Source organism: Lycium barbarum, chromosome 12, assembly GCF_019175385.1.
Source record: "Lycium barbarum isolate Lr01 chromosome 12, ASM1917538v2, whole genome shotgun sequence".
Taxonomy (NCBI): domain Eukaryota; kingdom Viridiplantae; phylum Streptophyta; class Magnoliopsida; order Solanales; family Solanaceae; genus Lycium; species Lycium barbarum.
In genome coordinates this window covers 14,124,580-14,196,668 of record NC_083348.1, presented here as the reverse complement: position 1 = coordinate 14,196,668, position 72,089 = coordinate 14,124,580, and the positions used below count along the sequence as shown (strand labels likewise).

At 39.4% G+C, this 72,089-nt stretch overlaps 1 protein-coding gene and 1 long non-coding RNA gene across 3 annotated transcripts; one reads left to right on the top strand and one right to left on the bottom strand.

Annotated features, from left to right (window-relative positions):
• Nucleotides 1–33,253: 33,253 nt before the first annotated feature.
• Nucleotides 33,254–37,347, top strand: LOC132623278 (uncharacterized). 2 transcript variants are annotated; one of them, XR_009576183.1, is made up of 5 exons: nt 33,254–33,504; nt 34,393–34,468; nt 35,728–35,885; nt 36,419–36,541; nt 37,003–37,347. It is a non-coding gene; the product is annotated as an uncharacterized LOC132623278 (long non-coding RNA). The 2 variants fall into 2 exon arrangements; XR_009576184.1 differs by lacking the exon at nt 33,254–33,504 and adding an exon at nt 34,026–34,179.
• A 21,553-nt stretch (nt 37,348–58,900) lies between these two features.
• Nucleotides 58,901–60,147, bottom strand: LOC132624906 (uncharacterized). The gene is made up of 2 exons (XM_060339667.1): nt 59,922–60,147; nt 58,901–59,484 (listed from the first exon to the last, which is right to left on the bottom strand). The coding sequence occupies exons 1-2, from the start codon at nt 60,075–60,077 to the stop codon at nt 59,146–59,148; spliced, it is 495 nt and encodes a 164-aa protein (XP_060195650.1). The 5' UTR covers nt 60,078–60,147; the 3' UTR covers nt 58,901–59,145.
• Nucleotides 60,148–72,089: the final 11,942 nt, after the last annotated feature.

The window sequence follows — 72,089 nt, the reverse complement described above, 5'->3', positions numbered from 1 at the left end:
TCTGAGCCATGATGTTTGTTTGGTGTTAGAGACTTTGCAGACAGAGCCGTAGGTATTGGGTTGTCAGTCTGTAAGCGGCTCCAGCAGTCGATATGTTATTATGTTTCATGTCACGAGTCCTATATGATGTAAGATCTTACTTATGAAGAAAAAAAAATATTTGGGAGAGCTTACTATGTATTTCTTTCTTAAGTGATTCAAGAGTTTCTATATGTAACAAGAGTTAGCGGGTTTGCTCGGCTCCAGATATGGGGTCGGGTGCCCATCACACCCTAGTAAAGTCGGGGTGTGACAACAGCAGCCCAAAAGGGCAAGACGGTGGTAGAAAAGCGGGCTAAAAGAGCACCGCCACTGGTAGTAGAGGAAAGTGAGTCCCAGAGTGTGGCTCAATCTCAGTCCTCCCAGACAGTGCCTGTTTCTGAGGAGCGTGAGGGGGCCTCAGCCCCAGCTCCAGCACCTCCAGCTCCTCCGCCGGATGCTTCTGGCCAAGATGTAAAAGAGGCCATTAATTTGTTGACTCAATTAGTTGCGGCCCAGACTCAGAGGCAAAGTTCAGGGCATGGTGATAGGGCTGTTAGTGCAAGGGCCCGTGATTTTATTACTTTAAACCCTCCGGAATTCTTTGGGTCAAAGCCGGAGGAGGATCCTCAGGATTTCATCGATGGTATGCTAAGGACGCTTCGGTTGATACATGCTTCGGACACCGAGTCGGTGGAACTAGCGTCATATAGATTGAGAGATGTCTCGATCCAGTGGTATACGGTATGGATGGCTTCACGGGGGGCCAACGCAACTCCCCCGGTATGGCAAGAGTTTGTCGATGCTTTTCTCCGTCATTATATGCCCCCAGAAATTTAGCGAGCAAGGGCCGATAAATTCTTGAATTTAAGGCAAGGTAGTATGAGTGCCCTAGAGTATAGCCTCCGCTTTAACTCCTTAGCTAGGCATGCTTTGGCCGTGGTAGCGGATATGGGCGATCGGGTACACCGATTTGTAAAGGGCCTAGGGCCACACTTGATGGATAAATGCTTGACTGCGTCCCTTCAGGACGGTATGGATATTGCACGCATTCAGGCACATGCTCAGAACTTAGAAGAAAGCCTACAGCAGCGGAGGAGTGAGCGTGAGCAAGATCGGGGACATAGCAAGAGGGCCAGATCCTCAGGCCCGATGAGTGAGTCCAGAGGCGGACACAGGCAGCAGCTTTCCAGGCATTCAGGCTATTCCATGACCAGTGCCCCTCCACGGTTTCCAGGCCAGAGCCTTGATAGATCTGCTCATTCAGGGCCGAGTCCGAGCTATTCAGGACCTCAGTTCAGAGATGATTCAGGCCAGTCAAGGCCACCTGCACCACGATGTTCCCAGTGTGGGAAGTCGCATTGGGGTCGATGCCGATTGGGTTCAGATGGTTGCTATTCATGTGGTCGACCATGCCATATTATGCGTGATTTCCCCTCAGTACATGGTGTAGGTAGGACCCAGCCATCAGGGTCGGTAGCCGGATCTTCGGCATCTGTATGCCCTACGGGGCCAGGTTCACATGCACCAGTTGGCCCTGGTAGGGGTAGAGGCAGAGCTCCCAGTTCTAGCGGCCCTCAGCACCGTATCTATGCTTTGGCTGGACGCCAAGATCTTGAGTCTTCTCCTGACGTGGTCACAGGTATATTATCGGTATTCTCTCATGATGTATATGCTTTGATTGATCCGGGCTCCACATTATCATATGTTACTTCTTATATTGCGGGTCAATTTATAGTCGAGCCGGAGTCGATCAAACCTTTTGAGGTGTCTACACCCGTGGGTGAATCGGCAATAGCTAGCCGAGTATATAGAGATTGTGTAGTTATGATTTGTGACCGTCGTACCATGATTGATTTGCATGAGCTTGAAATGGTAGATTTTGACGTCATTATGGGCATGGATTGGTTGGCTTCTTGTTATGCCAATGTTGATTGTAGAATGAAGATGGTTCGTTTCCAATTCCCGGGAGAACCAGTCTTAGAATGGAAAGGGAATACGGCGTCACCAAAAGGTAGGTTTATTTCCTATCTAAAGGCAAAGAAGATGATCACGAAGATGAATCGCCGACTCTTCAGTCGGTTCCCGTAGTGAATGAATTTCCGAATGTGTTCCCGGAAGAGCTTCCAAGCCTTCCTCCCGAGCGGGAGATTGACTTTGCTATTGATGTGTTTCCAGACACTAAACCTATATCTATTCCTCCTTATAGAATGGCACCCACCGAACTGAAAGAATTGAAAGACTTGCTTGAGAAAGGCTTTATTAGGCCTAGTTCATCCCCGTGGGGAGCGTCCGTATTGTTTGTCCAAAAGAAAGATGTCTCTTTGAGAATGTGCAATAATTATAGGCAATTGAATAAGGTGACGATTAAGAATAAATATCCCCTCCCGAGGATTGATGACTTGTTTGATCAATTGCAAGGAGCCAAATGGTTTTCAAAGATTGATTTGAGGTCCGGGTATCACCAAGTGAGAGTTAGGGAAAAAGATATCCCTAAGTCAGCTTTTAGAACAAGATATGGTCATTTTGAATTCCGGGTAATGTAATTTGGGCTAACTAATGCGCCAGCGGTATTTATGGATTTGATGAATAATGTGTTCAGACCCTTCCTGGATTTATTTGTGATAGTATTTATCGATGACATCTTGGTGTATTCTAGATCCGAGGTGGAGCATGCGAATCATTTGCGTACTGTCCTTGGAGTTCTTCGAACTCGAGAGTTATTTCCAAAGTTTTCCAAATGCGAGTTTTGGTTGAACTCGGTTGCATTTTTAGGGCATATCGTTGCAGACGATGGCATTCGAGTGGATAGCCAAAAGATTGAGGCCGTGAAGACTTGGCCAAGGCCCACAACTCCTACGGAGGTTCGTAGCTTTCTGGGCTAAGCAGGTTATTACAGAAGATTTGTTGAAGGTTTTTCTTCTATTTCTGCACCACTCACAAAGTTGACCCATAAATCGGCAAAGTTTCAATGGACAGATGTTTGTGAACGTAGTTTCCAAGAGTTAAAGGGTAGATTGACTTCTGCTCCAGTTCTGACACTTCCATAGGGATTGGAAGGATATGTCGTTTATTGTGATGCTTCAGGCGTTGGGCTAGGTTGTGTATTGATGCAACATGTCAAAGTGATTGCGTATGCTTCAAGGCAATTGCGGAAACATGAGCAGAATTATCCTACCCATGATCTAGAATTGGCGTCCACGTGGATATTTATACAGATCATTACTTATATGGTGTCCACGTGGATATTTATACAGATCATAAGAGTCTTCAATACATCTTCAAGCAGAAAGAGTTGAATTTGCAGCAACGACGATGGTTAGAATTGCTAAAAGACTATGATGTGGATATCTTGTATCACCCCGGAAAGGCAAATGTTGTGGCTGATGCTCTTAGCCGTAGATCGATGGGAAGTCTAAGTGATGTACGACCAGAAAAGAGAGAAATGGTCCGTGAGCTCCAACAGTTAGCTAGCCTAGGAGTCCGAGTAATGGACTCAGGTAGCAGCGGAGCTACTATCCAAAATACAGCAGTCTCGTCGCTAGTAGCAGAAGTGAAAGAGCGACAATATGAGGATCCCATGCTAATACAATACAGAGACACACTCCTTCAAAAGGAGGAGTCATCATTTGACGTTTCGGGAGACGGAGTTCTCCGATGCCGAGGCAGACTATGTGTCCCTGATGTGGCAGACCTACGCCACCAGATTTTGAAAGAAGCTCATTGCTCCCGTTATTCGGTGCACCCTGGAGCGACGAAAATGTATCATGACCTTAAGACTATATATTGGTGGAATCGGATGAAGAAAGATATAGCGGGATTCGTAGCTCAATGTCCTAATTGTCAACAGGTGAAAATCGATCACCAAAAGCCAGGCGGATTATTGCAAGCTATAGAAATCCCAACGTGGAAGTGGGAAGTGATTAATATGGACTTCATTACGGGGTTACCTCGTTCTCGACGTAAGTATGACTCTATATGGGTGATCGTGGATAGACTCACAAAGTCAGCCCATTTCTTACAGGTCAGAACGACCTACGCGGCAGAAGATTATGCAAGGCTTTACCTTAAAGAGATAGTGAGACTCCATGGTGTTCCGGTATCTATTATCTCTGATATAGGTACTCAGTTTACAGCAAAATTTTGGGAGTCTTTCCAAGAGGGTTTAGGGACCCGAGTTAGCCTTAGTACGGCATTTCACCCACAGACCGATGGGCAAGCCGAACGTACTATTCAGACTCTTGAAGATATGTTACGGGCATGTATGATAGATTTTGGAGGAAATTGGGATGATCATTTGCCACTCATTGAATTTGCTTACAACAACAGTTATCATTCCAGTATTCAGATGGCACCGTATGAAGCTTTAAATGGGCGAAAGTGTAGATCCCCAATCGGGTGGTTTGAAACCGGAGAAACTAAGTTAATAGGGCCAGACTTGGTCCAGCAAGCTATAGAGAAAGTTAAGCTCATACAAGATCGGTTGTTAGCAACCCAAAGTCGTCAAAAGTCCTATGCGGATAATCGTCGAAGGGACTTAGAGTTCGAAGTGAAAGATTGGGTGTTCTTGAAAGTGTCGCCAATGAAGGGCGTTATGAGATTTGGCAAAAAGGGGAAACTTAGTCCCCGGTATATTGGGCCATATGAGATTGTGCGCAAAATAGGCAAGGTGGCCTATGAATTAGAACTACCTCCGGAATTGGAGTCAGTCCATCCAGTGTTTCACGTCTCGATGCTCCAAAAATGCATTGGAGATCCTACTAGGATCGTCCCAGTAAATGATGTACAAGTGACAGAGAAATTGACTTATGATGAAATACCCATTGTCATATTAGATAGGCAAGTACGGAGGCTTAGAAATAAAGAAGTGGCCTCAGTTACAGTTTTGTGGAGAAATAATCATCGAGAGTAAATGACGTGGGAAGCGAAAGAAAGTATGCGATCCAAATACCCACATTTATTTCAGCCCTTGGAAGAAGCCCAAGATGAGACGTCAAGATCATAAGGTATGTATGTTTTCCTTTTATGCTTTTGGGTCATGTGTGGACAAAGTTTTATGTTATTATGTTTTGGCCCTGTGTGGCATCGATATTATGGGTTGTTGTGGCAGGATGGTAGTGCCATGTTATAGGGAAAACTCAGGCGAAATTTTTGTAGAATTCCCGAGCACCTTAACATTCGGGGACGAATGTTCTTAAGGGGAGAAGAATGTTACACCTCGAAAAAATTTCCGTTGGTACGTAAGTGAACGAACTAGTGATAAGTATGGGTGTATGATGTCCATGAGCAAGAAACGACGTTTGATGACCTTAGGCGAGATTTCAAAGGAATCCGACGTAAGACGAGAAAGCTGGCTAAGATAAGGCAAGGTGAGGTGAGCAATGCATGTGCATGGATATGGGTGATTAAAATGAGAAGTCTAAGAAATATGAAAAGTTGCAGAATTGCAATCTGCCCAGTGGTCGTAAAGTGCAAATACGGATCGTAAACTGGTATACGGTCCGTAAACTGCCAGGTCGTAAACTAGCATGCAAGCCTTCAACTTTCTGCCAGTTGAGGAAATGGTAAAATACGATCTGGTTTACAGACCGTAAAGTGATTTACGGCCCGTAAACCATGGTCGTAAATCACCATGCAAGCAGCCAAAGTTTCTATTTTTTGAAAAGGTTAAAGACGACCGCAAGGGACGAACCGTAAAATGGAATACGTGGTCGTAAACTCAGTTTACGACCACTGTTCACCGCAGCACAGATTTTGCAATTCATTAAATAAATGGACCAATACTTGTTTTATTTCATTTCCACATTACACAGTTTCTCTCTAAAACCTCTCTACATTTATTATCCAAGCTTTCAAGGATCATAAGTCATCAACAACATAAAACAAAGTGAATCAAGAGTAAGAACATCATCAAAGGTCATCCAAGTCAAGAAATCCAAATGGAGAAAAACAAGGGTTTTGCTCAAAGTGGAGTATTATCAACTAAAGCTTGTTCCTACAACTTCTAAGGTAAGATTCATGATATTTATATGATGTTTAATATATTGGAGAGTTGAAATGCATGGATTGTAGAAAATATGGTCAACTAGGTCATGAATGATGAATAGTGACATTTTGAGGAATAGATTGAATTGAATCACGAATGTTGTTGTGTTGTGATATGAATGTGTTATAAATGGTATTAAGATCATGAACTAGACACTTTAGACGGATGGACGAATATGACCTTGAATATGGATGAATTAGAAGCAAGTTGAGAAATCTAGATAATGTGGATAATGTGAATGACTAATGGCCATTGTTATGATATTAATGAAGGTAGAAACGCTAACATTGGAAGGGGACGTGCAAGTGTAGAATAGTCCGACAAAAAGGTATGTAAGGCTAACCCTTCTTTCATAAGGCATGGTTCTTTGGCCAAATTCCTAAATCCTCTATACGAGTATGTTGTCTCCAAATAATTGATCTCCGAGCTCATAAGCTCACAATCCTCGATATGTACTACGTTTGTATGACGCTCATCATTTAATGAGTAAGCCTATGATATAGATGTAACGATAATGATGATGATAGTCATGATAATGATAATAATAATGATGCTAAAGGTGCCTACGGGCTATTAGATGTATGTGTGCCTATAAAGGGCTATAATGAAACCCCGAGCCTATGGTGCCGGGTAGAGTATATGTTTATATATATGTATGTATATGATTATGTAACGCGCGCACACATCTGCAGATGGTACGAATAACCCTGAAGCCTTGGTAGGGCCAGGTAGAGATAACATTGAGCCTTGGTTGGCCAAGTATGTATGAAACACCGAACCTTGTGGTCGGGTACGCTACGTATGTATGTATATAAGTGTATGGATATGTATATAATATGTATATGAATGTGAAAAGACTATGTATATGAATGCAAACAGGGGCATGTATACTAATACGAGCACTATTATTAAATACGCATGAGAAATGGGAATTTCCTATGAAAGGTAGGTAAGTGCCATGATGATGACATTATTATCTTCCCCTCCTATGCTACTTCACATGTTGTTTACTATGCTTATATATCGATGTTGATCATGCTTTACATACTCAGTACATTCTTCGTACTGACGTCCTTTTGTTTGTGGACGCTGCGTCATGCCCGCAGGTGCACAGGGAGATAGACTTGATCCATAGCTGCTTATTCAGAGATTGCATAGCAGAGCTCCTTTTCTTCCGGAGCCATAGCTTTTGGGTACTTATTCTTTTGTGTACCTAATTATGGGCATAGCGGGGTCCTGTCCCGCTCATATGTTCTGTTATACTCTTAGAGGCTCGTAGTCACGTGTATACGGTTAGATATGTCTGGCTTTGTCGGCCTATATTTTGTACACCTTATGGTAGCCTTGTCGGCTTATGTACATCTGATGTGGCATAAATGCCAATGATGATTTAAAGATGTGATTTTCCGATGGGACTAGTTTGATGAATGAAAGAAAATGCATGTCTAATTATGTGGCTCACCTAGATATAAGCATAAGAATGATTCAAGGGGTGCCCGGGTGGGCTAGCACCGGGTGCTCGTCGCGGCCCCCTAGGCGGGTCGTGACAAAATCAAAGCCCAATAACTTTGGAGCTTCAATTCTTGCTCAATGCTCAAGACCCACATACTTGTTCTTCAAGCTTTGAAGGTCAACAATGGTGAAACTATCCAAAACTCCTCTAAATGACTTGAAACTTCAAATTTTGGCTCTAACAACATAAGGGAACGAGAATCTAGTGTCAAAAACAACAAACAAGGTAGCTTGAACTATTTTATTAGGAGTTTTTGAATTTTTCCAGGTTTTTTTTTTGTGACTTTTCAAAATAAGACAAGTTAAGGATTCAGACCAAATGACAGGGTTCCTAGGTAGAAACCCTAAGAAAACAACAAGAAATAACGCAATAAAGTAAAGATAGAAGCAATAAATGATAATTCATGTAAGAGCAAACTTGGATTTGATACCAAGTCTTCTCTATTGAATTCAACCAAGACCACCTATACTATTTGAATCAACAAAGGAGAAACTTAATTGAATCCACAAATGAGTCATCTCAAGTGATATCAAGAACAAATTTTCAATTTGCAACTAAGGATTCATACTACTGAAAGCTACTCATTATAACTAGATTATAATCTAAGAGATAGAATTATCATCAGCTTTCAAGGTAACCCTTCAAACCTTAGGAGACACCATACATAGTCTTGGCTTTTATTACAACTACGGCCTAAATGTGAATTTAGCCCAAAATGGGCTCTTCCATCCACAATCTAGCCACATGTTGTGCTCGTAACTCTGTAGCCTTTGTCTTCACTCCAAGCGATCATCCAGACATTGTATACTCTTGTGTGTTGATCCTCAAGGGCCTTAAAAGCCCCTCTTTGCATGAACATTACTTGCAAGGCTTGGATATCCTTGTCTTGGCTTCCTGTGAAAGGTCTTGAATGAGTTGTGCCCTTTTGTATCGTATCATCGTCTGAAAAGGATTTGTCCTCGAATCTATAGGTTCACCTACAACACAAGAAGATATATCACTTACATTGAAAACATTGTGAACATTATACTCACTTGGTAAGTCCATCTTGTAGGCAGTGTCATTGATCTTCTCAAGGACTTTGAAGGGACCATCTCCCCTTGGGCACAACTTCCCCTTCCTCATTTGAGGGAACCTTTTCTTTGAAAAATGAACCCACACCCAATCATCGGGTTGGAAATCCACCTTTATTCGCCCATGGATTTGTCTTTTTGTCACCTTGGTATTGATCTTCTCTATGTTTTTCTTTACCTTAGCATGAATCTTTATCATCTCGGCCAGCGTTTTCCATCTAAACTCAAAACAACATCACTAGGCAAAGGGGATAAAGGGGTTAAAACCATAACAAACTTCAAATGGATTCATACAAATAGAGGAGTGGAGGGACCTATCATAAGCAAATTCAATCAAAGGCAAATGGTCCTCCCAAGAAATTGGTTTCCTCTATTCACACGCCTAAGCATACTCTAAAAAGTCATATTCACTACTTTGATTTGTCTATCTGTTTGAGGGTGACAAGAAGTAGAGAACTTGATCTTGGTACCAAGTGTACCCTATAGACTCTTCAAAAAGTGACTAAGAAATTTAGAGTCCCCATTACTAACAATAGTGCGAGGTACTCCCAATAGTTCTCTAGCAACTAGGACAGTTCTGAAGAAGAGGTAGCTGGCAAAATCTCCATCTCCCACTTTTATTATTTTATTGTATTTCATAATGTTCTTACTTGCTTCACAATAAAATGAACCTTTCCCATTCCTTCGCGCAATCAACATATACTATGATCATTGTTTTCTCAAAAAGCATCAACCTTTCCCATTCATTTGAAACTGCTCTCATTAAAATGCACTAAAAAGACCCATATTAATGAACTTTCTTTTCACTTCTTGTAACAACTCATTTCGTCGTTACCGTAAAAATTTCAAATTATCCGTAACCGTGTCATCCTGGACCCTTCCGTTCGCTAAAGTATTCCCGACGGACATCTATCCTAGTGGTTGTTACACCCCGTAGTTTTGTACGTTGAAATTCGTAGGTGTTGGCTGTTTTAAGTATGGACATTAGAGTTACCTCAAGGATACTTGAGATTAGATACGCTTATCTTATGTTTGTGAGGGTTTAGGTTCATATAATAAGCTGCGGAATAATTGGAGGACAAGTTAATCAAAGAAATTAAGCTTGTTGGGTTTTGGAGAAAATAGGAGGGGTAATTTTGGCCCTACTTGAGGAAGGAATATATTTTAGTGTATGAGCAGTTTTGGAGTGAAACAAAAGCCTAAATTGAAGTTCGGGAAGTCTACTTGCCAACGCAACAAACCGTGTGTCATTCCGACATCGGAATAGAGAATTATGAGCATTTTAAGACAGACTGCCAGTGCAGGGCTTAACCCTGCGCGATCGCGCCAAGGGTGGCGCGAACGCACAGAGTAGCACTAGCCAACTCTACGCGAACGCGCCCCAAGGCAGCGCGAACGCGCAGAAGGATTTTAGAGTTGGTGCTAACCGACTCTAATCCACTATATAAGGGTTAAAACCCCCATTTCCTCCATAATAATTTCCCAAAATATTCTAGAAAGCTCAGTAAACATATGAGAGCTTATATACAACATAAAAGTGAGGATTTTGAGTAATTTCGAGTGACGGAGTACTAATCGAGGTCCGGGCAACGTATAGCCGTGATTATAGTTTTGTCTTACGCTGGAGTTGGCCTGGAATCAAAGCAAATATTGAAGATCTTCCTATTATAGTAAAGGTAAGGTATGAATCTCTCTTTATTAACATTGATTTAAGAATATTTACGAGAATAAGAGTTATAGATTGTTGGGTTAGTATTGTTGGCTTATGAATTGAGGTTTGAAGAAAGTTTTGGACGGAATTGTACATATTTGTCATGTAGGATCTTGAGGATATTGTTGTTGATGTTGTTTTCTAATTGTATTCTCAATTAATGTTACCTCTCTTAAACTGTATTTTTCTCTAGGAATAAAACTATGAATCTCCAGTTATCTTATTGTTGGCTTCTGCACCTTTTTTGTTTTTTTTTATATTTCCAATGTATAAAGTACTCCATTTGCTGACTTTTCATTAAGCATATATGGTTGGAAGTATTTCTTAGAACTTCCTCATGACTTTCAGAAATTTTTTGTCATCATTAGCTCTTTTTACCTTTGATTTTTCTGGTAGAGAAGCTAGATTAAGATAAAAATGAAAGAAGAATTGAGAATAAGTATTTGATAAATAAAAATCTGTAAATAAATTTGAAAGACAGGACAATGAAAATGATAGGAATAAGATGATTTTCTCACTACAAGTTTGAATTTGTTGAAAGTCGTGGTGACCTTGTCCACTGCCTTCCATTTTCTGTAGATTTCAGTGATTTTGCTGCCCACCAGCTTCATGTTGGAATAGGACCATGGTTATAGATGGTATGCACATGCCTTCAAATTTGAAGATCTTAAATTTAGTTGAAGTTTTCTTACTATGTGTAGTCCCACGCGTTCCAAGATAGCATGTGCAGAAGTTGCGTGACTGCAAATGAGAATTATGTGTGTAAAATGTTGACCGAGACCACTTCGTTATTAGTAATATGCATATCTAACATAATTCCCTCTTAACAAGTAATTGTATGCAAATGAAATAGTTCTACTGGCCAAATAATATTTTACTACAACTTGCTTTTTATGCAGCTCATTTTAGATGGAGTAAGCCTAGTTGGATAGCTAATCCTCTCAAGTTTCCATGTGGATTCCATCTTTTCGATAATGCTGATGGTAAGGGAAATGAAAGATGAATCGGATTGCCAAGATGTTTGAAACTCAGATTAAAATATGATCCAAAGTTTGGATGGACTTTTATAGATTTCAAATTGCTGCCAGGGGATAAAAGGATTAGTACTATATTCCTAGTTGTTTTTTGGGTTATTCTGAACCAAAATGCTTGGTTTAGCTACTATATCTTGTATTGCATGACTTTTCCTGGAATGGAAAAGGCTCATTACCAACTTGGAGTAGGCGTAATGTGGTTGAAGCTGCATAACATTGTATACGGTAAAAATCGGATATGCATTAAACCGATGAGACCCGGAACCTTGGGAAGAATGGGACAAGAACGTGCATGAAGACTTTCGTTCTGAACCGGAGGAACGCTCGGACCAAGGCCAGGGGAGGGCATCATTTGGTCCGGTTTTCTTCATGGTCGAGTTGGTCGTTGTCGTTGGTCCATTTGGTCGAGGCCGTTAGTCTGTTTTATCGTGGCCGGTGGTCCGGGAGATCCGTTGCGCAGTTGCCATGCGTCAATAACGTCCTGCCATGTTCAACTGTCAATCGTACGGGTGTCAGGTCGTACGGTCAACCTAACCCAACCTAACCCAACTCAGAGCTTTTTCTTTATTATTTTATTTTTCATGTTGTATGAAGCCCATGGGGCAATACTATAAATAAGGGGCCTTGTCCTCCTTTTGAAGGGTTGGCTCCTCCAAATCAAGAACTCTTGTAATAGCAAAATATATATAAAATCTCTCTCTCAAACATCTGATTCGGTCCATATTTGTTGTGCTTATCTCTTACATTTCTTCAATCAAGTAACACTCATATACTAACAAACATACAAGTGCATAGCAAACCACTGATTATTAGCTGCCTCCTCATAGTATATTCATATATTTCTTTTCTCCATCAAATAGATTGAGGCTTAACTACATATCCTATACCTACTCACAAATTTAATTGATTATCCAAATTCGGGGTAAACAGTTTGGCGCCCAGCGTGGGGCTAGGATAATAGTGGTCTTTGATCTTTGATCTCTACCTTACCCATCAAAACCAAAAACACCTTCTGTTCGTCACAGAAAAAACGGATCAAATGGCTGACAGTGGGCAATCTGGTCACGTCAACAACAACGAGATCGTGGCCGAAAATGAAGGCAGCAGTGCACGAGTTACCAAACCCCACTGATCCTAACCCCGTTAATTCAAGGGAGGACCTTAACCGTCAAAACACCGTGGACCAGGAGAATGCCACCTTACCGGCCATTGATCCTCTAAACACCCACAATTCTGTTACTTTGTCCCGGACACTGGGCCGGAAAGACCCGGATACACCTAATGACAATATTGACTTACGTTTAATCTTTGAAATGTTGCAGGACCAGAGAGCAGCGATTGCCGAGCAAGGGATCGCAATTGCCCAGTTGCAAACCCGAGGGGATACAACGACCCCGGAGAAGACAAGTGGTGTTGTTGAACCCAGAAGGGAAGAGGCACGGGTTATTGAGAGCAATGGATCCGTAGCTGGCTCCTCCACCGAGGTTCTAAAAATGCTCGAAACTTTGGCAAAGCGGGTAGACTCGACCGAAAACAGGGTCGAAACATACAACTCTCGGATGGATCAGATCCCGGGGGCTCCGCCTTTACTGAAGGGGCCGGACTCGAAGAGGTACATTCAAAGGCCTTTTCCTCCGAGTGCAGCCCCGAAATTAATCCCGAAGAGGTTTAAAATGCCGGATATCCAGAAATATGACGGCACAACGGACCCGCACGAGCATGTGACCTCATACACCTGCGCTATAAAAGGCAATGATATGGAGGAAGACGAAATTGAATCGGTATTGCTGAAGAAGTTCGGGGAAACTTTGTCAAAAGGGGCGTTGACATGGTACGACCATCTGCCCGAGCATTCGATCAACACATTCGAAATACTCGCCGATGCCTTCGTAAAAGCTCACGCCGGTTCCAAGAAGGTGCAGGCCCGTAAGGCAGATATTTTCCGTATAACCCGGAGAGACGATGAATTACTACGTGAATTTGTCAATCGATTCTAAAGGAAACGAATGGAGCTCCCCCCCCCCCCCCCCGGTTCCAGAAGAATGGGTTGCACAAGCTTTCACAAAGGGGCTCAATGTTCAGAGCTCAACAGGTTCGTTCAAATTAAAGGAAAGTTTGCTCGAGTACGAGGCTGTGACATGGGCTGATGTCCATAACCGTACGAGTCGAAGATTCGGTTGGAGGATGATCAATTCGAACTTCCCCCGGGGCCGATAAATGTGAACAAAAGTTTTGAGAGACCAAGGAAAGGTTACGAGACGAAGGCCGAGTCGTCGAGGGAAAGGTATCGGCCATACTCCCATTCGGAGAAGCCAAGCTTTAGGTCGGAGAAATCAAGGGTTAGCCCAAGCCATTTCTCCGGTCAGGGTAGTAAATGGGTCGAGTGCCCGTCGAACAGTCGGGGTCTCTCATTCAGGAGCGATGGCGGAAGCTCTACCGGAAACAAGGATTTACCGAAGATATCGGAGTACAACTTCAGGGTCAGTACCTCGGGCCTCGTCTCGGCTATTAGCCGTGTCCCGGATGTAAGATGGCCAAGACCTCTAAGGTCGGATCCGGGCCAACGGGACCCGAGCATGGTGTGTGAATACCATGGAACCCATGGTCACAGAACCGAGGATTGTCGCCAGCTAAGAAAGGAGGTAGCCCGGTTACTAAAGAATGGTCATCTCCGAGAATTGTTGAGTGAACGAGCCAAAAATCACTACAAGGAAAGGGAGGCTCATCGAAGGGCCGAGCCAGTAGAACCCCAGCATGTACTCAACATGATAGTTGGGGGCACCGATGCCCCTCGAGGGCCGGTGATGAAACGGGCCAAGGTTTCTGTTGTTCGCGACTAGCGCAGCCGGGATTATTTACCCGATGTTTCCATCTCTTTCAGCAACGAGGATGCAGAAGGCAGCATTCAACCGCACAATGATGCATTGGTAATCTCTATTCTTATCTTTAAAACTCAGAATTAACGTATTTTGATTGACCCAGGTAACTCGGCCAACATCATCTGGTGGAGAGTGGTCGAACAGCTAGGGCTGCTCGATCAGATCGTACCGGTAGCCCGGGTACTGAGCGGGTTCAACATGGCGAGCGAAACCACAAAGGGGGAGATATCGTTGCCGGTCAACATAAATGGCACTATCCAGCAAACGATGTTCTATGTGATTGTTGCATCAGTTGCTGAAATTCCCGACACCGGAGGGGATAGTAACCATCCGAGGCGAACAACCCGCTGCAAGGGAGATGTTCACGATCGAGGAAACGACACCTCAGCCCGAAAAATCGGATCAAAGGGAGAAGGACTCAACTGGGGAAACAGACACCAAATAGCAATCACAACACACAGGGTTGGACCCGGGGTGCGAAGAGAATGACTTCGGTGTGCCCAGATCATTCGTCATGCCGGATGACTCGGACGCAACCAAGTCAACAATAGAGGAGCTGGAGCAGATCATCTTGTTCGAATACCTACCTGACAGAAATGTATACCTGGGCACGGGGTTAACCTCGGAGCTCAAGAGCAAGTTAATTGAATTTCTTCGAGCTAACGCAGATTGCTTCGCATAGTCCCATATAGATATGACAAGTATATCGCCGGAAGTAGCAGCTCACAAGCTCAGCTTAGACAAGAAGTTTCCCCCGGTGAAGCAGAAGAGAAGGCCCATGGCGGAAGCAAAACACGCCTTCGTAAAAGACGAGGTAACAAAGCTTTTAAAAATAGGTTCTATCCGGGAGGTAAAGTACCCGGACTGGCTAGCTAATGTGGTAGTGGTGCCCAAAAAAGTTAATAAATTTCGAATGTGTGTTGATTATAAAGATTTAAATAAAGCATTCTCGTTGTCTAACATTGATAGAATGATCGATGCGACGGTCGGGCATGAGATGTTAAGATTTCTCGATGCTTACTCCGGGTATAACCAGATTCGGATGCACCCGGACGATCAAGAGAAAACATCTTTCATCACCCGATATGGGACTTACTGCTATAATGTCATGCCTTTTGGACTAAAAATTGCCGGTGCAACTTACCAACGCCTAGTTAATGAGATGTTCGAAGAACAAATAGGGAACAATAGAAGTTTATATTGACGACATGGTGGTCAAGTCCCTAGAAACAGAGGATCATTTAAAACATTTGCAGGAAACCTTCGACGTACTCCGCAGGTACAACATGAAGCTCAACCCGGAAAAATGTGCCTTCGGGGTAAGGTCCGGCAAATTTCTGGGTTTCGTGGTGTCTAACCGGGGGATCGAAATCAACCCAGACAAGATCAAGGCCATCGAGGATATCGAGGTGGTGAATAACGTCAAAGGAGTATAGAGGCTCACCGGAAGGATAGCGGCGCTGAGTCGTTTCATATCGAGGTCCTCGGACAAGAGTCATCGTTTCTTCTCCTTACTAAGGAAGAAGAACGACTTCGTTTGGACACCGGAGTGCCAAAGAGCTTTGCAAGAATTGAAGAGGTACTTGTCTAGTCCCCCGCTGTTGCACACGCCCAAGGCAGACGAGTCACATTTTCTCTACCTTGCTGTCTCCGAGGTAGCGGTGAGTGGCGTTTTGGTCCGAGAAGAATCGGGTACGTAATTCCCTATCTATTATGTAAGTAGAACTTTGGGGGATGCGGAGACCCTTTATCCCCACTTAGAAAAATTAGCATTGGCACTGGTAAGTGCTTCTAGAAAGCTCAAGCCCTACTTTCAATGCCATCCAATATATGTAGTGACTACTTACCCCCTGAAAAACATCATGCATAAATCGGAATTATCGGGTAGACTAACTAAATGGGCCGTCGAAATTAGAGGATATGATATCGAGTACAAACCTTGAACGACCATCAAGTCCCAGATCTTGGCCGGTTTTGTGGCAGACTTCACCCTGGCTATGATCCCCGAGGTTGAGAAAGAGCTTCTCCTAACCTCGGGGAAAGCCTCGGGTATTTGGTCACTATATACGGACGGAGCCTCGAACCTCAAGGTTCCGAGCTAGGAATCGTCCTTAGGACCCCGGCCAGGGATGCCGTTCGACAGTATATTAGAACTGCTAAATTGACTAACAATGAAGCCGATTATGAGGATATGATTGCGAGTTTGGAATTGGCCCGAAGTATGGGGGCCGAAATAATCGAGGCAAAGTGCGATTCGCTCTTGGTCGTGAACCAGGTGAACGGCGCCTTCGAGGTCAAGGATGAACGGATGCAGAGGTATCTTGAAAAAATCCAGGTGATACTACATCGGTTTAAAGAATGGACCATGCATCATATACCGAGGGAACAGAACAGCGAAGCCGATGCATTGGCAAATTTGGGATCCTCGGTTGAAGGGGAAGAAATCAACCCCGGGACTACGGTGCACTTGTTGAACACGGCAATAGAAAATGGGCATGCCGAGATAAACACAATGGGTTTGACTTGGGATTGGCGCAACAAGTACATCGACTACTTACGTGATGGAAAGATCCCGAATGACCCAAAAGAATCACGGTCATTAAGGACCAAAGCTGCGCGTTTCTGCTTGGTAGACGGTCAATTGTATCGACGATCCTTCTTCGGCCCCCTGGCTAAGTGTTTGGGTCCCGGAGAAACGGAGTATGTGTTGAGAGAGGTGCACGAAGGAACCTGTGGCAACCACTCCGGTGCTGAAGCTCTGGTCCGAAAGATCATCAGGGTCGGTTATTACTAGAACCGGATGGACGAAGACTCAAAAATTTTCGTCCGGAAATGTGACGGGTGTCAGAGACATGCTCCGATGATTCACCAGCCCGGGGAGTTGCTGCATTCGGTAGATTCACCTTGGCCTTTCATGAAGTGGGGAATGGACATTGTCGGCCCATTACCATGGGCACCAGGTAAAACCCGTTTCATTCTGTTTATGACTGACTATTTCTCTAAGTGGGTTGAAGCGCAGGCCTGTGAAAAAATCAGAGAGAAGGAAGTCATTGACTTCATATGGGACCACATCATCTATCGCTTCGGCATCCCTGCTGAGATAACCTGTGATAACGGACCCCAGTTCGTGGGTGGCAAGGTCAATGATTTTCTTGAGGGATTGAAGATCAATAAAATTGTATCAACCCCGTATCATCCGTGTGCAAACGGACAAGCGGAATCCACGAACAAGACAGTAATCCAAAATCTAAGGAAAAGACTTGAAGCGTCAAAGCATCACTGGAGGGAAATATTACCGGAGGTGTTATGGGCATACAGAACCACATCAAAATCAAGTACGGGGGAAACTCCTTTCTCGTTGGTCTACAGGGCTGAAGCCTTTATTCCCGTAGAAGTTGGTGAACCCACTCTCCAGTTCAGCTCTACCATCGAAGAGTCAAACGAGGAGGCCATGGCCGTAAGACTCGACCTCACGAATGAACTTCGCGAAAACGCGTTAGTCCGTATTGCAGCCCAGAAACAGAGAATGGAAAGGTACTACAATCGAAGAGACAATTTTTGACATTTCTAAGTTGGGGACTTGGTACTTCGAAAAGTCACTTTGAACACCAAAAATCCCAACGAAGGAAACCTGGGTCCAAACTGGGAAGGTCCGTATAAGATAACCGGGGTCACGGGCAAAGGATCATATCAGTTGCAGTCCATGGACGGGCAACGGTTGCGCAACAATTGGAACGTGGCCCATCTAAAAAGATACTACTGCTAAGGTATGGACTCCTCGTGTTTTCTATTTAACATTTCTCCTTTGCAGGAAATCGAGTACCGGGTAAAGAAAAGAATATTAATCTGAAAACACGTGTTGCACTCTTTTGCTTAGTACGGTTTTTTCCCAAAATAGGTTTTCCGACAAGGTTTTTAATGAGGAAAAAAGTGCAACGTGTTACTCGACGAAAACGGAGACAAACGCCCAGAAGATCGGGGTCACGCCCTACGAGTAGGGACTTAATAGCACTCACCCGACCTTGCAGCTCGGATAAGCGCTAGGGGACTATTACGCCCACATCAAAGTTTGCCCCGGCCAATTAAAACAAAGGAACTCAATATTTGCTACGGCAAAACCTAAGGCGGACCTTCCGCATTAGGTTTCAATGTAAGGACCAAACGATCAGAATGAATCGTGTCCACACAATATTTGCTACGGCAAAACCAAGGACCGGACCCTCTACATTAGGTCCCGATGTAAGGACCAAACGATCAGAATGAATCGTGTCCATTTAGTATTTGCTACGGCAAAGGCACGGGGGAAAAGTTCATCCTCATGTACATAAATACTTGCAATGCAAAAACTATCGAAAGTTGGGAAAACACTATCTCAAGATGTCTTACTGGTAAAGCACTTTACCCCGATGATTACTGCCGTATTTCTGCACTACTTCATTCATATACCCGATATCGGGCACTACGGTCGAAATTCGACAAAGGCAGCAAGGTCATAGTGATTCGAGCCAAAATCGTTAAACCCACGAATGGGGACTTTTACATCAAAATCCAGCTAAGGCTGAGACTCAGATAGCCGAAAAATACCGGCCCCAAAAGATATGCCTATCGTGATTCGGAGACGTCTGGATTCACAAAGCATTCAATAAGTCTCACGGGCAGTAAAATCCCCGAGTAATGAAAAAATGACTTCGAGTCCGCTTGTCCGTAAAACGGACCAACGATTCGGGGAAAATAATAGTGAACATTCAAACGAAGAAACAAGAAAGATGCATTTCCCATTTTTACACAAATTTATACAAAGGATGTTTTACATCAAAACCAAATTCCTACAAAGGCAAAAAATAAAAGCTAAGTACAGGCCCCAATCTATCTGGAATGGCTGGAGCCAGAATTTTCGGACACTGTCCGCTCAGGGTCATCGGACTCAGAACCAAGGGCACCCTTAGCCTCTCCCTCGATTCTTTTAGCCTCGAGAATAAGGGTCGGAAGATCCGTAAAGCCATACTCAGCTTGCTCAAGGGTGATCCTCCGAGATTTTCACTTCTCGTACTCAGCAGCAATAGTAGCATGAGTCTCGGCGGCCTCCACGCTCTTCAGAGCTTCTTCCAAATCGGCCTCGGCCTGGGCCAACTTTGCCGCCAGAGCATCCCGAGCCTCTCCAAGGACATCTTGCATGTGAATGGCCGACTCGAGCTCGGCCTTGAGGGCGTCATTGGCATCGGTCGTCTCCTTGAGCTCGGTTTTCAGGTCATCACATATCTGGGCCCTCTTCTCCGCCTTCTCCTCGAACACCCTCATACGCTCTTTGTATCGGGCTCCCTCAGATTCGAGCAGCCGATTCCTCTCGGCCAAGCTCGCAGCATCAGACTTCTCAGAATCCAGCTCACCTCGGAGTTGAGAGAGGGTGGTTTTGAGCTCACCAAGCCTCGAGTAAAATTGAGCGTTGTCTCGGCTAAGGCCGATCTTGTCCACTTCGAGACTCCGGTTGTATTCGACCATCTCGGCCAGCTCTCCCTTCAACCGACGGTTTTCAGCCTTTATTGCATCGAGATCGGGTTGGATGTTGGAAAGAGCAACTGCTCGGCTCAGCTCATCCTCCTTCACCTGCAGAAGGTGCTGAAATTTCTCCGTCTCTCGACTTTGGGCATCCAGTTGGCCCTTAAGATCGTCCACCTCTTGCTGAGCACAGACAAAAGGCTCATTGACGAGCACCACACTCTGCAAATGAAACAAGTTTAAAACTTGAACAAAGCAAGGCTAAAATCCTCAGTGAAGTTATGCAAAGATGGCCAATAAACTTACCCGGTTTCCCGCATGCATACCCTCGTTAATGAGGCACTGCCAAGAGACCCCGTTCATCTTTCGCTTGTCGGAATCCGAGACAAGAGGCCTCAAATAGCTAGCCACGCCCACCGGGCGAGAAAGAAAGCTGCAATCCTCAGGGATGGTGACCCTAGCCGATCTCGTCCTCCTCAGCTCCACACTTGGGGCCGGAAAGATGCTCACCAAGCTGTCCCTGGCACCAAATACGTTGGCCTGACCAACCGCCCTCGTGGCCCGGGGAATCGGGAGATGATCGAATACAGCAGCTACTCCGGTAGCGAGAGGAGTATCCAAAAATATGCCTTCAAATTCATCCGATCTCGAGGGTTGAATCAGGGAACTCGGAAAGACCTCAGCAGCTTCAACAAAGGCAGGGATCTCCGAAGACGCAACGGGCTCGTGCTCGGGCACCGTATGAACGTCGATGGGGACTTCGGTCTCCGGCACCGATTCAGTCCTTTGACCGGTTTCGGCAGCAGCCGCCTCCCTAGATCTGCTTGTCCTTTGCAGGGGGGTTTCTTCGGAAGAAGTTCACCTGAAATGTCGACGAAATCAATCGACCTTAGAGGAATCGGGTAAAGAATTTCTTCCACACCTGTATGTTACCGGGACCAAAAGTCCTTCTCCGGCAGAAGGAAGGGGTGGAACAGCGACAGCCTCCTCCGGGATCGGGGCCACGGGAGGATCGGCACCGACTCTCCGAAGAATAATGTCGGGCTCTGTTTCATCTCGTAAGGTCCGGGTGACACTTCTCGCCCTCTTCTTCGGCTTCTGCCCTTTGTCGGAGGGCTTTTTTCTCTTGGCAGCAGCAGCAGCAGCAAGGATACGAGACGCACCTACTGAATCGAACTCGGGTGCCAACGTAGTGGGTCCGGCTGCAGACTCTGGCCTGGGATCCACCGAGCCCTTGGGTAAGCCTGAAAATCGAAGACACGATAAATACGGATAGTCATGGGCATACTGGCTAAGGAGTGCAGTAACCCAATCATTCAGATTCCGGACGACCGGAGGAATCCATCCATTGGCTGTTGCAAATAAGAAAAGCAATGAGAAAGTAGGGCCGAAGTGTGACAAAACATACAAAGGCAATTACTTAGAGTTCAGGCTTACGTTTGTTGTTCCACCTTTCCGGAAAGGGCATGTAGTCATCCGGAATGATGTCCGAGGTCCTCACCCGGACGTATCACTCCAAGCAGGCCCGGTCTCTATCTTCATCCATTTTCGAGAAAAAGGGGTTCCGGCTACGCTTTGCGAGTTTTATTACGCCACCCCGGAACAACCTCGGGGAATATAGGCGTATCAGGTGGGCCAGCGTGAGCTCCTTCCCGGCGTTATTGGCTAGCAACCGTAGGCATGCCACGACCCTCCAAACGATCGGACCAATCTGCGCCAGGGTCACGTCGTAAGTCCGGCACATGTCTAAAATGATCGGATCGATCGGGGGGTCGAGCTTGAGGGTGAAAAGGTACGTATAGACATACAAGAAGCCCTCCCGATGGTCAGTAACTAACTCGTTCGGCCCGGGGGCAAAAACTTGGACTGAGCGATTGTCCCATCCGCAGTCAGACCGGACTAGGTCAAGTTTATCCTCGGTAATGGAGGAGGGATATCGTCTCACATCATACCCTCTGTCGGTTACCGATGAAGGTTTTTCGACCTCGAAATATTTGTTGAAATTGGGTTTGGCCGGGATAATGTTCGAGGTCGTGGGCTCGAAGGTGATCTTTGCCTTAGGTGGAAAAGAAGGCTCGGTTCCTTGAGACGAAACCGAGGGAATATCATGGGAGGTGGTTTCCGACATTTGAAAATATGAAAAGAAGAAGTCGAGTGGATTCAGAGAGGAAGTTAAGAAAAAAGAGAATAAGGGAACAGACGGATTCAAGAAATGACAGAGTAAGAAGCAGCAACACTCAAGCAAGAGCAGCTAGCAAAGATGGTGGCAAAGTTGCTTCCTTTCACGTGATATAAGTGATGAATCAGCAACAAACTTGATATGGAGGATGATTATATATGGTGAAGATGAAGAAATGCAGTGATGAATGAAAATGAAGAGGAATGAATCGTAAAAATGTTTGAATGAAGGGGTGAAGAGCCTTATATAGGCATGGGAATGGAACGGTTACCTATGCCGGCCAACCAGGAGAAGCCACGTGTCCCATAATTAATGAGGAATGACCTGAAGCGACGTGCGTTACGGCGGTTGTCAGAGTTGACCATCCGAAAACGGACACGAGGCCGAAGAAAATGGGACGTGACGGAACTGTTCCCGCCAAAAATGAAAGATAGCAACGGACAAACGGAGTCGCCGATTTCTTGATTCATCCACTTCCCGTTACTCCGATGAAATCTACGGTCCGGAAGTGTGGGGACTATCTGTATACGGTAAAAACCGGATATGCGTTAAACCGATGTGTTATATCCCGTATTTTTGAACCTCGGAGCATCTGCTGGGGTGGGGCCCACATACCGAGATTTTTTTTGGAAAATCTGAAAAGTCATATGAATCACATATGTAAAGTTAAACACAACTCATGAAGTACCTTTGGACCAAATCAAAGTGGAAACCCTCCAAACGAATATTTTTAAGAAAACGTTTTCGGGTGACCTGACTTTGGGGGGCAAAAACTGTATTGTAAGTTTGGAATTTCGAAAATACCTTGAAATAGAAGTTGTATATAATTGAATTAGCTTTCCATCCATAGGTCGTGGGTTCCCAGGTGACGTCGGTACAAGGAGATATGAACGTTTTAAGGTCGAAAGGTCAGTGGGCTAGGCCCAACTCGGGACCAACCGAGTTGGCCCAAAAAAATTCAGGCCCAAGTGAGGAGCCATTCGGCCATGGTCCATAAAAAGGATCCAATCCCATGGAATTAAGTCATGTGGTCAATGAATAAAAGACCACTTAATCATCCAAATTCAATAGAACTTTCAAGAGAAAGAATAGGAGGAAAAACAAGAGAAAAACAAGAACAAAAAGAGGGCATTTCGGGTTTGGCCATAGAAAAATCACCCCTCAAAATCTTGCCTCTAAAATTATTTTCTTGTTGAATTCCTACTAAATTAAGTGTCCTCTACAACTTGGTGTAATTGATTTGGAAGAAGGAGCACTTATTTCTTCAAGTTGACAACTTGTTCAAGTGAAGAAGTTTGTAGAAAAAGGTAAGAATCAATTCCTTTTTCTTATGTTATGAAGGTTTGTTTATGTTGTGGTATGTGGAAATGAGTAGAAATTATGGAAATAAGGAAGTTTGCAAAGTGGGTATGTATATATATATGTAGCCATGGGTGTATATATGTTGTATACATATATGAGTTGAATTTTATGTTGCATTCTAGTTGTGGTTATGATGGAAATTATATTGGGAATGAAAGTTGAATGAATTTTGGTTGAAGTTGGAATGTAGATGATTATGTCACTTTAGAATAATTTTGTGATATTATGGAAATGAAGTTGTTAAGATGTGAATTATGATTATGGTTGATGAATTTGGAAGTTGGAAACTTGTTATGAAGTTGTATGCCAAAGATTTGATGTTTTGCATAAGTTATGATTTTGGCGGAAGATTGTATATCATGTATATCGAGTGTATATCTTAAGGAAAACGATATGAAATGTTTCTAGAACTATATGGTGATGATCATGATGGTTGTTGAATATGAAATTATTGATCTTAGTTGAAAGTTGGGTTGAATTGAAGATTATGTCAACTTGTGAGAAAAATGACTAGTTGAAGGATATTTGTGTTTTTAATGTTCATTGTTGATATTGTTGTTGTCGTTTGGGTTGTTGTTGATGATTTATAGCCGAGTTGAATTCTCGGGGTGTCATATGTATAGGGGAAGTGCTGCCGAAATTTCGGTAGCCAAATATGCTTAAAGTTGAAATAATGGCATTAATAATTCACAATTGGTAAACTTGACCAATTGCAGTTTTTCGACGAAACGGGAAGTGAGTTTGGAAAGGCTTAAGGAGCGCGAAAAGTATGTAAAGAAACCCCAATTCTTCCCTTGGCATGCCCCTAGTGTGTTAGGGTCGGATCCGGGCCTCGAAGGACCTCTTGGCCCTCGGAATCCGCAAGACAAAATTTCAGTTTTTCCTTCAGTAGAATTGAACCATTTTGATACGCTTTTTCTGAAATTATGCAATTTTGCTCTAAATTATTCAGAAAATCATAGAATGTTTGTATAACCTTTTTAGGTGATACTATATGCTTAGAGGGCACAATTTGAGCCCGCCGCCTTGTTTGTCCCAAGGCGGGCCCGCTATTTACGGTTTTGCCCCTAATGTGTTAAAGCTTCCTTTTTAAGCGATTTTTGAAAGAAATGTTTTAATTACCCTACTAATCGCTTAACGAATATTATTTTAAATATTCTGTTAAATATTATAAATTATTTTGACACTCGGAATGACTTCGGGAAAGTTATACTTCTGTAATTTATTATGATATCCGAAATACATTTATTATGATTCCGTCCGACCCCATTGGATTTGTTTGTCTTTGATACGCTTCATCGAGTCTTTGAAAACATTTATTATATTTTTAAATTGCATTAGTCTCTCACTACTCCATTCGTGGATGTCCCAATGTTTCCCACACTAAGCCCGGGCCAGGATATGTTGTCAAGCAAAATTCTCTGCATTGTTCGCCGCGTCCCGATGTGAGGGGGCAGGTATACGCGTACATGGGTCTGTGGAGTATGATGTGCCATGTCCGCCTATTCTGATCTGATCTGTATGGCCATTTTGATATGACATTATATGATACGGGGCCACGCCCCTTTTTCTGATTCCTCTGTATAGTGGCACCAGCGTCGGGAGGGTGGCCACATTCTGTCTGCCGAGTCCCGTGTCAGGGACCGGATATGATATGATATGACATATGTTTCTGTACGCATTCTGTCTGTTTTGGAAATATGCATTTGACACTCTGGATTCTGTACTCATTTTCTGTAACCATTATGATTTGACTTCTGTGATTCCGCTTTACATATTCAGTACATATTTCGTACTGACCCCCTTTCTTCGGGGGCTGCGTTTTCATGCCGCGCAGGTACTGACGACAGGTTCGCTGATCCACACGTTTAGGATCCTATTTCTGCTATTTGGGGCGCTCTCTTCTACAGAGCCCATCTTTTGGTACAGTCTGTCACTGCTATCTGGATATGTACTTTGTTCAGGGTATGACGGGGCCCTGTCCCGTCTTATGATTATGATATGTTCTGTAGAGGTCTGTGGATACATATGTGTGGGTTCTGTACATATGTTTGGGATATTCTGTTCTGTGATGGCCTTATCGGCCTATGTGTGCCAAGTCTGCTTTTCTGCTAAATTCTGTAGCGACCACTAATATTATTATTATATTATTATTCTGTAGTTAATATGCTAATTTGGGGTATCGGGTACGTATAGGTGCCCAGCTCGGGCACTGGTCGCGGCCCACGGGGTTGGGTCGTGACACGATGAGACCCGAAACCTTGGGAAGAATGGGACAAGAACATGCATGAAGACTTTCGTTCTGAACTGGAGGAACGCTCGGACCAAGGCCAGGGGAGGGCATCATTTGGTCCGGTTTTCTTCATGGCCGAGTTGGTCGTTGCCGTTGGTCCGTTTGGTCGAGGCCGTTAGTCCGTTTTATCATGGCCGGTAGTCTGGGAGATCCGTTGCGCGGTTGCCACGCGTCGATAACGTCCTGCCATGTTCAACTGCCAATCGTACGGGTGTCAGGTCGTACAGTCAACCTAACCCAACTCAGATCTTTTTCTTTATTATTTTATTTTTCATGTTGTATGAAGCCCATGGGGCAATACTATAAATAAGGGGTCTTGTCCTCCTTTTGAATGGTTGGCTCCTCCATATCAAGAACTCTTGTAATAGCAAAATATATATAAAATCTCTCTCTCAAACATCTGATTCGGTCCATATTTGTTGTGCTTATCTCTTATATTTCTTCAATCAAGTAACACTCATATACTAACAAACATACAAGTGCATAGCAGACCACCGATTATTAGCTGCCTCCTCATAGTATATTCATATACTTATTTTCTCCATCAAATAGATTGAGGCTTAACCACATATCCTATACCTACTCACAAATTTAATTGATTATCCAAATTTGGGGTAAACAAACATTTGATTAATTAAGCGGTGCCTCTAATATACTTCAAGATGCATGACATTTCCTAATATGTTTGTCCGGGCTATCACCACTAGTCTATTAATACTAGTGTCGGGAAGCCCAGCCCAAGATCAAGGTAATAAAGTAATCACTAAGTTTCAATTTATGTGTCACAGTTTAAATTTCAAGAGTCAAATAGTTTAATTTTTACAATGAATTTGGGCATAGAATCTAACTCTTTGAAAATTTACATATTTAAAAACTATGTAAAGAGTATTATAAATTGAAATACTTAACTATTCAAAATATTTAAAAGATATATGAAAAATAATGATTTTTCTTAATTAGAAATTTTCTTTTCCTTCCAAGAAATGCATGTGAGGAAATGATATTTCTTTTCTTTTTTCTTTATCTAATAAATTTTCTAATTTTTTGTTATATAATATTATAACTATGATATAGCCCCAAATACATTAGCATTGGCTAAATTTAAATAATTAAATCATGTCTTGGTGCAAAGACGTATATATCTAATAATTTTGTTCCTTCTCATTTTTATTTTCTTTGAGGACCGATTTTGAAATTTATTTTATATTGATTTATTTTTTATTTTGAAATTTATTTTCTATTGTATAATTGTGTTACATCATTAAACCTTTATATATTCAAAAAGATTTTTTTTAATAAAAATTAGATCAAGAGAAATTTAATGGCAATTTTAGAATTACTAAGAAAATATGATCGACGCTCTGCCAGTACCAAATGAGTTCTCCAAAATTATTATTATTACCATTTTAGATTATCTTTGTGCATAGCTATTTCTATTAAATGACATCATCACCATGCACAACTTTTCAAGTATTTTTAAAGGGCTCAAATTATATGCACCATATTGGATGTGGTAACCCAAGCAAAAAAGAAATAATGTAGGGGCAAAAATAAGACAGAGAAAAAAATCATGGTACATACCTAACCTTCAAAAGGTTAGTATAAGGGGCCATATATTACCAAAAAGGGTTCGAAAATATCTTGATTTATTGAAAACATACTTTGGTAAATGAAATAATAAATAACAAATGTAAGGGCAAATATTTGAAGGAGCAAATCTTTTTTAGTTGGCAAGCTAACTAAATGGTTACAATGTAACTAAGTACTACAAAACTTTTTAGATTGTCTCTTATATATATAATATATTACTATATATTAGAAAAGCTTTGATTTCGATCAGGGGTAAAAAGGTAATTTCGCCCTGCTTCTATGGCAATAAAAATCAAGGCCACATAATCACTTTTTACAATCTTCTAAAACTCCCCCCCCCCCCCCCCCCCCTCTTTTCTGTGCTTTGTTTCCTCTTCATCTATTAGTCTTCTCCCCCTAATCTCTTGAATTCTTTCTTGCTTTTGCAATTTCAAGTTAGTTACTCTTTCAAGTTTTGGCCAAATCTACTCTTTTGTTTCCTTAATTTGTATATAGGATGCTTTTATCAGTGTTTTTTTTTTAAATCTGATCTGAATTTCTGGTCTTTTGTTTTACCATCCAACGGTAAGATCTGCTCCCTCCCCCCCCCCTAACCCGCCACCCGGATCAGCGAACGTACCTCCTCTCCGTCCTCTCCTCTGTCGCCGACGACCACCTGCGGTACATTTTCTGGCCGACCAGATCTCCCTCTCTCCTCTTCTCTTTTTCCTTTCTTTCTTTCCTCATCTACCCTGCCACCAGAAACCCTTCCCCAGTAGGTTTACGGTCAGATCTGCGTAGGTACACGTCCCCGGCAGAGTACGACGGTGAACAGTGATTCCGGCAGCCAAATTTTTTGGCGGGGAATAGTATTTTCCAGCGGCGAATTGGAATTTTTGGCAGTGAACAGGTTCTTTTACCTGGAGCTGGTACCTCCAGTAGCCCGTATCCATTCTGTCTTTTAGCCTTACAAATTTTGCCTGCTCTACTTTACTGAATATTTGTTCCACTTTGTTGCCTATTTGTCTTGGATAAACCTTTGACTAGTCTATATTTGCTTTAGTGGCTTTAGTGAGGGATGGTAGAATAGGGTCATGCTCTCGGTCGGGGACGGGGGCTAGGGGTGGGGGGGCTAAGAGAGCTTCTAGGTTGAGAGTAGGGTCTTGAAACATTGGGACTTTAACGGGAAAGTCCATAGAGCTAGTTAAGATTCATAAGAAGCGGATGATTAATATTGGTTACATCCAAGAGACTAAATGGGCATGACCTAAAGCTAAGGATGTGGACGGGTATAAGATTTGGTTTTCGGGTAAGTCGGGGGATAGGAATGGGGTAGGCATCTTAGTTGATAGTGAGCTAAGGGATTAGGTGGTAGAGGTTAGAAGGGTCAACGACAGGATGATGGCGATTAAGTTAGTCGTTGGAGGGTTCACGTTGAACATTATTAGTGCTTAAGCATCGCAAGCGAGCTTGGACGAGGAGGAAAAGAGGCGTTTTTGGGAGGATTTGGATGAAGTGGTGGGTAGTATACCGCCTACTAAGAAGTTATTCGTAGGAGGAGATTTCAATGGACGTATTGGGTCTGTTTCGAGGGGTTATGTTGATGCGCATGGGGGTTTTGGCTTCGAAGACAGGAAGGGAGGAGGAGTCTCACTTCTGTATTTCGCTAAGGCTTTTGGTTTGGTGGTAGCCAACTCGAGTTTCCCTAAGAAGGAGGAGCACTTGGTAACCTTCCGTAGCTCGGTGGCTGCGACGCAGATAGACTTTTTACTCCTTAGAAAGGATGATAAATATCTCTGTAAAGACTGTAAGGCCATTCCAAGTGAGAATCTTACGACCTAACATAAGCTATGGTGATGGATTTGGAGATTAAGAGGAAGAAGAAGAAGAAGAAGAAGAAGAAGAAGAAGAAGAAGAAGAAGAAGAAGAAGAAGAAGAGGGTTACCGACGACCGGCCGAGGATCAGGTAGGGGAGTTTGACTCTGTCTAGTGCCCAAGAATTAGGGGAGAAGTTGATGGATTTGGGGGCATGGGAGAGCAGGGGAGATGCGAGCAGTATATGGGATAGGACAGCCACTTTCATTAGAGAAGCAGCTAAAGAAGTTCTGGGAGTCTCAAAAGGTAGTCGTGGTGGGCACCGAGGGGATTGGTGGTGGAATGGGGAAGTCCAAGGTAAAGTGGAAGAAAAGAAGCAGGCATAGAAAAAAAAAGTAGGCATATGCGAAGTTGGTAGACAGCAAGGATGACGAAGAGAAGCGGACGAATAGGGAAAATATAAGATGGCGAGAAAGGAGGCGAAGTTGGCAGTGTCGACAGCGAAAACGGCCGCTTTTGAACGCCTTTATGTTGAACTAGAGGACAGAGGCGGGGATAAGAAGTTGTTCAGGCTTGCCAAGGCGAGAGAGAGGAAGGCATGCGACCTGGATCGAGTGAAGTGCATTAAGGACGAGGATGGCAAAGTGTTAGTGGAGGAAGCTCTCATTAGACGGAAATGGTAGTCATACTTCCATAAACTCTTGAATGAAGAAGGGGACACAGACATTGTGTTGGGATATTTGGAGTACTTTGAGAGGCATCGCGATTGTGAATATTGTAGGAGTATAAGGATCAATGAGGTTAAGGGTGTTTTTCGTAGGATGTGCAGGAGAACAGCGACCGGACCTGACGAGATTCCTGGGGAATTTTTGAAGAGTGCAGGCAGGGCAGGCTTGGAGTGGCTGACTGGGTTGTTTAATGTTATTTTCAAGATAGCGAAGATGCTCAAAGATGGAGGTGGAGTACAATGATTCCTTTGTACAAAAACAAGGGCGACATTCAAAGCTGCAACAACTATAAATGTATCAAGATGCTAAGCCACACTATGAAAGTGTGGGAAAGGGTGATAGAGATGAGGGTGAGGAGAGGTGTGTCTATTTCAGAAAAACTTCAGATTCATGCCGGGGCGTTCTACTACTGAATCCATTCATATTGTTAAGAGATTGGTGGACCAGTATAGGGAGCGGAAGAGAGACTTGCACATGGTATTTATCGACCTAGAGAAAGCTTACGATAAAGTGTCAAGAGAGGTTCTGTGGAGATGCTTAGAGGTTGAAGGTGTACCTGTGGCTGACATTAGAGCAATCAAGGACATGTATGATGGATCCAAGACCGGGGTAAAGACTATAGGAGGAGACTCGGAGCACTTTTCAGTTCTGATGGGTTTGCATCAGGGATCAACTCTTAGCCATTTTTATTTACCTTGGTGATGGATGGATTGACGCGACAAATTTAAGGTGAGGTGTCATGGTGTATGTTGTTCGCAGATGATATAGACTTGATTGACGAGACTCATAGCGGAGTTAACTCTAAGCTAGAGGATTGGAGACAGATGTTAGAGTCTAAAGGATTCAAGTTAAGTAGGACCAAGACAGAGTACTTGGAGTGCAGGTTCAGTGGCTTACCTTTAGAGGCTAACATGGAAGTGAAGCTTGGTACCCAGGTCATCCAAAAGAAAGAAAGTTTCAAGTATCTTATGTCTATTTTATGACGAAATGGGGATAATGACGATGATGTCACACATCATATTGGTGCAGGATGGTTGAAATGGAGGCTCGCTTTCGAAGTGCTGTGTGATAAGAAAGTGTCACCAAAAACTAAGGGCAAGTTCTACAAAGTGGTGATTAGACCGACTCTATTGTACGGGGCAGAGTGTTGGCCAGTCAAGAACTCTCACGTGCAGAAGATGAAAGTCGTGAAAATGAGAATGCTCTGGTGGATGTGTGAGCACACTAGGAGGGATAGGATCAAGAATGAGGACATCCGGGACAAGGTGAGAGTGGCATCGGTGGAGGACAAGATGCGGGAAGCTAGACTGAGATGGTTTGGGCATGTGTAGAGGAGAGACATAGATGCCCCAGTGTGGAGGTGTTAGAGGTTGGCTATGGAAGGTTTTAGGAGAGGCAGAGATAGGCCAAAGAAATATTAGGGAGAGGTGATTAGACAGGACATGGCGCAGTTTCAGATTACCGAGGAGATGACCTTAGATAGGAGGTTGTGGAAGACTCAGATTAGGATAGAAGGCTAGTAGGTAGTCTCGCTTTCTTTCGCACTAGTAGGCGTAGTTTTGCTCTACTTTTTATTGCCCTTTAATTCCTACTTTTATGTGTTGGGTCTTGTCTTTCTATGTTGTTTTATCTTGACTTCTTTGCTCCTGTTATGTCTCATTTTCACATTGCTTTGATTTGATTGTCTGTATCTGACTCTTTTCTCTTGTTTTCTTTTGAGCCAAGGGTCTTCCGGAAATAGCCTCCCTACCTTCCAAGGTGGGGGTAAGGTCTGCGTACACTTAACCCTCCCCAAACCCCACACTATGGGATTCAACTGGGTATGTTGTTGTTGTTGATATAGGTCTGGGTCTGTATTGCCGGGCGACTGATCAAATAAGTTGAAAGTTGGTGGTGCTGAGCTCTCCAATAGTTTCTCCACTAACGCTGTCTTTGATTCTCTGGTTGGTTTCCTGTTTTCCTTAGGGTTGTGTATAAAACTGTAAAGATTGGCTGTGAAATCAGAAATTTTATTCAGCCCCGTCCCTTTTCTCTTCATTCAAGTTTGAATTCTGTCACGTAACAGTTTTGAACATTTGCCCTATATTTTTGTTGGTTTCTTCTTGTTTTCTTTTCTTTTTTTAAGGTTTGCTCCTATGCTGTAATAATTGTCCGTTCGTGCGTCTCTTCTGCTATTATGTCTTATGCATTCAAAGTTTTCGGGAATCCTGTGATTTCATTAGTTGTTTGATGATCTAAAAATGACCAATAAATCAATCTTGACTAATTAAATCAATTGGATTTAGACTAAAGAGGTGATCTTGATGGGTTTATCTCACTTAGTGGAGAGATGAAAAGATTCTATTTTGTGCATGTTACAACAATGAAATTGGAACATGATTGGTAAAATATGGACCATCTTAAATCGGCCAATGAATCATTTTAAGATAAAATAATTAAAGAGGGTAGAAGTAAGCGGGGTAAAGAGAAGAATGACTAGGCCTACTGCTACACTACCAATTTGTGGAAAGTAAAAGTTCAAGTTTAGAGCTTCAAGTTACTGGTTATTTGAGTGTTCAAGTTTAGAGCTTCAAGTTACTGGTTATTTGAGTTGGTGTCTGGAAATTTGCATTTTGAAGGCCTCTTTCCCATTGGTTTGAATATTTGCAGACTTTTTATGATAGTTATGATAGTTTAAATATTCTAGCTTCTGCAGCATCGCTGCTCTGCGAGTAGTGGCTTAGCGAGTAAGATACAATCAAGATTCTTCTATGGTTTTTTCCATCAGCTTCAGTAGATTAAGCTCCGAAATAAATGACTTCTTAAGAAAGGTAAGACGGGCTACATTGCATCCATAATTACTTGTATGACAGTAGATTAGATTTGGTAACAAAAAATAGTAAGGTAAAAACTTTTATTGTAGATAGCTATTTTGTTTATGACCGTTCCCAGTAATGCTTGACTAACAGTTTAATCATATAGAATTCTTGATTTCGTCCTGTGCATCTTAAATTATTTCCTTAAGAGAAGAAAAGGGAAGTTAATTGTTTGGCACTTCAAGTCTCAGTAGCTAAGTTACACGGACTCGGATGCGGGTATCCGATACGGATCCGAGTGTTGGATTCAGCAAAATGTAAATTTTAAGATTCGGCGGTGCGTATCCAGTTATGGATACGAGTGAGGGATTTGGCTGTAAACATGAAAAAATATAAAAGTCATATGAAAAAATACGTTCCAAGAATAATCTGTTGTACAAAGGAGTCAATTTTATTATGTTCAACCAGTAAATTTGTCTGTGCTTTTGTGCGATTAAAAATATAAATTAATTATCAAAAAATTGACATGGTAATAATTTATTTTAAAATTATCCCTATACTGTATAAGAAAGAAACATTTATAAATAGCATGATTAGATTCCTTTCAATTTTGTGTCACAAGTAGCATATAATGGAAAATAAAGGGGATAAAAATAGCACAGATAAAGAATAAAGGGGTCATTTTTGTACGTTAATACAATTAAGACTTTTAAGAGTCCTAATTCAGCTTGTACACGACTACATGTCTCCTCTAGCTCTAAGCAGTCGTCTTCTTCATATTCCCCAAATTTCCTTTTCAGGCTTTTATAGAGCAAAGTTTTCAAGCCTCTAGGTCGTCTCTTTCACAGTCTTTCATTCTTTCCTCAAGATAGAAAGAAAAAGTCATTCAAGGCCGAAAACAAACCCTCCATCTATATCACTGCTTCTCTCTGCCATCCGAACTCAACACAACCTTGTATTCTTGGTTTATCTAAAAGTACTATAATATTGAAGGTATGTCATTTTCCTTATCTTAAATCTGTTTTATTTTTAATTTTGAGAAATTAAAATCTCAAATTTTTCCTCCAGTCAAAGTATTCGTATGTAATTGATCGTATCCCGGATGTTTGTCGTCCCCGCACCCGCACCCGACCGTATCCTGGATGGGGACGACACCCAAAATGGCGAGTTCGTGTAACTTAGCTCAGTAGTATGTACAGTTTGTTTTCTACTCCCTCTGTTTCAATTTGTTTGAACCTATTTCCTTTTTAGTCCGTGCCAAAATGAATGACCTCTTTCCTAATTTGGAAACAAATTCACTTTATGAATTATTTACAGTCACACAAATTTTCAAGGCTTATTTTGAACCACAAATTTCAAAAGTTTTTCCTCTTTCTTAAATATCGTGTTCAGTCACATGGGTTCATATAAATTGAAACAGACGGAGTATTATTTAAATTTACTACCTTATAAGTATAGGCTACAGCGACCCCAATAAGTTGGGATTAAGTCGTAGTTTATTGAAAATATAGACTCCAAGAATCAATGCAGAAAGGGGAAATTCTCTAGCCGAGCATATTTATCTCTAAGCTGGTATGCGCATAGCTTTTTAGTCTTGCTGCCAAATAAGTATAGTTTGTGTTTACTCCAATTCAGTTGGCTCTTCTCAACCGACATTTACACTTTCATGTTAGTGCTACTCTTCAACTTTTTTCTCAAATCTTCTTCAGCCCTTCATCTTCGCTTATTCTTTTTTCCCTATACTTTGAATCTTTCCTTGCTCTTACAATTTTCAGATTTGTTACTCTTTCAGGGTTTGGTCAATTCTACTCTTCTCAGAGTTTTTTTATCTGATATGAATTTCTAGGATTGGTTATATATGTTTCTATGTAATATATATAGGTCTGGGCCTGTGTCGCGGAGGAGCACTGATCAAGTGAGTTGGAAAGCGAAGTCTGAAGCTTGTCTTGGGTGCTCGGTTAGTTTCTTATTTTCCTTTACTTAGGGTTGTGTATTAAACTATAAAAATTGGTTGTCAAAGCAGAAATTTATTAGCCTCATTTCTTTTTCTTTTTTTCCTTTGCTCAGGTTTAAATTCCATTACTTGAAGTTTTGATATTTCCTCTGTGTTGTAATTATTGTTCATTCGTGTGTTTATTTTTGTTAGATTTCCTCAAGTTGTTGATGCAGAGGAACTGTAGATGTGTTGATATGCAGTGCAGCTTATTAGAAAATGGACTACTCTTTCTTCTATTCTAATTTTATTTCAAGTGTTACAAGAGATGGTCTATTATAATAAGAATACTTAACAATGATAAGGAGGTTATTGATCTAAATCTAACTGATGTGTACCCCTGTACATGGTGCTGTTTCGAGTAATGCTAATAGACTTGATAAATTGGTAGATTTTAGATAGTGAATCTAGCCATTTTGCTCCGTATAGGCAGCAACAATATCATAGTGAAGTTAAAAAAATTGACCTTAATAAATTAAAGATTTTGTTTTCTAAGGCTAAGATAATCAGAGAATAAAACAGCATTACTTATGCTACATTATGGAAGAACTATGATGTAATTGATCTTTGCTGGCATTTAAAAGAGGCCTTTTTGAAAAGAGACCTTTGGCAAGTAAACGCTGCTGAATTGAAGGGATGTCGTCCTTATGACAATTCAGTTTTTGCCCGAACATCTAATACATGCTCCTTTGGGGTTGTCAGTGTCTCTACCAAATAGAGTTCTCTTTTTATATAGGAGACATTACTTCTTGCTGAAACAAGTGAGGAATAACTTGACCTCCACTTCTCGATGTACAGAATTACAAATAGATACGTCTATTTGTGTTACCATCATAATAATCTGTTATTTATTCGTAATTAATATATCAGCTCTTAAGCCCAAGTGCAGAGAGTTGCAAGCATCTACTATAGCTAACGACTGATTGTATGACATAAGAGAAAGATTGAATTACTGCTTTTAGCCATCCTTACTTAATTATCTTGACATCACTTAATGGAACTTACTTATTTGTGTTTTCTTAAGGCTAAAGGGATGCTAGCAAAAACATTGTCTCATCTACAAGAGATAAGATTGTACATGTTAATTTGTTTAGATTTTGCTATGCAGTAGACTGATAACTATGTTCCTTGTTCATGCTTATGTTTTGATGTAGAATATTGATCGGAAATATGTGCCACTTAGAAAAAGGTGTTCTTCTAATTTTCAATATTGTTTTTTTCAGATGGTACTTTCACCTCAATTTGTGACTGCATGTTTAAGATTCAGGATAACTTTACCATTGTTTAGTGCTCTGATGGGAGAAACTGCTTTTGGATTCACTGAGTAGGCGACATCAAATTACATAGAGCTCTCTCACTGTTTGAGAAGTATAAAAATCAGGTGATTTACATGCTTTAGGACTGAAATTGGCATGCCTTCTTTTCTTATTCCCACCCCGTCTTTGATAACTCTTTTTTGTGTGTTCATTGAAGTTGTTGAATCTCTATAGAGACTGTATCTGAAAATTTAGCACGTGGAATGAGAGTACTTTTCCTAAGTATGCATAATTTGTGATGCTGACTTTACTTTCCAATGAAGTTCTTTAATGTATAATAGACGCAATACATGGAAGAAAACGACTATTTTATTTTACTCATTTTAAATGTCTAGGCCAGCCATACTAACGTTTGCACAACAACTAAATAAAACTTAAAGGCCATAATAATAAGCCTGCAAGATCTGCTCTCTGTATCCTTCCGGTATATGTTCTTAGTGACTAAAGGATTCAACAAAATGTGGTTCCAAAAGTTGCAGTTTGGTAGGATTCAGATGATAATTAACTGCAATGCATCATGTTAAAACCTCCGCGAATTACAACTTTCAACCTCCACAAATTACCCAAAGGATTTCATTCTTGGTTTCTTTCCTTGCAGGCTGATGGTTGAATTGTGAAAAAAGATCAGCTTACTGTCAAAATCCAAATCAAGTGAGGCACAAGAGCTTTTGCGTCATCTACACAAAGCTAAAAGTGTTTAACATGACTAAGTGCAAGAAAGGTAATTTAGCACTAGAATTTAAGTTTGGATAGAATAGAAGATATGAATATGATGTACATTTTTAGGCTTTGTTGAGTGTTTTTCAACTTTGGCCGAGTGAGTTTTTCGTCTTCTTATAAAATACACTAATCTTTTTCCACTTATATTATAGTTGGTGCAAATGGTCAGTCAGGCAATTCAAGCTATTTCTTTGTTATGTTTTGTTTCTTTGAGCTTCATTCTTTGTATTTGAGTTTCATGTAGTGGGCGAGCTCTGTTTTAATACTGATGTTTTTTCCTGTATATTTGAGTGTGACGTTATGCATCTAAACCATGATATATAAACTAAGATAAAAGTTGTAGATGAACTTATAATCTATCCAGCAAAGAGAAAGAGAAACATGATATTGTCATTAGTTGGCAGTTGGTCTTTTGGTATATGAGCATTGTTAATTGATTATTACTACTTCATAATTGTACAGGTGTGCTAAGAAGAAGCAGACTAAACATAGCATGGAGAACTCATCACCTTTTGCCAATATGTAAATAGTACCTCCGATGTTTTACCATTTAATTGTCTGAAGCTGGCATGGACATAAGGAATGTGTCATTTGCCAACCGCACAACATCTGTGAATGGATGTATAAGAATAATATTTAGTAATTAGCATGCGGTGCTGTTTCTGTCTTTGAGAACTAATTTACATGTATCGATTCTTATTATTTGCAATTTCATATCAATTTGAAGTTGGTAGAAAAATTCACGAGCACGGGCCATCTTTGCCTTGTAGTCATATAGAAGAGTGCTAAAGCTGCTGGCTGTTGTCATCCTTGCTTGCCGACCAAGGGTCATTTTTGTCTTTTCAGATGTAGTTGATAAATTTGCTATGAAGTAGGTAAGTTATCCTCATGCTTTCACAAACTGTACGTTATGCAGGTAATAATGGGATATTTATGTAGTTTGACGAAAAGACCGCAAACCCTATTTGTTAGCTGCCTTTTTTTATTTATGGTACAAGGATATTTTGGTAACTCACTACGAATTTGCTTTTCTTGATTGGTCAGTACTCAGTAGTGCTTGCTACTGCGGTTGCTTCTTTATTTTGGGCTGTGAGGACGTTACTAGCCTTTACAATAGTGGGCCCATATGAATTTATATTAGGGAAATTGGACACTGTGTGTCCAATGACTCAAAGTAATGTCACATTTGGCCAATATTTGGGCCTAATACCCCCAGGAGTCCGCTCGACTCAAAATAATGCCAAAAAATGGCCGGTCGGCCCAAAATAATGCTAAGGCTGGCCGGCCCAACAACCCAGGCTGCTACAACATATATACATATGTTAGAATTATATATACACTTTATATATAAGAATTATACATTTTATTTACACATGCTAGAATTAATCATACATTTATTTTACATAAATTATACATTTATTATACACATATTATGCAATAATGATATGATATATTTTTTTTTTACATATACAATAGTTATACATATTATATACTACAATGATATGGTTCTATTATACATTTTTAATACATATGGTACACTTTCCGTACAAGACTGATATAGTTTATATACACATGCTGAAATTATATATACATTTTTTATATAAAAAATAATACATATTATGTACAAAAATGATACAATTTTCTATTCTATACAGGATAGTTACATTGTGCTGATACACATTATATACACAAATGATACATATTATATATAAAAATGATACATACCTTAGTGATTCATATTTTATACAGTTTCTATATAAAAATCGCTTCAAACATTTTTGTATTTGGGTTTTATTTGAAAATTGTCTTATTTAAGTTTTAGCTAATAAATGAGATTAATTTAGTGAATATAATTTGAATTTGGGAAAAATTAAATTAGAGGGTGGATTATTTATGACAGACCGGTCATATATGTGCTTTCCCTTTATATTATCAGTCCTGATCATCATTGCAGCTTTATGCACCTGTTGCTGTATACATTTGTTTGCGCCGATTGTCCTTCAAAGGACTTGATCTTTAATTTTTGTCCCTCAAATTGCTAATCGTTAATTTTTATCTTTCATCTAAAATATTTTAAGATTTTGAGTTTAAATCTTGATTCAGTCAAAAAATATTAATAAGGTAGAGTTTTGTGTAAAATTAAGCCTATTTAAGGCCTAAATTTTGTAAAATACTAGTAGAGTAAAAAAAAAATTATCTTAAAGCAGACTTTTCATAAAGTCTTGCCTAGGAATTTGCTTTTCCTGATTGGTCAGCAGTGCTTGCTACTGTGGTTGCTTCTTTATTTTTGGGTGCTGATGACGTTACTAGCCTTTACGATAGTGGGCCCATATGAATTTACATTATCAGTCCTGATCATCATTGCAGCTTTATATACTTGCCACTGTATATATTTTTTTGCACGGATTGTCCTTCAAAGGCGTTGGTCTTCAATTTTTGTCCCTCAAATTATTAACTTTTACTTTTTACCTTTTCTTAAAAAAGTGGCCGAAATTTAATGCAGAACAAAATTATGCCGACAACATAAATTTAATCGTCTTCAAGAACACACCACCAGAAAGATTCGACAGACCACCAAAGGTTTGAACTGAGGAATGAACTCCATTTTCTTTTCCCTTTATTTTGCTTCTCAAAAATTGTTAAATGTGTGTTAAGTGAGGCAGGGTGTTATTAGCATTATTCAAACTTATAGGTATTTTTAAAACTTATCAAATATAAATAAAAAATCTCACTCTAAATCGATTATCAACCGGTAGTTGGTTAAGTTACAATTTCTCTTTCTCATTTTCGTGCCAATGGAGAAACAACTTGTTGGGAGCCTTAAATTTTATAAGTTTATAAAACTCAAACACATTGTATAATAATATTTACGTAATTTTCTTAAAATTTTATACTCATTAATACGGTACACACGCAAAGTGCATAACCTGAGAGCTGAGACTAGTATTATGAAAAACAGTAGGCGATTTTGTGTTGGGGAATGTAAGTTTTACTGTTTTGTGATTGTAAAACTGATTTGGAAGTATTCCTAGGTTGAAAATTTCGAATTGCTACTGATCTTGTTGGGTTTTAAAGTACATAATATGTAAGAATATTGTCTTTTTAATGAAACATTTAATGTGACCCACAATTATGGTAACAAATTATTTACCTTCCCTTCCAAGTAAATAATGAATATAGCAGATAATAATTTTGATTATGCATATTCGAAAGTTTCCTTGATGGGAGGAAACATTTATTAGGTATCCCTAGGGTAACCATATTTTATGGAGAAGTCCCTAGGGTTAAAGTTATTGCCTAAGAGTCTCTAGCCTACCTATAAATACGTCTGTGACTCCATCAGTCCAGTATTCTGAAAGTGTGATAGGCATAAGCTAGAAGGCTCTAGGGTTTTTTCATTAATTCTTTCAGGGATACAATTCGGTAGTAAAACAAAGAAGGCGATTCTCACACTTGAACAACTATGGCTGAAGGTAAGTTCTTATTTAGTTTTTCGCTGTGTTTGGCTCTGTGTATGTGTTAGAAATACAACATGTGGTATCAGAGCCTTCCTTTAGCCGTGTTGTTCAGTGTCTAGTATGGTGATTATGACTATAATTTATCATGTTACCATAACAACAAGTTTGTTAACTGATATTAAACTGAAGTCGGCAAATTAATCTAGATTTTGAGGTTTAAACGTGTTTTGTTAGTTGCTGAATAAATGAGATTTATGTATCTCTGCCGACATGTTTTGATTTCACGTTTTTTAAAGAATAATCTTTATTTGTTTTGGTTATAATAAAGTAGATCTAAATGATTCTATATGTTTGGTGTTCCGTCTGTCTATAATAGATCTACACTTAATGTTTCTAGTTGTTCTCTTTTCTGTAATTCTGCAATTATTTGGCAAAGGACGTCTTCTAGAATGACTAGTAACCGTGAGATATGTGTTAAAAGTACTACCCTGTTTAAGGCTTTTGTGAAATTTTGTGTCCAGACTATAGCACATATTTATTACTTTAAAAAAAATGGATTTGTAATTTGGTTGCTTTTACCAAATCCGTTTGATGAATTAAATATGTGGCTGTGACCCCCAGCACGTGAGTTAGATTCTAATTGTTTTTCATACAAGTGTCTGCTTCAACTTTCTTTTGGATTGGAGTTGAATTTTTGTTTAGAATATTTATGGATTATTTTGTCTTTCACAAAGGAATACATATATAATACAGATCTAAATATTTGATAAAGTTGTTAACAGTACATATTCTATTTAAGTCCTGAGATTAGCATGATGTTTTTTTTGGTATTTGTTTTTCATACGGACACCTTATACGGACCGTATAAGTGGTCGTATAACTCTATTTCTCTGAAATGGTTTCCGTCGTTTTGTTCGATCTCCAATCCTCATGGAACCTTCTTAACACTTGTATAATACTTCATTAACCATACAATAGGCTCTATAACAGCCCTTCAAGACATCACCACATAAACATTAGCTCAATCATAGCGGAACCTTTCCGAACACGACTTACATTTCGCTCCCTTCAACAACTACACTTCATGTATTCATAGAACTTCGAAATCTTATTGTATGCACCTCAAGAAATCTAATCCTTCGCTTAACCTCGTAGGGATTTCATAATCACCTTAAGCTCACATTAGCCTATCCACAAGGCAACACATACGGAATTTTTCGAGGTGTAACATTCTTCCCCCCCCCCCCCCCCCCTAAGAACATTCGTCTTTGTTAAGTCTTCGGGGATTCTATAAAAATTTCGCCAGAGTTTCCCCTGTAATATGGCACTACCATCCTGTCACAACAACCTATAATAACAATGTCTCACAGGGCCACAACATAATAGCAATAGAGTTTGGCCACACACGACCTAAATGCATAAAAAAAGGAATACGTACATACCTATGATCTTGATGTCTCATCTTGGATTTCTTCTAGGGGATGAAATAAGTGTGGGTGCTTGGATCTCATATTTTCTTCCGCTTCCCACGTCATCTCTTCTCGGTTATTGTTTCTCCATAAAACCTTAACTGAGGCCACTTCTTTGTTTCTAAGCCTCCGTACTTGCCTATCTAATATGGCAATGGGTACCTCTTCATAAATCAACTTTTCTGTCACTTGAACATCATTTATTGGCATGATCCTGGTAGGATCTCCAACGCATTTACGAAGCATCGAGACATGGAAAATTGGGTGAACTAACTCCAAATCAGGAGGTAAATCTAACTCATAAGCCACTTTGCCTACTTTGCGCACAATCTCATAAGGCCCAATGTACCGGGGACTAAGCTTCCCCTTTTTGCCAAATCTCATTACACCCTTCATTGGTGACACTTTTAAGAATACCCAATCTTTTACTTGGAACTCTAAGTCCCTTCGACGATTATCCGCATAGGACTTTTGACGACTTTGGGCTGCTAATAACTGATCTTGTATGAGCTTAACTTTCTCTATGGCTTGCTGGACCAAGTCTGGCCCTATCAATTGAGTCTCTCCTACCTCGAACCACCCAATTGGGGATCTACACTTTCGCCCATATAAAGCCTCGTACGGTGCCATTTGGATGCTAGAATGATAACTATTATTGTAAGCAAATTCAATAAGTGGTAAGTGATCATCCCAATTACCTCCAAAATCTATCATACATGCCCGTAACATATCCTCGAGAGTCTGAATGGTACGTTCAGCTTGTCCATCAGTCTGCGAGTGAAATGCCGTGCTAAGGCTCACTTGAGTCCCCAAATCCTCTTAGAAGGACTTTCAAAAATTAGCTGTAAACTGAGTTCCTCTATCTGAGATAATAGATGCTGGGACACCATGGAGTCGCACTATCTCTTTAACATAAAACTTTGCATAATCTTCTGCCACATATGTCGTTCTGACTGGTAAGAAATGAGCTGACTTCGTGAGTCTATCCACAATCACCCATATAAAATCATACTTACGTCGATAACGGGGTAAGCCTGTAATAAAATCCATGTTAATTACTTCCCACTTCCAAGTTGGAATCTCTATAGCTTGCAATAATCCGCCTGGCTTTTGGTGCTCGATTTTCACTTGTTGACAGTTGAGACATTGAGCTATGAAATCCGCTACATCTTTCTTCATCCCATTTCACCAATACATAGACTTAAGATCATGATACATTTTCGTTGCTCCGGGGTGGACAGAATAACGGAAACAATGAGATTCTCTCAATATTTGGTGGCGTAAACCTGCCACATCAGGAACACATAATCTGCCTCGGCATCGGAGAACTTCGTCTCCTGCAATCTCAAATGATGACTTCTCCTTCTGAGGGAGTGTATCTCGGCAATTCATTAGCATGGAATATTCGTATTGTCGCTTTTTCACTTCCGCTACTAGCAACGAGACTACTAAATTCTGAATGGTAGTTCCTCTGCTACCTGAGTCCACTACTCGAACTCCCAAACTAGCTAACTGCTGGAGCTCACGAGCCATTTCTCTTTTCTCTGGTCGTACATCACATAAACTACCCATGGATCTACGGCTAAGAGCATCAGCCACAACATTTGCCTTTCCAGGGTGATATAGGATATCAACATCATAATCTTTTAGCAATTCCAACCATCGTCGTTATCGCAAATTCAACTCTTTCTGCTTGAAGATGTACTGAAGGCTCTTATGATCTGTATAAATATCCATATGGACACCATATAAATAATGTCTCCACATCTTTAATGCATGAATCACTGCAGCCAATTTTAGATCATGGGTTGGATAATTCTTCTCATGTTTTCATAATTGCCTTGAAGCATACGCAATCACCTTACCATGTTGCATCAATACACGGCCTAGCCCAATGCCTGACGCATCGCAATAAACAACATAACCTTCCAATTCCTCTGGAAGTATCAGGACTGGGGCAAAAGTCAATCTATCTTTTAGCTCTTGGAAACTACGTTCACAAGCATCTGTCCATTGAAACTTAGCTGATTTCTATGTCAGCTTTGTGAGTGGTGCAGAAATAGAAGAAAAACCTTGAAAAAATCTCCTGTAATAACCTGCTAAGCCCAGAAAGCTACGAACCTCCGTAGGAGTTGTGGGCCTTGGCCAAGTCTTCACGGCCTCAATCTTTTGGCTATCTACCTGAATACCATCGGCTGCAACAATGTGCCCCAAAAATGTCACGGAGTTCAACCAAAACTCACACTTAGAAAATTTTACAAACAACTCTGGAGTTTGAAGAACTCTGAGGACAGTACGCAAATGATCTGTATGTTCTACCTCAGATCTAGAATACACCAAGATATCGTCGATGAATATAATCACAAATAGATCTAGGAAGGGCCTGAACACATTGTTCATCAAATCCATAAATACTGCCGGTGCATTAGTTAGTCCAAATGACATCACCCGGAACTCAAAATGGTCATATCTTGTTCTGAAAGCTGTCTTAGGGATATCTTTCTCCCTAACTCTCACTTGATGAAACCCGGACCTCAAATCTATCTTTGAAAACCATTTGGCACCTTGTAATTGGTCAAATAAGTCATCAATCCTCGGGAGGGGATATTTATTCTTAATCGTCACCTTATTCAATTGCCTATAATTATTGCACATTCTCAAAGAGCCATCTTTCTTTTGGACAAACAATACGGGTGCTCCCCACGGGGATGAACTAGGCCTAATAAAGCCTTTCTCAAGCAAGTCTTTCAATTGTTCCTTCAACTCTTTCAATTCTGCGGGAGCTATTCTATAAGGAGGAATAGATATAGGCTTAGTGTCTGGAAACACATCAATAGCAAAATCAATCTCCCGTTCGGGAGGGAGGCTTAGAAGCTCTTCCGGGAACACATTCGGAAACTCATTCACTACAGGAACTGACTGAAGAGTCGGCAGTTCAGCTTCTACATCTTGAACCCGAACTAGATGATAAATACATCCTTTCGTAATCATTTTCCTTGCCTTTATATAGGAAATAAACCTACCTTTTGGTGACGCAGTATTCCCTTTCCATTATAAAACTGGTTCTCCCGGAAATTGAAAACGAACCATTTTCATTCTACAATCAACATTGGCATAACAAGAAGCCAACCAATCCATGCCCATAATAACATCAAAATCTACCATTTTTAACTCATGCAAGTCAATCATAGTACGACGGTCACAAATCACAACTATGCAGTTTCTATATACTCGGCTAGCTATTACCGATTCACCAACAGGTGTAGACACCTCAAAAGGTTTGATCGACTCCGGTTTGACTCTAAACCGACCCGCGATATATGGAGTAACATATGAAAATGTGAAGCCCAGATCTATCAAAGCATATACATCATGAGAAAATACCGATAATATACCTGTGACCACGTCAGGAGAAGACTCAAGATCTTGGCATCCAGCCAAAGCACAAATACGGTGTTGAGGACCGCTATAACTGGGGACTCTCCTTCTGCCTCTACCATGGCCGACTGGCGCATGTGAACCTGGCCCCATAGGGCATACAGGTGATGAAGATCCGGCTACCGACCCTAAAGGCTAGGTCCTACCTCTACCATGAACTGAGGGGCAATCATGCATAATATGGCCTGGTCGGCCACATGAATAGCAAACCTCTGAACCCAATCGGCATGGACCCCAATGTAACTTCCCACACTGGGAACATCGTGGGATGGGTGGCCTCGCCTGACCCGAATCACCTCTGAACTGAGATCCAGAAAAACTCTGACTCGGCCCGGAACGAGTAGATCTATCAAATCTCTGGCCTGAAAACCGTGGAGGCGCACTAGTCGTAGAATGGCCTGAATGCCTCGAGAACTACTGCCTGTGCCCGCCTCTCAACTCACTCATCGGACCCGAAGATCAAGCCCTTTTGCTATGTCCCCTATCATGCTCACGCTCACTCCTTTGTTGTTGTAGGCTTTCTTCTAAGGTTTGAGCATGGGCATGAATGCGTGAAATATCCATATTGTCCTGAAGGGACGCAGTTAAGCACCTATCCATCAAATGTGGCCCTAGGCCTTTCACAAATCGGTGCACTCGGTCACCCATATCCGCTACCATGGCCGAAGCATACCTAGCCAACGAATTGAAGTGGAGACTATACTCTAAGGCACTCATGCTTTCTTGCCTCAAATTTAAGAACTTATCGGCTCTAGCTCGCCGAACTTCTGGAGGCATATAATGTCGGAGAAAAGCATCTACAAATTCTTGCCATACCGGGGGAGGCGCATTGGCTCCCCGTGAAGCCATCTAAACCGTGTACCAATGGATCGAGACATCCCTCAATCTATAGGACGCTAAATCCACCGATTCGGTGTCCGAAGCATGTATCAAACGAAGCGTCCTCAACATTCCATCAATAAAATTCTGAGGGTCCTCAGGAGGGTTTAAGCTAATGAAATCACGGGCCCTTGCACTAACAGTCCTATCACCTTGCCCTGTACTTTGCCGCTGAGTCTGGGCAGCAACCAATTGAGTAAGCAAATGAATGGCCTCTTTTACATCTTGGCCAGAAGCATCGGGTGGAGGAGCCGGAGGTGCTGGAGCTGGAGCTGAGACTCTCTCACGCTCCTCAGAAATAGGCACTGACTGGGAAGACTGAGATTGAGCCGCATTCTGGGACTCACTTTCCTCTACAACTGTTGGCGGTGCTCTTTCATCCCGTTTTTCTGTCACTTTCTTGCCCTTTTGGGCTGTCGTAGCCTTTCTCTTTACAGGCATCTCTGAAATACATAATACACAGTTAAGGAAAAAGAAGTTCTTATATCATAGCTCTATCGCACGATCTTATGAAGAAAGAAGGTCATTCATTCCTAAAATGCCTGCAGCCTCTTATTTATAAGTGTGGCGCGCAACACACCCATAACCAAGACTCTACTGGACACGGCTCGAAGACACACCCTAGGACAGAACTGCTCTGATACCACTTTTGTCACGACCCAATGGGAGGGCCGCGACGGGCACCCGGTGCTAACCAACCCAGGCACCTCTTAACATACTTTTACATTTATATCTAGGTGAGCCATATAGCTAAATCATACTTTCTATGCATCCATCATACTCTTTCCATTGGACAGTAATACATTTATATCATCATTTGCAATTATACCCAAATCAATGTACATAAGCCGACGAGGCCAGTAAAATGACATCCAAAATATAGGCCAACAAGGCCAAATACATCTAACCATATACACATGTCTACGAGCCTCTAAGGAGAGTATGTCATATCATATAGGCGGGACAGGACCCCGCTATGCCCATATATATATGTACACAAAAGAATCAATACCAAAAGCTATAGCTCCGAATGAAGTGGAGCTCCGCTATGTAGTTCCTGAGAAATGTAGCTATGGATCAAGCCTGTCTCCCTGGCCACCTACGGGCATAACGCAGCGTCTACAAACAAAAGGACGTCAGCACGAAGAATGTACTGAGTATGTAAAGCATAATCAACATCAATATAGAAGCATAATAAGAAACATGAGGAATAGCACAAGATGGGAGATAGTAGTATCATCGTCATAAGCACTTACTTGCTTTTCATAGGGGCTTTCCATTTCTAATGCGAGATTATGTACATACATCCGTATCCGTATTCATATCCGTACTCATTTACATTCGTATCCATAGTCGTATTCGTATACATATTCATGTTCATATTCATATCATATTTGTATTCATACTTATATCTATATCGTATATATATCCATATCATATACATAGCATTTACATAGCATGCCCGACCACGAAGGTTCGGTGTTTCACGTACCCAACCATGGCTAGGCTCGGTTATCATACATACCTGGCCAACCAAGGCATTAGGGTTACACATACCTGGCCCTACCAGGGCTTCAGGGTTATTCGTACCCAACTGCAGAGGTGCGTGCGTTACATAAATATATACATTCTACCCGGCCTTATAAGCTCGGGGTTCCATAATAGTCATACATAGACACGTATACATAATAGCTCATAAGCATCTTTAGCATCATTACTATTATCATCGTCATCATTATCGTCATCACTATTATCATCATCATCATTATCGTCGTTCATTACATCTATCCTTATAGGATTACTCGTCATATGAGGGATTTAGGACAATCGTAACATATCGAGAATTATAAGCTTAGTAGCCTTTGAAGAATGCATCATTTGGAGGACAACATAGGCTTATAGAAGATTAGATATTTGGCCAAAGAACCATGCCTTATGAAAGAAGGGTTAGACTTACATACCTTTCCGTTCAACTATTCTATCACTTGCACGTTCTCCTTCAATGCTCACGTCTCTACCTTCATTAGAGTTATACTATCATTAGAAAGATCGATAACTAGCATACATGACTAAACTAGAGAAAATTCGACAGCATCTCCTTTATTTATACGACCTCCTCCATATCATACATCAACTGCCAAACGTCAATAATACATTCACAATATCATACATTAGTCTTTATTCATCCACATTATCCATATTCCTCAATTCACTTCAAGTCATCCATACCCATGGTCATAACACACGATTTCATTCATTCATATATAACATCTATCCCATGTTCTTAACATCATTTACAACACTATTATAATCATATCATAGCACGAATCATTACTCAATCCAAACTATTACCCAAAGATGAAACTATTCCTACATTCAAAACCCATTTTCTATATTCTTCTACAATCCAAGTGTTTCAACTTTATAACACCTTAAAAAACATGAAAATACCATAAAACTTACCTTAGATGGTGTGGGAATGAATCTTGAGTGGAAATACTTCACTTGGACCAAACCCTAGTTCTCCTCCAATGGAACTTCTTGTGGTCCTCTAACCCTTGGAAGCTTTCTAACACATAAACACTTGATTCTAGTCTTTGATCTTTGTGTTTTCTTGGACTTGAGTGGAATATGCTTAGAGAAGGGTTTTTGAGCTCTCAACACTTGTAGAAGATGAAAAATGAAGTAAAAGAACCCAAGGCATCTATTTATACAAACATTGAAAATCAGTCCGTCGAGACTTCCACAGACACTTATACGGTCCGTATAACATTGTACGGCCCGTATAAGTGGTCATGCTTCACCAACCAGCCAATCATCTCCCTGTTGGGAGTTATACGGACACCTTATACGGACCGTATAAAGTTATACCGACCGTATAAGTGGTCGTATAACTCCATTTCTATAAAATGGTTTCCGTCGTTTCGTTCGATCTCCAATCCTTATGGAACCTTCTTAACACTTGTATAATACTTCATTAACCATACTGTTATGTCCCGTGTTTTCACATATTTGGAAATCGAGAAAAATGAATAAGATTTGTGTGTTATAAGAAAATATTTTGATTCTAGATAATATGACTATGTTGGTTATGAAACTATTGGTGCTAAGTCATTGGGGAAGGCCGAGGGTAAAAATTGGAATTTCGGAAATTAGTTTCGGGAATTACAAAACGAGAGTTTTTACGAATTGGGCCAAGAAAAATTGAATAAAAAAATTGAGGCCCAAGTGTTAGGGGTGGCCGGCCAAAGGTCAAGGCCCAAGCCCCATTTTAAATGGTCATATGAATTACATGTGACCATTAATCAAGATATATATCATTGTACACTTTTAGAATCTTCAAGAAAAAAATCAAACAAACCTTTGGGAGCAAAAACACCCCCTTCGGCCGAACCCCTTATCCCTCAAAAAAATAATTTTCCTAGCCTTGATTTGATCCTAAAAACCTTATTCTTTTTGTATTAGTAGTAAGTTCAAGACGCTCTCCGACGTGATACAATTAGTTTGGCGAAAGAGCGACGTTTGCGGCAAATCGGAATTTCAAGAATAAGGTATGATTTCTATGTTTTTATGTTATGAAATGGGTATATATGTGGTAGTGATTAAAGTTGCATGAAGATTATGGAATTGTGTTGTGTTGAGCATGGCCGTGTGTGTGTGTGAAGGGTGTGTTTGGCCGTGAGCCATATTGGTGTGGGAGGAGTAGTGAATTTGATCTTGTTTAGTTTGTTCAATGTGTCGTTGCGGCCTTTATGTCGTAAATGAACGTTTAAGGAATTGAATTGGTGTTGGAAAAGGATTTCGGATCATTACGGGAAAGTGTATACCTTTTGTATATTTGCGTATATCATTGTATATCTTTGATACTAAAGACATTAAATGTGGCTTATGGTTGATGTTAATGAATTCAGAATGAAACGATGCAAGTTAGAATGTTCGTCGTGATTTTTGATGTTTTGGATGAAATATGGAAAGTAATGAACTTCGGGAAATTTTGTATATGGTTTGGAACATATTTGGGATGTGATTGAATAATCTTGAATGAGTGAATGAATACAATAATGTGGATATAGATTTGGAATTTTGAAGTTTGAATGAAGAGTTGCCAACTTATGTAATAAGGTAGAATTTTGAAGTTAGAATGGTTTGATTATGGTTTATGTTGTTTGATGATGTTTGGGTTGTTGTTGTTGATATATTTTGAGCCGAGCTAAGTCTCGGGGGTGTTAGATATATAGGGGAAATGCTGCCGAAATTTCGGTAGACAAAAATCAAGTTAATGGGGATTTTAAGCCTAAGAATCTCTAATTGGTAACTTTGACCATTTGCAGATTCTGGACGAAACGGGATTTGATTTTGGGGAAAGCATAAGACGTCTATAAGGTATGTAAAGCTTCCCACTTCTTCGTTTGGCATGTCTTAGTATGTTAGGTGAATATTGAAACCTCCGGAGCATTTCTGCTCCTCGAAACCCGATCTACAAAACGACTACTATTCATTCAATTCAATTGAAGCCTAAAGGCTCTATTTTGGCTAGAATGCAACCAAATGTTCGGAACCTATCGAAATGTGATCGGGTCACTTTGAAATCATTATGTATGATCTTTTGGTCTTTAAATGTTCGTAAATTATGTTCGCCACCTCAATTTGACTCGAGGTGGGCCCGCTAACCCCGAGACGCCCTATTTGTCCTATCGGGCTCTCTTTTTGGATGAACTTCGATATGAGATCTTCGACTTTTAGACTTCCCTCTATGAATTATGTTTTGACTATTATGATATGTTAAGTTTTGTTTTGAGCCATACGTACCACTTTGGAAACATTTTGTGAAATAAACCTTCGTATCAGCTAAGTATTCGATTATTTTGGGTTATGAAATGACTTATGAAATCATTATGTTTTGAAAGGCTATTTTGAAATATGATTTGCATTTGTTTGCTCACGACTCCGCTCGTGCCTCCTTATGACTTCGTTCGCCGGTTCCCGGGCCGGTTATGATTCGTGCGCCCTATGATAATTCGGCCGTATGCTGTGTTACGGTTCCCGAGGCCTCGCCATAGGGTCGGGTTCCGTTTGGAGTTATGCTGTGATATGGCTGGTGATGCGATACGCTCCCATATGTATGTGTTCGGGGATGTAAGGAGATTTGAAACCTCCTGGTGTGATGCTGTGTGTGGCACCAGCGTCGGAGTGGTGACCACGTTCTTGAGCTTTGCATGATTTCGTTGCATTATGTATATGTATATGATTTTGATACGGATTTTGACATACTGATTTGTACTTCCCTTTGATATCCGGTTTGCTTTCAGTTTTAGCCCATATTTCTGTACTCCGTGCTTTACATACTCAGGACATATTTCGTACTGACCCCCTTTCTTCGGGGGGGCTGCGTTTCATGCCCGCAGGTACAGACATTGGTGATCCTCCACTGTAGGCTTCACTCTCTGCTATTTCGGAGTACTCCTTCTTGACTCGGAGTCCACTTTTGGTACAGACTTCTTTTGCTATGTATATATTCTGTACATTTGACTATTTGGGTACGGCGGGGCCCTGTCTCGCCATATGTCTTTGTTTTGAATTCGTAGAGGCCTGTAGTCATAGATGTGGGGCGAGGGTCCTATGTATGTTTGTTTGATTTTGTTTTCTGGTCTTACAGCGGTCAGTTTGCTATGATGGCCCTAAATGGCCCTTATGCTTATATTTGCACTTATGATCGGCGATGTCTATTCCACCGCTCCGTTTGGATTCGATATGACATTTTGATTTGTGCGACCGCTTAAGACATATTTTGATATAACCTATGTTGATATGACTTTTATGAAATTCTGAAATACGTTCGGATTTGGTAAATGAATATGTGATTTGGTCTAGGTACCCAGGTAGGGTGCCAGTCGCGGCCCACGGGGCTGGGTCGTGACACATACAATAGGCTCTATATCAGCCCTTCAAGACATTACCACATAAACATTAGCTCAATCATAGCGGAACCTTTCCAAACACGACTTACATTTCGCTCCCTTCAACAACTAAACTTCACATATTCATAGAACTTCGAAATCTTATTGTATGCACCTCAAGAAATCTAATCCTTCGCTTAACCTCGTAGGGATTTCATAATCACCTTAAGCTCACATTAGCCTATCCACAAAGCAACACATATGGAATTTTTTGAGGTGTAACATATCTTTAATGAGAATGCTCGAATTCCGATATTGTCTGGTGACAACTTTAATGAATGGAAGGAGAAAGTCCTTCTCACTTTAGGGTGCTCGGATTCGGATTTGGTAATCCGTGTGGAAGAACCACCTAAACCCACGGAATCAAGTACACTAGATGCTAAGGCTTATTATGAGCAGTGGGAACGATCTAATCGCTTGAGCTTGATGCTTATAAAGGCTCATATAAGCCAAAGCATTAGGGGTTCCATCCCTAATAGCGATATGGGTTTTCTAACTCTAAGGAAGCCGATGGGAAGTGAACAAAAAGTTTATTCTGGAAATGGGATGCCATCAACTGTGGAAGGCATAGGGACTTATAGGCTTATTTTAAAAGATCGTTTTCAATTAGATTTAGAAAAAACTTTTTATGTTCCATCGTATTCTAGAAATTTAATTTCTCTTTCAAGACTATCAATTGCTGGTTATGATTTCAATTTTCATTATTCTTCAGTTAAACTTTTGAAAGATAATAAAGTTATTGGTTTTGGAAATTTGGATGGAAGATTATTTAAATTTGAGCTAGATCCCATGATTGAATGTAATGTTTTAACTCTGCATGATAAAGAAATTGGCACTAAGAGATGTATTATCAATGAGAACTCATCAAGTCTTTGGCACAAAAGATTGGGACATATCTCAATTGACAGAATCAAAAGGTTAGTTAATGATGGAGTTCTAGAAGCTCTTGATTTTTCTGACTTTGGGACTTGTGTGGACTGCATAAAGGGTAAGCAGACCAACAAATCCACTAAAGGTGCTAAAAGGAGTTCTTAATTGCTTGAGATCATACATACAGATATTTGTGGACCTTTTCCTACCCCTTGCTTGAATGGTGAAAGATATTTTATCTCGTTTATTGATGACTATTCAAGGTACATGTATCTTTATTTTCTGTTTAACAAATCATAAGCACTTGATGCTTTTAAAGTTTACAAAACAGAAGTAGAGAAACAGACAGGAGCTCAGATCAAAATTGTAAGGTCTGACAGGGGTGGAGAATATTATGGTAGGTACACAGATAAGGGACAAGTTAAGGGTCCATTTGCTGAGTTCCTTGAAGTGAAGGTATAATTTCCCAATATACCATGCCAGGAACACCACAACAAAATGGTGTGGCAGAAAGAAGGAACCAGACATTAATGGACATGGTAAGATGCATGATTAGCAGATCAAGTTTACCTTTATCCTTATGGAGTGAAGCCTTAAAAACCGCTGTGTGTATTTTAAATAGGGTTCCATCCAAGGCTGTCCCCAAGACGCCTTTTGAATTATGAAAAGGATGGAAACCTAGTTTAAGCCATTTACACATTTGGGGATGTCCAACTGAGGTGAGGGTTTATAACCCTCATTTGAAAAAGTTGGATGAAAGAACAATAAGTGGTTTCTTTATAGGCTATGCAGTTAACTCTAAAGGATTTAGGTTCTATTGTCCTTCTCATTCTCCTAAAATGGTTGAGGCTAGAAATGCTAAATTTCTTGAGGAACATGAAGTAAGTGGGAGTGGTTCGACTCAAGTGGTGGAATTGTAAGAGATAAGGGAACCACATGTGGTACCTTTATATATTGGGAACTTGAATGTAGTTCAGACAAATTCTCATAAACTGTCTGAAGAGCAACAAGTTCAAGAGCTACCACCACATGAGGAGCCACATGAAGATCAAACCACTTTACCTGAACCCATTGAAGGAGTGTCTGAACCAGTAGGAGTAAGAAAATCCTCAAGAGTTCGCAAGCCAGCAATTTCTAATGACTATGTTGTATACCTCCAAGAGTCTGATCATGATATTGGACTAAAAGATGATCCATGCTCTTTTTCACAAGCCATAAGTAGAGAGAACTCCACACTTTGGTGTGATGCCATGAAAGAAGAGTTAGAATCTATGGCCAAGAGTAAAGTCTGGAATCTCGTTGAATTACCAGAAAGAGTCTCTACTATAGGATCCAAATGGGTTTATAAAACCAAAAGAGATTCATCTGGTAATATTGAACGATATAAAGCCAGACTTGTAGCCAAAGGGTTTCACTCAAAAGAAAGGCATTGATTATCATGAAACCTTCTCTCCAGTTTCAAAGAAGGATTCGTTAAGAATAATCATGACATTAGTAGCTCATTTTAATTTAGAGCTACATCAAATGGATGTGAAAACGACTTTCTTGAATGGAGATCTTGAAGAGGAGGTATACATGCGTCAGCCTGAAGGTTTTTGTGATAAGGATAATAGTCACCTTGTTTTCAAGTTGACTAAATCCATTTATGGACTAAAACAGGCTTCCCGCCAATGGTATATTAAATTTCATAATGTTGTTTCTTCATTTGGATTTACGGAGAACATCATTGATCAGTGTATATACCTTAAGATAAGTGGGAGCAAATATATTTTCCTAGTCCTATATGTGGATGATATTTTACTTGCTAGTAGTGATTTGGGATTGTTGTATGAGACGAAACCGTTTCTTATTCAGAATTTTGAAATGAAGGATATGGGTGAAGCCTCCTATGTCATTGGCATAGAGATTCACAGAGACAGATCTCAAAGATTACTTGGACTATCTCAAAAGGCCTACATTGAAAGAGTTCTGGAAAGATTTGGAATGAAAAATTGTTCACCTATTGCAACACCCATCATTAAAGGTGACAAATTCTCATTGAATCAATGTCCACAAAATGCATTGGAACAAGAGCAAATGAAAGGCATTCCCTATGTTTCGCTTGTTGGGAGTCTTATGTATGCACAGGTCTGTACTAGACCTGATATTGCCTTTGCAGTAGGAATGCTTGGCAGATATCAAAGTAACCCTGGTCTTGATCATTAGAAAGATGGTAAAAAGGTTTTGAGATATTTGCAAGGAACCAAGGATGTTAAGCTCGCATACAAATATTCTGACTCATTGGATGTCATTGGATATTCAGACTCTGATTTGGGTGGATGCAAAGGCTCTGGTAAATCTACTTCTGGATACATTTTCCTTCTTGCTGGAGGCGCTGTATCTTGGAGGAGTGTTAAGCAAACCATTGTTGCAACATCCACAATGGAAGCTGGGTTTATAGCATGCTATGAAGCTACATCACAGGCGTTATGGTTGAAGAATTTCATTTTGGGCCTTAGAGTTGTCGATTCTATAGTAAGGCCATTGAGAATTTTTTGTGATAATTCAGCTGCAATATTCTTTTCAAAGAATAATAAAAGTGGCAGCCGAAGCAAGCACATCGACATAAAGTATTTGATGGTTAGAGACTATGTCAAGAAGCAAGATGTGAGTTTTGAACATGTTAGCACTACTTTGATGATTGTTGATCCTATGACTAAAGGTTTACCAGCTAATGCTTTCAAGGATCATGTAACCCGTATAGGTCTTAGTAACTCGGTTTAGTCTTGCTTTGTTCTCTAACACTTTGTCTAGACAATATCGTTTCTTTGTTATACATGACAACACACATTTTGGTTTTCATGTATTATGTTGTGATCATTGGATCAATAAAGTTGGACTCTAAATGACTTATATTAAGTTTATTCATAAAGATGTTGGACACTTTGTTAGAATATATTATACATCGTAATACATGGAAGGAAGTGTTTGTTTAAAAGCATGACCGCCATGATTTGAGTAGTAATGTGTTCTAGTTGAAGTGATTGTTGCATAACAATTTAGATGAGTGAATCAAGTTTATGGCCATATTATCACTCAAACAATTATCTGATTATAATATGCGGGCCAAGTGGGAGAATGTAAGAATATTGTCTTTTTAATGAGACATTTAATGTGACCCACAATTATGGTAACAAATTATTTACCTTCTCTTCCAAGTAAATAATGAATATAGCAGATAATAATTTTGATTATGCATATTCGGAAGTTTCCTTGATGGGAGGAAACATTTATTAGGTGTCCCTAGGGTAACCATATTTTATGGAGAAGTCCCTAGGGTTAAAGTTATTGCCTAAGAGTCCCTAGCCTATCTATAAATACGTCTGTGACTCCATCAGTCCAGTATTCTGAAAGTGTGATAGGCATAGGCTAGAAGGCTCTAGGGTTTTTTCACTAGTTCTTTCAGAAATACAATTCGGTAGTAAAACAAAGAAGACGATTCTCACACTTGAACAACTATGGCAGAATGTAAGTTCTTATTTAGTTTTCCGCTGTGTTTGGCTCTGTGTAGGCTTAATACCCAGATGGACCCTTAAACTTGGCATGTTTTGTAAGATAGGCATATAAACTTATAAGGTGACCAGATAGACACTTAAACTTACTCAAAGTGTATTTTTCAAGTTTTTCAGTTGTTTTGAAAACAAAAACTATATTTTTCAAACACTCACAATTTTCATGGCCAAACAAGCCCTAAATATATCACAAAATATTTTTTTTTAAATGCAAAAATTAGGCAAACGCATATACATGAGACTATAAATGTGCACTTAAACCAATAAATACTCGCTAATCGCAATTTTGCAGCTTTCAAGTAACTCGGTTTTTTTTTTACACTTGAATAATTAAAAAACAATAACTTTAACCAATAAAAATCCTTAAAAAAAGAAATTTCAAATTAAGAAATTTCTTTTTTTTAAGGATTTTCTTCTCGGCTTTACAGTTTTCTTAATTTGAAATTTCTTTTACACTTGAAATACTGTACTTAGAAATTTCTTTTTTTAAGGATTTTTATTGGTTAAAGTTATTGTTTTTTAATTATTCAAGTGTAAAAAAAAATCCGAGTTAATTGAAAGCTGCAAAATTGCGATTAGCGAGTATTTATTGATTTAAGTGCACATTTATAGTCTCATGTATATGCGTTTGCCTTATTTTTGCATTTTAAAAAAAATATTTTGTAATATATTTAGGGCTTGTTTGGCCATGAAAATTGTGAGTGTTTGAAAAATATAGTTTTTGTTTTCAAAACAACTGAAAAATTTGAAAAATACACTTTGAGTAAGTTTAAGTGTCTATCTGGTCACCTTATAAGTTTATATGTCTATCTTACAAAACATGTCAAGTTTAAGGGTCCATCTAGGTATTAAGTCGCTCTGTGTATGTGTTAGAAATACAACATAATAACCATTGTTCTTCAAACTTGAGTTTGGAATATGGATTTGGTGCGGGAAACTGAAATTTATTGTTTGTTTCTTACTAAGATCGACTGGAAGATAATTTTTTGAGCTTAAACATGGAGAATATCACTGTTAATATCTAAGAAGAAATTTTAGAAACAACCATGGATGCGTTTTGAATTTTTTTTAGAAGAATAACATATAAAGGTGTTGTGATTAGATTTGCAGAAGTTGGAGATATTTCTTAAAGCAAAATCGGAGGGTCTATTGAAGCCAGAGGCGGATGTAGGATTTGAAGTTTATGGGTTCTCAACTAGCAGTGTCTGTTGTTATTGGGTTCTCAATTCAAATTTCTTGTATATTTGAGGGGTTTCATATTATAAATAAAAGGTTCGGATAAAAGTTGTGGGTTCCCACGAACACATACCCAATGGTGTGGATCCGCCCCTGATTTGAAGGTGGTGACAAATAGCTTCTGAACACCACCTTGTGGTCAACTAAAGCATAAATCTCCATACAAAAAATTGAATGATCTCTGATCTTTAAAACTTTTCTTCACATGGTTTGATATGCAATTTATCTATTCAAAGTTTTTCCTTCATCTATCAATCGAAGCTAGTGTATTGGTAAAAGCTATTTTTAGAAATAAATATTTTTTACCGCACCAGCTTAACTATACAATATAATGGAAGGATGATGCAAGATTTGGAAGTCAAACACGGTTTTGCGCAAATGGAAAGCAAATTAACGAGACTTGCTTCTGCATAAATGAGAATATTTGCATTTCAAATCCAATCAAGAGTCCATTTACATTAGGTAAAGTTCTTCTAAAAAGACATAAAAAAACAGAAACAAAAAGAAGAAAAGAAAGGGCTAGTGGTCTCAACACACGGATGCTTCAGAGATTTCAAGTGCAACTACATGATTCTAATTGTGGAACTTGGGATGCGCTGCGCCGCCAGAACATTTGCTGATAAGGGAAAGAATTTAAAATTCATTTCACATAATCATGAACAACTTGGAAAGTATCTCAGAGTTGAAATCTATACACACAGCCCCCGCTTATGAATCCTCACCAGAGTCATAACTCTTGAAATTGTTTGACAAGAAATTAGCAGACAAACTTAGTAGGCGTCTGGCCATAGAAACCAAAAAAAAAAATCACTTTTTTTTTGAAATTTTAGAGTTGGAGTTTTGTTTGACTATAGTTTTTCAAATTCCGGAGTACAACTTCAAGTTGTATTTGAAATTTTCATGACCAAACGCTGATTCCGAAAAAAATAGAAAAAAAAATCGGAAAAAAATGAATAATTCTTATGGCTAAACGGACCCTTAGTATTTCATGAATCCAAGAACAAAAGCTTTTCTTATTCATTGTTAATAAAGCTTAAGCCTAATTCTCCCTAATCTTAAAAAAGGGTCATTCACTTCTTGAAAAAAGAAACTTTAGAATGAGTCTTTTAATCAAAACATCATTGTAAGCTGCCCCAGCCAACTAACATATGCCAGAAGAATGCAGATTTCAAGGGATCAAACAGATAAATATAATCAAACATTCTTATTATGCCTTACGGTAAAATAAATTGATTCAACAGCATTGTAAACCTCAATTACAGTAGTTAAAAATTACATGAAGTAAACAAACAATGCAGGCCACCTTTTTATTTTTATTTTTTTTCCAAGAAAGAAGTCAAAACAGGAACCTTAGATAAAGCAAGGTAACAAAACACATGTCGTTAGATTAATTATCATAAAACATGTGGCTTGTATATCTACTCATGATAATGTCCAGGAGAAATAAGAGTTGATAGAAATCTCTATGCACATGTACAACATTTAAAATGGAGTTGCAACAAACAAAACCTTCATGAGAAACGAGGCTGCCATAACATTTGGTAGACCATAAGTTCAAAAGATTAATACTTCTAGTAATTAGTCATAAAGAGAAGTTAAAGATTCATGATTACACGAGTAGTTTATCAAAAACACAATGTAAGCCAACATTCCTCTTATCGTGAGACCATAAACTCCTTGTTATCTAGTGATGGAAGGCTAACTCCTGGAAGATAATCACAGAATTAGCGGAGGATCTTGGGCAACCTCATAGTTTCTCGGACAATCTAGATAAAAATGGGGAAATACAGTCCGTTGAACATGCCTTGCACTTTACTGTCTTTGATATGATAATGAACTTCTCCAAAACCGTTGCAGCCCTTAATAAAAATTCTGAAAGTCTGAAAAGCTTATCAAAGCCCCACTTGCAATGATCCTTCAAACACATGCCCCAGTCGCCACGAACCATCAGAAACTCATTGAAGGAGATGACAAGCTTAACTTTCTTCAGGTTGGGAAACACAAAGATAGGTATCCAACTCTCGAAATCAATATTATCTCCTTTGGCCAAATAACTTAACTCAAAGTGGCATAGGGAATTATCTGCCTGGTAAGACAGGAGATAGAGAATATAATCAGTTACCAAATGCAGGTCAGCCTAATGATATTGCATAATTCGACAAGAAATTATTCATAACAGAAGTTTCTAGCACGGAAAAATTTCAGAACCAACGAATCTTAATGTTACTTGGAAAAAGATTATGACCGTTGTTCCTATCATAAAGATTCATGGCGCAGGTAACCGAATCAAAGTGTGAGTGCAACAATCTTTTTTTTTTTTTTTGTTTCGTTTCAGAGCTCATTTGTCACAAAGAAAGCAGTAACACCAACGATATTAATGTGCAGCTTTACAGTGACATAAGCAAAGCTTCTTACAGATAATAAAGGATATATTTGCATTATCCTCCAGCAATTCCGGGGAGGGAGGGGATTAAAACTTCATAAATGATCAGATGTAAAAAGAAAAGAGTTCCAAGAAGTTACAGCAGTATTTGCCGTGTCTATGTTGAGTATCTCAACATGAGATGACGCTCGCAAAAGGCCAGCTACTCCATACAGATTAAACTTTTTGAGATGCAACTCTAGTGTTAGATATTTGCATTTCAATTCTGGAATCAGCACCCCTTTGAACTCCATCATGCACAGGACCTGGTACGATACTCCCAATGAAACTAGTAAATAATGGAGAAAGGTATAACAAAAACCGAGAGCTACATGACAAGAATCATGGTTTCTGGATGTATTTTTTGCTAGCATATTAAAATGTTGACAAAAGGATTGCAAAAATTCACAAAAGGGCAATCCAGTTGGCTCAGTGAAAATTGTGCAAAGGTTACTGATTACTTTTACTCGTCCACAATTCTAAAAATAAATTTTCACTTTTACTAATTATTTTTAGCATTTTCTAGAGAAAAATATTTCTTTTTTCCTGTTTTACTCATCATTAATTACTAATTTCAAATCATTTTTTCAAATTGATTAAAATTATACACCAATTAATATGGATATGATGATAAATTATGAACTTTATTTATTATTTCATAAGGAGTGTGCAAAGTTCACAGTGAACAAGTAAAAATGAATATAGGGAGTATAATGTTTACATTCTACAACTGTCCAATAAGAGAAAATAATGACTTTTAAGTTAGAAACAAACCTCAGTGAACCAAGTTCCGAGTGTTAGCTCATTTGCATATATTAACTTTTGAAGATAATCTTGGACGAGAGTCCTAAAAGCTTGATGATAATGACCACAACTATCTTCCTCTTCATCGACATCTTCACCATGATCAGCCCGGATGTCTTTGATACACTTAATGCTGAAAGTGAGGCAGACATTAACCAAGGAGGACACGTTTACAAGCCTACACTTGAGATCACGAAGATCTCCTGAAATCGCCAAATGCTGAATATACGGGGCAAAAATTTCCAAGGAATTATCACGCCCGTAACAATTGCTCAACTTCAGTATTTTCAATTTTGAAGAATTAATTGTCTAGGCGCCCAAAGCCATATAAGAAAGATAATTCCATAGATTCCAAAGCAGGACAACCTGATAGTAAGTTCACAAGGTCGGCATCAGATATGGCAGAGAAGAACAAATGTATGCTCTTCAGAGATTTCCACTCTATGACCCCGTCAAAAACAAAGCTACAACATAGAGAAACTAAAGTGGTCAAGGACGAACAGGTGCGGAAAGATTCAGTCAGTGTGAGTTCTCTCCCAGCACTTTTGAGTTCAACATATTCCACATTTTTCTCAGCAACAAAACTTAGACATCGGTTTAATTGCAACTTGTATTGGGACAAGACATCGCCGCAGTAGAGCTCCAATGTTCTTATTTTGGGAGCAGTGGAATGAGCTAAAACATGCTAACAATGGATGGGGAGTTTTCTGTTTTCAAAATAATATGTATAAGATTAAATAAAGTTTCAACACAATCTATAAAAAAATACTTGGTAAAACAGATTACACAGAAACTGAAAAATGAACAGAAGCAGTGTTGGAAAAATAAAAAATATTTTTCAGAATGTAATTGAGCCCACTTAGTTCAAAGTGTGTCCTTAAGGAAATTATTCCCCTCACAGTACTCGAGGTTGATGGAATATTCCCTCTCAGGATAGAACGATTATTTACCAGAATAGTAGTATTCCAAATTCCGACAGCGGCGAACCACTCAACGGCAGTTTATCACACAGAATAAAAGAAGAGAGTCGTGGAGAGAAAGATTAGTTGTTTTGTTGCAGAAAATTTTCGTTATTGAATTCTGGAACAAAAACAGGAATTTATAGCTGTTGGAGGTACTGATTCTGAATGTTTGCAACCATTCAGATCAGTCACCAGGTTATTGGAGGGAAATTCGAAATTATCCGGGAAGGGAAAAAACGAACCGGGTCGGTCTCAAGTCGCGGGTCAGGGTCCGCATTGGATTAATTAATTAATTAGATAACTAATTAAATAAGTAAAGAAAAGTTTGTCCAAAAAGATAATCAATCAATCGATCTTTGACAAATCCAAATCCAAATCCAAAGCCAAAGCCAAACTGAGCGAGCGACGACGACGGCGCGAAGGGTCCTTACCCCCTCAACCCTTTTAGCGACTAGAGAAGGTGTAATGTAATATATACACCTCTCTTTTCCTCTCTTTTTCCTATGTGGGACAGATGCTTTAACCAAAGCACAAGGGACCTTTTACATTCCCCAAAGCAAAAGGAACATTTTATATTCCCTTCACTTTTCATCCCATCATTTCCCATTCACCAATATCAAAACCCAACAATCCCCCACATGAATGGGGAATGGCCATAATATAAAAGAATGCGCGGACAAGTGTAATATACAAGCGAAGATTGACTGCATCTGGATAAGTAGGTTTCCCTTAGAACTTTCCGTAGTGAACTTATATCGGATATACTCGATCAATCGGTAGATTTGATATCTTTGAACCGTCGAACTTTGTTGTATACCTAGACAACATAAGTTACACAATCAACCTTCAACCGTTTATGATTCTCACGGTTGTGTTCGTTTCAGCCATGAACACCGCCTGGTTTCATGAATGCATAGAGAATTGGCCTTCACTGTCATTCCCCTTTAAAGCGGCTTACACTTAACACTCACATAGGTGATTTCTAAACATGTGGTCCTATAGCCACATTATCTGGTCATACACTGCCAGATTTAGATAATCATTAAAAATGTTAATGCTTTATTAACTCATTAACAAGCCATAAAGTTTTATCCTTATTTCTGAACATTGTCTTCATCCGAAAATGGGTTGAGTTGTTTGACAATGTTGAACCGTCAGTCATAACTTTGTTTGATCTCCTTGAACCTAGCTCTTGGGATCTCCAGTCTGCTAGGTAGAGTTTCCGCCATGATGACTTGTCTTCGGCCTTAACCCCATTCCCATTGATGATCTACTAACTCTCTCTCTAGATAAGCCTTTTGTAAGCGGATCCGCTACGTTATCTTTTGACTTTACATAGTCAATTGTGATAACGCCACTAGAGAGGAGTTGTCTAACGGTATTGTTTCTCCGTCGTATGTGACGAGATTTTCCGTTATACATTACGCTCCCTGCCCTACCTATTGCTGCTTGACTGTCACAATGTATACATATAGGAGCCAAAGGTTTGGGCCAGAATGGAATATCTTCTAAGAAATTCCGGAGCCATTCAGCTTCTTCACCGGCCTTGTCTAAAGCTATGAATTCAGATTCCATAGTGAAACGGGCGATGCAAGTTTGTTTGGATGATTTCCAAGACACTGCTTCACTCCCAATTGTGAAAACATATCCACTCGTGGATTTAACTTCAGACGATCCAGTGATCCAATTTGCATCACTATATCCCTCAATCACTTCGGGATATTTATTATAATGCAAAGCATAGTCTTGAGTATGTTTCAGATACCCAAAAACTCATTTCATTGCCATCCAATGTGTGTAATTGGGATTACTTGTAAACCGACTCAATTTGCTAATAGCACATGCTATATCCGGTCGTGTACAATTCATGATATACATCAGACTTCCCAACACTCTCGCATAGTTCCCTTGTGATTTACTTTCACCTTCATTCTTTTGAAGTGCGTAACTCACATCAATTGGAGTTCTGGCAATCTTGAAATCCAAGTACTTGAATTTGTAAAGTACTTTCTCTATGTAGTGAGACTGTGATAATGCTATACCTTGTGGAGTTCTATGAATTCTGATTCCTAGGATTACATCAGCAACTCCTAAGTTTTTCATGTCAAATTTGCTAGCCAACATGCGCTTTGTAGCATTTATATCTGTCATATCTTTGCTCATTATCAGCATGTCATCAACATACAAACAAACAATGACTTCATGGCCTGGAGTGTTTTTAATGTAAACACATTTATCACACTCATTGATTTTAAAGTCATTTGCCAACATGGTTTGGTCAAATTTAGCATGCCATTGTTTGGGTGCTTGTTTAAGTCCATAAAGCGACTTTACAAGTTTGCACACTTTCTTTTCTTTACCAGGAACCACAAAACCCTCGGGCTGTTCCATGTAAATTTCTTCCTCCAAATCACCATTTAAGAAAGCTGTTTTAACGTCCATTTGGTGAATTTCAAGACTATACACCGCGGCTAGAGCTACTAACACCCGAATGGATGTTATTCTTGTTACAGGCGAGTATGTGTCAAAATAATCAAGACCTTCTTTTTGTCTATAACCTTTGACTACAAGTCTTGCCTTATATTTGTCAATAGTTTCATCAGCTTTCATTTTCCTTTTAAAAATTCATTTAGAACCTAAAGGCTTGTTTCCAGGTGGAAGATCAACCACTTCCCATGTGTGGTTATCTAAGATTGATTGAACCTCACTATTGACTGCCTCTTTCCAAAATGCTGAATCAGAAGAAGACATCGCTGTTTTAAATGTTTGAGGCTCATTTTCAAGCAAGAATGTCACAAAATCTGGTCCAAAGGAAGTAGATGTTCTTTGACGTTTGCTACGCCTTGGATCCTTTTCACTTGGTGTACTTTCCTTTGGTTCTTCCTGCGGTCGTTTGGATATTTCACTTGACGACTCACATTCAATCTTATACGGATAAATATTTTCAAAGAATTCAGCATTATCTGATTCAATTACCGTATTAACATGAATTTTAGGATTGTCGGATTTGTGAACCAAAAACCGACAAGCTTTGTTGTTTGTAGCATATCCAATAAAAACACAATCCACAGTTTTTGGTCCGATTTTTACCCTTTTAGGTAAAGGAATTTGTATCTTTGCTAAACACCCCCACACTTTGAAATATTTCAAGTTGGGTTTTCTTCCTTTCCATAGTTCATATGGAATGGATTGTGTTTTGCTGTGGGGCACTCTGTTGAGTATTCGGTTAGCCGTAAGGATAGCTTCCCCCCACAAGTTCTGCGGTAAACCGGAACTTATTAGTAAAGCATTCATCATTTCTTTCAATATCCAATTTTTCCTTTCCGCAACTCCATTGGATTGTGGTGTGTAGGGGGCAGTGGTTTGATGAATAATTTCATATTCTAAACATATCTCTGCAAAAGGAGATTCGTATTCTCCACCCCTATCACTTCTAATCATTTTTATCTTTTTATTCAATTGATTTTCGACTTCATTCTTATATTGCTTAAATGCTTCTATTGATTCATCCTTACTATTTAGCAAATAAACATAACAATATCGAGTGCAATCGTTAATAAAAGTTATGAAATACTTTTTCCCACCGCGAGATGGTATTGACTTCATATCACAAATGTCAGTGTGGATTAAATCTAAAGGATTTGAATTCTTTTGAACAGACTTATATGAATGCTTAACAAACTTTGATTTAACACATATTTGACATTTAGATATATTACACTCAAATTTAGGCAATATTTCAAGATTAATCATTTTCCGCAAGGTTTTGTAATTGACATGTCCTAAACGAACATGCCATAAATTATTTGACTCCAATAAGTAAGAAGAAGCAGATTTTCCATTAATACTGGCAACAACCATTACATTAAGTTTGAAAAGGCTCTCGGTGAGGTAGCCTTTTCCTATAAACATATCATTCTTACTAAGTACAAATTTATCACTAACCAGCACGCACTTAAACCCATTTTTCACGAGTAGTGCGGCTGAAACTAGGTTCTTCCTAATTGATGGAACATGCATGACGTTGTTGAGAGTCAGCACCTTGTCGGATGTCATCTTCAACAGAACCTTTCCATATCCTTCAACTTTGGCTGTTGCAGTATTTCCCATGTATAGCTCCTCTTCGGGTCCAGCGGGAGTGTAGGTTGTAAATGCTTCCTTAACAGCACACACATATCGAGTGGCGCCAAAATCAAGCCACCACTCCTTTGGATTACCAACCAGGTTGCACTCAGACAGCATTGCACACAGGTCATCAACATCTTCCACCATGTTTGCTTGACCCTTGTTTTCTCTTTGTCCTTCTTGGGGGCACGACAGTCGGGAGCTTTATGGCCTACTTTACCACAGTTATAACAGTTGCCCTTGAACTTTTTCTTGTTAGGATACTTCTCTTTTCCAGAATGCCTCTTCCTTTTATTGTTCTTTTTCGGAGCAACATCTTTAACGACACTTGCCCCTTCAATCGGTGAACTCTTACGGTACCTCTTCTCAGCGGTTTTGTTATCTTCCTCGATCTTGAGACGAATCACAAGATCCTCCAACTTCATTTTCTTTCTCTTGTGCTTAAGATAATTCTTGAAATCTTTCCATGAGGGTGGTAACTTCTCAATCATTGCAGCCACTTGGAATGCTTCATTCACTACCATACCTTCAGCAATAAGGTCATGGAAGATAAGTTGAAGCTCTTGAACTTGGGTTCCAACAGGTTTTTCATCCACCATTTTGTAGTCTAGGAATTTGGCAACCATAAACTTCTTCAAGCAAGTATCTTCGGTTTTGTACTTCTTTTCGAGTGCACTCCACAGTTCTTTGGAGGTCTCTACTGCACTGTAGACATTGTACAAATCATCTTCTAAGGCACTCAAAATGTAGCCTTTGCTAAAAAAATCAGCCTGTTTCCAAGCCTCAGTAACCATGAACTTCTGGTTGTCAGGCATGTTGGCGGCAGGCACGGGAGGGTCCTCACTGGTGAACTTTTGCATACCAAGGGTGGTAAGCCAAAAGAACATTCTCTGTTGCCATCCATTAAAGTTGGCACCGGTGAACTTCGCAGGTTTCTCAGCCGGTGGCACGGCGGTACGGGTTGTCGGAGTAACCACTGGTGCAATACCCGCAGAGGGAGTTCCAGTCGCAGAGGGAGTTCCAGTCTCAATTGCCATTATTTCTTTGTCACTGTCAAATGGACAAACTATTTTAGTTAAGAAAACCAGAATAGCAATTAAATCACAAACTTAAACGATGAAGATTTTATTTCTTCAAATCGCAGTGTAATTATGAACTTTGGCATTCCAACGAAGTTTTTATATCTTCGAGTCAGAATACTAATATTCATATGGAGTAGAAAACCACACAAGTTTTAATCTCCTTAAACAGAATACAGATTATATGTAATTTCCTTAAGATTGTTTTCAAAATAATCTGTATAGGTTTAAATAAAGTTTCAACACAATCTGTAAAAAACACTTGGTAAAACAGATTACACAGAAACTGAAAAATGAACATAAGCAGTGTTGGAAAAATAAAAAATATTTTTCAGAATGTAATCGAGCCCACTTAGTTCAAAGTGTGTCCTTAAGGAAATTATTCCCCTCACAGTACTCGAGGTTGATGGAATATTCCCTCCCAGGATAGAACGATTATTTACCAGAATAGTAGTACTCTAAATTCTAGCAGCGACGAACCATTCAACGGCTATTTATCACACAGAATAAAAAAAGAGAGTTGTGGAGAGAAAGATTAGTTGTTTTGTTGCAGAAAATTTTCGTTACTGAATTCTGAAACAAAAACAGAAATTTATAGCTGTTGGAGGTACTGATTCTGAATGTTTGCAACCATTCAGATCAGTCACCAGGTTTTTGGAGGGAAACAGGGTCCGCATTGGATTAATTAATTAAATAAATAAATAATTAATTAAATAAGTAAAGAAAAGTTTGTCCAAAAAATAATCAATCAATCTTTGACAAATCCAAAGCCGAAGCCGAGCGACGACGGCACGAGGGATCTTTGCCCCCTCAACCCTTTTAGCGATTTGAGAAGGTGTAATGTAATATATACACCTCTCTTTTCCTCTCTTTTTCCTATGTGGGACAGATGCTTTAACCAAAGCACAAGGGACCTTTTATATTCCCTTCACTTCTCATGCCATCATTTCCCATTCACCAATATTAAAACCAACATTTTCTGTCTTAACAAAATCTGCACTACCGAAGCTGAAGTTATCAACAGAAGTCCAGAGATAGCGCCACCTTTTAGAGAGAATACATGTTTTGGTTGCAACATGTATCCTCAAAAAGGAGAGAATTTCAACAAGAAGCGACTCCGGCAACTCACTGATACGGTCATCTAGAACTTCTTCAGCTACAGTCACCTTTGGTGGAGCATTTATCTGATGATTACTACTAGTACTTCCAAAGCCATTATCTTTGCTGGAATAGGCCATGATTTTGGGTCCAAATGGTTTCTCTGCTTTTTGTCTTTCTAGCTAAAATTTAGGACTCATGCAAATGAAACAGAAACTTCTCCTAATACCACAAGTGTATGCGGCTTTATTTTACTTCTCTTCCTGCTTTCACAGTTGATATGACTTATACTTTGCCAACCATTACTCCTGTTACTCCACCCGGTTCAAAATAAGGTACACTTAACCTTTAAAACATCATTTAAGTAAATACTAATTCCCAAAAAAAAAAAAGTAATTTTGGTTAAATTACCATTTATTAATTATACTTAATTATTTATTGTCTTGAGTAAATAAGAATCAATTTGAAAAAATAAAATTAATTTCTTCTTAATTATGTAACTGATTCTTATTTTTATAATCTAATAAAAAGATTAAGTGGGCGCTTATTTTGAACCGGAAGGATTACTCCTCTTACTTATTATATTATTACTCTACTTACTTTCTGTTCCTTTTTTTTTCGGTTGATGTGATACATTTTTTTCAGTCGACCAAGAAAATAGTTAGTAATAATTTTAATTTAAAATTAGTTTAATAAGATATACTTCTTCCGTTTCAATTTAAATGTCTTACTTTTTTTTTTTGTGGTATCTCTAAAAAGAATGTCTATTTATATATTTAGTTAGTTAGCAATTCAAATATCATACATATCAAGTTTAATACCACAAGATTCAACGAAACCGTTCAGGGAAATGTGCAAAAGAAGAGCAAAAGTTACAAAAATACTCCCTCCCGTTAAAAAAGAATGTTCATTTAGTCATTTGTAAACTCATTAAGAAAATACTAATTTCTAGGCAAAAAAAATAATTTGACTAAATTATCTCTAATTAAATAGGTATTCAGATTTGGTCACTTAACACTTAAAAAGAATAAATATAAAAAAATAAGATTAATTTTTTTTTAATTTAATAAGTAAATACTCAATTTTTTCAAAAAATAAAAGTTAAATGAACACTCTTTTTAAACGGGAGGAAGTTATTGTCAAGTTTATGTTGAGTGTCTCCACATCACCACTTGAGGGCGAGGCGAGGCTGCTAAAGAATAGCTGCTCCCTGGAAGTAAAACTCTTTAATCTTTTGATGGAAGGAGTAGTTAAGTAAAATTGTTCAAGCAAATGTTCTCAAGGGGTAGCTAGTAGGCGTTAAGAGTTAAGAAATATTTTATTTGCAAATAATATATACAAATATTTAAAATGCAAAGGAAGTTCGAGTTCTTATTAGTAGGCCTTTGGTCATATATGATACCTGAAAATATATTTAAGGATTTGTTTTTCTATTTTAAATCATCATAAAATGGAAAAAATGAAATTGAAAAACTAGTTTGAATAATATTTTAAATGAAATAATGATTGATGCTCGCAAAACTCAAACTTCAAGTAGAATTTGTGTCTGAACACAATTATTTTTAAAATAATTTATCAATTTCAATTATGCATACTGATATATATTGAAAAATATGTCTGAGGAATATTTAAGTGAAATGACACTAGTATAAAATCACTAATTTTCCGATGGACGTCCCGTCGGAATTTGATTCGTCGGTAAGGGATTTTTGCCAGATAATTCATCAAAACGTTACTAACAAGCAAATTTCGACAAATTCAATAGAAAATTAGCAATTTTATGATAGCATGATGATCGGTTACTAAGCAAAATATCAACTCTCTTTTCCAAGTAAAATTTGAGTTCAAACATAATTTACTTTGTCAACTTCAATTTTGCATACTGATATATATATTGAACAATATTTAAGTGAATTTTTTATCTGCATAACTTAAATGTTTTTCAAGGTAATTCATGTCCAAAAATAATATACTACTCCTTCCGTTTTTTCTTGTCATGTATTGATTTGACACGCCTATTAAGGAGACAAAAATAGAATGGAAAAGGGCCAAATATACCCTGTCCTATGAGAAAAGGGTCAAATATATTCCTCGTTATACTTGGAGTCCAAATATATCCCTGTCGTTATACTATTGGCTCAAATATACCCCTATACTATGAGAAAGGTTCAAATATGTCTTTTCTCCGTTAAGATTGTCCAAGGTAAATATCTAAACCTACGTACGTGGCACTGACATTTGATAAGATAGATGTCACATGATATGCCACTTCAACGTCCCTAACCCAAGTTAATCCTCCTCTCTATTTCCTTCCCCTCACCACTAAAATTACTTAAAATTTGAGTTTTTGCAAACCGACATTTGTTTGTCTTGCTTCTTTTTCTTTTTCTTGAGCAGGGCAGCGGGATTTTGTTGAGAAACTGCAGTAGATCCGATAGTCTCGTGAGCTAAGTCTCTACTCTAGAAAGCCTTACAGGCAACAAGGAACGCGTTTTGATCCCAAATTTCCTTTTCATTACTTCTTTCATGACGAGATGCAAGGAAAAAGAAGAAAATTGTTTCTACTTCGCAGAACGGCATTATTAGCATAAAATTTAGGAGGAAACTACCCCAATTTGAGCATAATAGCATATTTTTCATTGTAAACTAAACTACAAATTGTGTTGATATTTAAGTAATCACGCTACAAAACCGAGTATTGTCGACTTTAACAGTCAACTTATTCATAATTGAGCTTCAGATCTACTTAAGTGAAGCTAGAAGAAAATAACTCTTATGACGTCACAAACTTGCAAATAATGTAATATTGTTGTAAGCTACTATATTCTTTAAAACAGTTCATGAGAAAGGCCATGCTGCAGCTGCTAATGAAAAGCATAGCCATCCCCAGAAATATGTTAAAATACATTGAATACATCTTTTACTTATGAATCTGACCGTCACTAAGTAATTTCAGTGGGAGGGGAAGGAAATAGAGACGAGGGTTAAATTGAGTTAGGGGTGTTGAGGTAGCATGTCACGTGGCATTCACCTCATCAAATATCAGTGCCGCGTAGCATTAGATGTCCACCTTGGACAATCTTAACGAAAAAGGGGTATATTTGAACCTTTCTCATAGTACAGGGATATATTTGAGCCAATAGTATAACGACAGAAGTATATTTGAACTCAAAGTATAACGAGGGGTATATTTGACCCTTTTCTCATAGTACAGGGGTATATTTGACCCTTTTTCAAAAATAGAATGACAATTTTACTACATCACCCTTTGCATATAATAAATGCAATATTTTTGAAAATACATTGAGAAATAATTATAATAAATAATAAGAGAAAAAGTAAGTGTTAAATTCTATTTTGATTTTCTAAATTAAATAAATAAAAGTAGATACTAAATTTTATATAAAGGACAACTAAAAATGAACGGCAGTGGGAGTAACAGTCAAATATTATTTGAAGATAAACTTCAATTGCATATTTTTGTTCAGCTTCAACCAGAAGTTATTCATCTGGCCTCATTCAATACTCGTGTCAGCTAAGGTCTACTTTGATAATGTTCAATCAATGGAACGCATAATGCAATGTCAAAAAGCTTGTCACTTCATAAAAGAAAATGAGCTCAGAAGTCAAAGTTTTTTTTGTTTTTTCAGCCACTTTATTAAAGACCCAGCCTATTAAGTAGGCGTTTGGTCATTAATTTGCTTTTAAGTTTTAGGGGGGCGTGGGAGGGAATTCTGAAATTGAAAATTATATTTAGATATGTATTTTATTTGAAAAGAAATTATTTTTTTGTGGGTGAAAAGAAATTGCATTTGAGATAAAGATCAAAAACATAAATATCTTTTTTTTTTTAAATTTTCTACCTGAACTATCAAGTATGATAGTTTCTTATCTAAACTATCACCAAATAATTAGCAAAATAAAAAGATTAAGTGAACACTTATTTTGAAGTTTGAACCGGAAGAAGTAGTACTTATTATTACTACTCCCTCTGATCTGAAATAATTGAGGATTTATCATCTAAAAGTTGATCCAAAATAATTGAGGTGTGTCTTTCTTTTTTCATATTTACCCTTGACACATTGTTAATTCAATGAACAAATTTAATGTTTGTTATAGTTTCAATGCCCCTCTTAGTTAAGGGTATTTTAGTCAATACATTTTTTAATTTTTAGAAGTGACTTTCGTACTCCACGTGTCT

Coding starts and splice junctions, on each gene's coding strand:
- LOC132624906 (XM_060339667.1), bottom strand. CDS start 60,077: ATGATGGAGTTCAAAGGGGTGCTGATTCCAGAATTGAAATGCAAATAT. Junction 59,485..59,921: donor TAGACACGGCAAATACTGCT/GTAACTTCTTGG, acceptor CTGTCTTACCAG/GCAGATAATTCCCTATGCCA.